Source organism: Rutidosis leptorrhynchoides, chromosome 6 (genome assembly GCF_046630445.1).
Source record: "Rutidosis leptorrhynchoides isolate AG116_Rl617_1_P2 chromosome 6, CSIRO_AGI_Rlap_v1, whole genome shotgun sequence".
Lineage (NCBI taxonomy): Eukaryota > Viridiplantae > Streptophyta > Magnoliopsida > Asterales > Asteraceae > Rutidosis > Rutidosis leptorrhynchoides.
This window is the reverse complement of record NC_092338.1, coordinates 420,644,026-420,716,114: the sequence shown is the minus strand read 5'-3', so window position 1 is coordinate 420,716,114 and position 72,089 is coordinate 420,644,026. Positions and strand designations below refer to the sequence as shown.

Below are 72,089 nucleotides of genomic sequence, written 5' to 3'. Positions count from 1 at the left end.
CCAAAAATACATCATGCTGGTGAGATTTTCTTGGAAATTATGTGTACGCGTAGAGTATGAATGACGAGTATGAATGACAAAAATACATCGTGATGGGTTAACTTGATGTGCTTGATGTATTGTTGTGAGTGATGAATGAAAACTTAATTAATGACGTTAGAAGATATTGAGGTACACATTTTATACATCATCACAACAATACATCAAGCATATCACTTCGCTTATAGTGATTATTATATGTACTGGAGATGAATAGGCTCATGATACAAACTTATGGTTCATCTCGGTATGCTATGATGGGATGTGGAAATGAAATGAAGTATGAACTAATCACCACATTAACGCTTTGACATGGGTTAAAATTGTTGCATTTATCACCAGAAAAAAAACAACAGAAAAAGAGGTTCATGATATACAAAATCTCTCTTTTTCATGGTTGTACTTATTTTAATACTTATTTAAATTATTAGTTTGACATGAGAGTTAACCTTATCACTTTGGCATCACTCACAACAGAACAAAAAAAGGGACCCGACACTGATCGGGTCTATCTAACTGAACTGAAGAACACAAATACACACGCGTCTTTTGATTGTTGCAACTTAAATAAATTTCTGACAGCTACATACATAGATATAGATATGTATAATCCTTAAAAAATTTCCAAACTTTTTTTGGGCCAAACTTGTTAATATCATATAAATCAGACACCCGAGCACCCAACCGGATGTAACCCTTAAAAAATGCTTCTTACCCATCTCTTCCGGTGAGTAGATATCTAAGCACCTCGTAAAATCCTCCAAAGACATACTACGCATCGACCCACCCCAAATAAATCTCATGAAACCCCCATCCTTCATGTCTTTCTGGTTTCGTATAAAAACAGAGCTGGAATGGAACTCCCGACAAAGGTCCTTACAAACATACCGATCCGTACGAACCAATAATCCCCAAGCATCATAAATATATTTTTTTACTTTTCCTTTTCATGACAAGTAGTATAGTATTCTTGTCACAACATGCCATGTAGAGTCTCGTATAACCCAACTCTTGTTAAAGGAAACCAGCTCACAAGTCAGTGCAAATATGTGAATAAAAAAACAACTGAAGTCGTTCCTTTTTTGGTTCTTAACAATTTCTTCATTTGTATTGCATATCACAAAACATGTTTAATCGTTGGGTAGATTTATATTAGTTTATAACTAATGCAAGAGGAACCAAAGAAGCCACTGGCTGCAGGCAAGAATGGAGCTGTTGCAGTAAAATAGAAGGCTGAATCAAGTGATGAATCTGATGCAGAAGAAGTAAGTTTGATTTTAGTAATTGTTACTGTATTCATCATGTTTGTTCTCTTAATTAGAGGCATAAGGTAAAATGATGACATACATGATTTTCCTTTAATTGATTATATATGCTTAATAATTGTTTCAGCTTGTTTGTTCCATAATTTCAATAATACATAAGTTTAATTCGGTTTTTGCAAGTTCTCACATGGGTTGTTTGTTTTTGTTCCCATAACCCATTACGGAGTATATGCTGAAACTGAATCCAGTTTTACATGCGTATTTTTTAAGATTATAAAAATTAGGGTTTATGCACTTTGGGTTAAACTGTGTAGATTGTTATTAGGGACAAAATTCGCAAGAGAGTGGCTTTTCGCTCTACATTTGCTAACATAAGTGTAAATAAGGAAAAGAGGTTATCTATTGGACGCGAAAAAGTCTGTGAAGGTTTCTTCTAAGAAAACATGGTGGCAGATGAGCGCTTACATTGAAGGTGGGTGTGGGTTGCTTGTATGTTGTTCCCGTCAGTAGGGTTAAATTTTTAAATGAAGAAAAGAAACGGCATGTTGTGTATCTACGGTGTGAACGTACACTACATCAACATGTAAGTGATGTGTTTGTTGATCTGGTTGATAACGTGGCAAATGAATCTCGCTACTCTTTACACTGACAAGATATAATGAAAGATATGATAAGAGCGCATAGTTTTATCTACAACAAAGAACAACCACGTATGAATCTAAATTCTTTCAACATATTCCTAGCAGATGAGCGCTTAAAAATCATAGAAATGTCATGTTGCGAACCACTAACGAGTAAGAGGTACATTGTTAAAGTTCCTAATTCTTTGATTTTGAAGTTTTTCTATTTTCTAAAATTATGTTATCGCGTATCGCGACCACTCTGATCTTTCAAGGTATTGCAAATATCTTTACAAATGCGCGCTACAAAGTTAAGGATGAATGTAAGAACCATGGTGACATCCAGATGAAACAAATATTGAATGGAACGCTTACCGGAGATTTATGATGTCATAGTAAATTTGGTGAATCCAAAGACCAGGTAAATGATTATTGTTTAATTTTTTAGAAAGTAGATCGGATATTGGTATAGATGATCCTAAGTTTCTTCTGTGGTTGATAGAAGCCCCGTGGCTTCGGAGGCCTTAAAAAAGGATAAATTGTCTTTATCGATGTTAGCAATTTATTAGTTGGGGACAACAATAAGAATGATTATATGAGCAGATTTTCAGCCAGTTGTGATTGTACTTCGGAGGCCTTAAAAAAGGATAAATTGTCTTTATCGATGTTAGCAATTTATTAGTTGGGGACAACAATAAGAATGATTATATGAGCAGATTTTCAGCCAGTTGTGATTGTAGTAGTAGTGAAGGTGGTTGGGGTTGGGTATTTGGGTCAATGAAATGGAATCGATAGTTGGATCAAGTAGGACGTACGATCAATCAAATTGTGATACATCTAATCAGGTTTGTGCGAAAACTTTTCGACCACAAAGTAGAATATTGGTACAAGGTGGAAAAGGGGTGAAAACAACAAGGAAAAAAAAGGAAAAGAAAGAAAAAGTGGAAATCGGGGATGGCTACTCCTACTCAACACCACCCCAACCCCCGAAAACTAGTAGTGGAGATCAATCGGGGGAAAAAGTCCTACTCCAGCCCTCAGTTAAATAATACAGACAATTTAAATTATGTTTACGTGGAAATACGTTTGGGTTTTTGCTATTCTCGATTGTTAATTTAACTATATTATTTCATCATGGAAGTTAAATCGACTGTATTACATGTATCTGCGTTGCACAAATTCTACCTAGAGGAAATTAATGGTGTTGAAAAATTTAATTGTTTTGATGAATGAAACTGATTTGTAATATAACTCTAGTTATTAGATATAATAATGTTTAAGAATTTTATTGTTTTAATGAATATTGACTTTTAATGGGATTTTTAATTTGATATGATGTTTAATGGAACTTGATGCATTAATTTGTTGAATGTGTTTTGGATAATATTTTACTCTACCATAGAGTAAAATTAACACATCATCTCACATCATCAAGTTAACCCATCAAGTTTCATCACATATCAAATTAAAAATTCCATTACACGTCAATATTCATTAAAGCAACAAAATCCTTCAACATCATTATATGTAATAACTAAAAGTTTTATTACACATCAATTTCATTCATCAAAACAATTAAATTCTTCAACACCATTAATTTGCTCTGGGTAGAATTCGTGCAATGCGGATACAGGTAATATAACCGATTTAACTTCCATGATGAGAATAAAGTTGAATTAATAATCGATGATAGCAAAAACGCAAACGTTTTTCCATGCAAACGTACTTTAAATTGCATGCATTAACTAACAGGGGGCTGGAGTAGGACCTTCTTTCACCGACTGATCTCCACTATTAGTTTTCGCGGGTTGGGGGTAGTGTTGAGTAGGAACAACCATCACCTTTTTCCCCGATTTTCACCGTCTCTTTCTTTTCCCCCGTTTCTTTGTCATTTTCAACCCCTCTTTCACATTGTACCAATACTCCAATCTGTGACCGAAAAGATTTCGCAAGAACCTGATTAGATGTATCACACTTGACTAATCCTACGTCCTACTCGATCCATCTATCGATTCGATTTCATTAATCAACTCGGACCGAGATACCCAACAACCTTCACTACTACTACAATCACCACTAGCTGAAATTATGCTCATATAATCGCTCTTGTTGATATCCCCAACTAATACATTGATAACAGCGATAAAGAAATATATCATTTTTTAAGGACTTCAAAGCCACGGAGATTCTATCAACCACGGAAGGAGCTTACGATCATCAATACCAATATCCGATCTACAATTTCAAAAATTAAACAATAATATTATCTGCTCTTTGGATTCACCAATTTTACTATAACATCATAGATCTTCGGTAAACGTTCCATTCAAGATTTGTTTCATCTTGATGACTCTGATTTCACCATGGTTCTTACATTCATCCTTAACTTTGTAGCGCCCATTTGTAAAAATATTTTGCAATATCCTTTAAAGATCATAGTGGTCGCGAGCTGACACGCGATAACATAATATTCTAAAAATTTGAAAAACTTCTAAACCAAAGAAATAAAATTTTTAACAATGTACCTCTTGTGATACTCGTTAGTGGTTCGCAACGGGTCATTCCTCCGATTTTTAAGCGATCATCCACTAGGAATATGTTGAAAGGATTTAGATTCATATTTGCTTGTTCTTTGTTATGGATAAAATTGTGTCCTCTTATCATATCTTCCATTATATCTTGCCAGCCTAAAGAATAGCAAGATTCATTCGTCACGTTATCAATCAGATCAACAAACAACATGTTGATGTATTGTACGTTCAGAGTGGATATACAACATGCCACTTTTTCTCTTCATCTGATAATTTAACCTTACGGACGGAAAAATATACAAGCAACCTTATCCACCCTCAAGCTATGGTGTACTTCTCTAAATTTCTGCCTACCAATTCGTCTCACGGCTACCATGTTTTCTTGGACCAACCCTTCATAGACTTCCCTTTTTTTTTTACGTCCAATAGATAATCTTTTTTCATCATTTACACTCATGTTATCAAATGTAGAGCGAAAAGCCACCTCACTCTCACTCACACTCTTGCGAATTTCGTCCCTAAGAACAATCTACACAATTTAACCCAAAATGCATAAACCCTAATTTCCATAATCATGAACAATTAGCAAGTAAACATAGAAGAAAGTAATGGATTAACAAATGAAGAACATTTATTCAGCATATAATCGTTTAAGGAACAAAAATAAACACTCCTACACCTTAGAACTTGTAAAAACCGAATTAAGCGAATGTATCATGCAAGTTGTAGAACAAACAAGACTAATAACAATTATTAAGCATATGACGGAAATTATGTACCTTGTGCCTCTTAGACATGTTTGATTAGGAGAAAAGAAGCTGATTTGAATGCTGTACGTGAGTTCTTGTTTATTATGCGTGTGTTTCGGCCTCAAGTTAATCGAGTAAACAGATAGATGGGATCGGTGTGCTTTTCAATTTAGGGTAAACTGCCCTATTTATTGCCTTTTGCAATCCTATCCACAAAACACAGGTGGTGTGTTGATTTGCAGATTTCTAAAGATGCTGGGCTTATTAGCCCAAACGCTACTTAACTGGATGCAAAAGAGTACGGGTTTGAACTGTGGGGAGTGGGCTCAACAAGCAACCCAATTGATTCCATTGCGCATGGTAATAACAAGATACAGTAATACATGGCCTGTGCGTCGTTGCCGGAAATGATTTTAGTCAATACCTTAAAGTTTTAAACACTGTATCAATAATTTATAACTACAGTACGCAAATCATCGATTTGTAAACCTTTTATTGAAAACGAAAACAAAAAGTTTCAAGTATCCCAAAGAATAAAAAGTTAGTAATTAATTTCAATAATAAATGTGTTTGATCTTTCATAAGAAAATATTTTTCTTTAAAACCCATTTTGACTACTTTACCTTAAACATAATAAGATATCGAACTATTTGGTTTCCATATAAATATGTTATACATACATAGTGAACTTAGACCACTCCCAACCATGACATACTTCTCTAGAAAGACTTAACACCACATCAGCGTCACGTCAACATTTCTTTATAAAGACTAAAATGACCGAATGCTCCCAACCATAACATACTTCTTTAAAAAGACTGGACCCACTAAATTATATATTACGTAGTATAACATTATCAATTATTAAATGATAATAATAAAATAATAAAATAATAAAATAGAACAAATAATGATAGTACATCGAGTTAATCACTAAAAAGGGTCTCACTTTTTAAAATCTCATCTGTCCTTTACCTTCTCAATAAGGACTAAATGGGATTCATCCTTAAAAAAGAAGCAAAAAGACACTTGAACACCTATGGTGTCTTTTGATACCAAAATATGAAGGACAAAAAAGAACCACCGTTGGCTCTGGTCTTAACCGAACACAAAAATAGTAATCCGGTTTAATCATTAATACATATATATATAAATCAATAATAATTAATTTATATATTATATATATTTTGTTATATGAAAGTCAAAATAAAAATTGAAAGAAGAAATTGGAAACCAAAAAAAAAGGTGGTCAAACGACCAAAAAGGAGGAGGCATTTAGTATTAGAGTGTTTCCAATGATTTCGTCTTAGTCCTCCAAGACTAGATGCCACATCAGCACTGTCTTCTCAGGACTAAATCCAGAACTAAACACTCTCAACAATGACATACTTCCTCATAAAATTGGGACCCACTATATTATTTAATTAATACAATGTACAAGTTTAAAATCAAAAAGTACCACAAATATATACACACTCCTCCGTCCACAAATTTTTCGCAGGAGGACTAAAAGAGGGACGAGAATGAGGACTAACCTCTAGACTAACCGCTGTCATTGGTGTCGAGGGGGTCCTCAAGTAAGAACCGTTGGGAGGGCTCTTAGTATTAGAGTGCTCCCAATGGAGGAACTCATCCCTTCTTAGTCTTGGGTGCCACATCAGTGCTTCCTTTCCAGAACTAAACTCAGAACTAAACACTACCAACCATGACATACTCCCTCAAATAAATTTGGACCCACTTATATTAATTAATTAAATAATGTACAACTCATAATACTACAAGTACAATGAATATATACAAACACTCCGTCCTCAAATATTTTACAAAAGCACTAAGAGGAGGACTAACAGGAGGGCGACACCCTGGACTAAAGGTTGGACACGTTGCTGGCATTGGTGTCCTCCTGGACTAGAGGCTGGGCGGAAGGAGGAGTTCCTCAATTGGGAGCAACCTTAGTAGTAATACTCCTTCCGTTCAAAAAAAAAAAACTGTCCACATTTCTATTTTTGTTTGTTCCAAAATTACTGTTCCTTTCTCTAAATAGCCATTAAATATCATTAAAGTTTCAATTATGTCCCTTTTAATTTTGAAAATTCAACTTTAAATATATCAATTAATTTATTAGTTACTCTTTATAACTACATTAAATAAAGGAGAAATTAGACAATTCAAAATTATATCTTAAATCTAACAAAAAGTCAAACAAGACTGTTTTTTTGAGACGGAGGGAGTGGTAATTTGGAGTCCCCTTTTTCTTCCTTCACATGGACGCCCTTTCGACCGCTTCAGGTAGTAGAATCAAATGCCCACCATGTTTTGAAAGGGTTGGTCATGATTTGTGTTGTGTTACATGGGAAATCAGCAAAAAAGATTTGCAAGTTTCTAATTTAGATGGCGGGACGATGGCTAACAAGAAGAACAAGAAAAAGAAGTGTTCTCGAAGACACTTTTCGTAGGAGCAAGACAACTAGCTCAACGTTGGTTATGCTACACCGAATCTTTTCAATAGGTGTCCGGAATCTTCTATAGATTCTATTATATTCCTAAAATGATGACATCATAAATAAGCTTTTTCCTTTATAAAAGAAAATCAAAAAATAAAAAGAAAAAATTTAAGACCATGTTGATGATGTCATAAATAATATTATATTAAATCTAATTACCTTTTAATTTTTATAATAATGATGTCATAATTATATATTAATTTATTTTTAAAAAAATAATACGAAATCTTTTATAAAAGGAAATACTAATCTCTCCTAAATTTTAATTTTAATTTTCAAAAAAAATCTAAAAGACATTTATTATTACTAATAATTATTATTATTAGTAAAAATATAAATACTCAACTTTGAGCGAACTTTATTATTATTATTTACTTTTAACTTTTAATATAATAATTATAATTATAACTATTATATTATTAATATTCAAATATGGATTCTTTTTACGAAATTAATTACGTTACATATGTATTCGAAAATACATGTCTATATATTTGTAAAAACAACAAGTTTCTTAGTTAAACGGGTCATTAAAATAAATGACTTTAGCATTTACATTCACTTAATACCTAAAATATGTCATTAAATTGTTTCGTTTAAATAAACCCGTGATTTCACGAGTCATTTCACTAGTAATATAGTAAGCAACAAACAATCTTTTGGATTGGTAATAATAATTAATTAACAATATCAATATAATACGGAGTAATATAGTAAAGAGTAAAGTAATAATGTACAAAGTGAAGTCAGTACTAGATAAAAACACAACAGTAACTACTAAATAGGTTCAAATTTTGATTTGCAACATATTTCAGGAACCATGATACAATCCTCTCTTGATGATAACTACAAATGTCAATAAACAAGCACGGCCAAATAAGTCTGTTTCCCCCCAAAAATAACAATAACAAAAAAAAAATGTACAAAGCCAAAACAAAACCCAAAGTAAACCCCTCTTTTTTCTCTTCTTATTTCTAATCCACTTTATAATCATTTTCTAATTAATCTGATTAATTACCAGTTCCAATGTTACAAAGATAGTTAAATTATGTTTGATCTATACAGAATCCCTCCTACCCTATAAAAAATACCTGCAACTGCAGAGCTACACTCATCTCTTCACCATAAATACTTTATGCTTTAAATGCGGTACATTGGCAATTCATCACTCACATAACACAATAAAGGTTAGAACTAAGAACTGCAGCGCTAAATCATGCCTGATCCTCATTAAGTTAGAGTGAAACTGCAACCAAAAACAGGCTAGGGTTTGATGATGATGATACCTGCTGATGATGATAATCTAAACTGCTGTTGTATCCATGTAAATGCTATTAAAACCGTTTCTAACATGTTGTGATGACGGACTGGTTCTTATGTCAGGATCCAACGTCTCAACTTTCGTTTGGTTTGTGTCGGGATTTTGAACAGAAAGGGAAGGGGTTTGAGGTTGATTTGAAAGTCTTAAATTTCCAGATGGGAAAAATAATGACGGTGGAGGAGAAGTATCGTTTTCGCCAACGACACCGGGAGCAAACTTCGTTCCGGGAGGTAAAGCTTTTTCGATTTTCTTCGAAGCAACTTTCCAGATAGTTGGTCCAAGATTTGCAGCAAAACGGGCTAGACTTCTAGCATAACCATATTCAGCATGTAAACCTACCTGAATTGAGAGTGAAAAACTTAATAATAATACTATTATATAGGCTACAGACTGAAATACATAAAAAATAAAAAATAATAAAAAAATATAAGAAATTGAGAACGTACCGGTAGCAATTGCTTTTTCTCCCCACCAAAGTTGGACAAGAGAGAAGAGGCGTTAGCATAAGTCGAAGGATGATATTGTTTGTAGGTTTCACGCCTAGTTTCATCTATGATAAGATTTTTATTTCCCCATTTCATGTCAGCTTTCCTAATGCGCTCTGCAGATTATCCCAAGTAGTAAGAACTAAGAAGTGTGAATAGTTTGTACCTTTACTTTATTGATCACACACACACACACACACACACACACAAAAAACAAAAAAAATTAGTGTTGAAGGATTAACAGTTAAAAGAAACCTGGAAACTCTTCGTTCCAATCCGCCAATAATTCAGAGTAATGTTCACCATTGCGTGAACGATGTGAGGCAAGTAAACCATCAGCCTGAAATCTATACAATACCGGTGGTGCTTTCCGTAAGTTATAAGGGGTGGATTCTGTTGTGTTGTTGTCTTCAGGAGTTGCAAGTGTGGCCCCTGAGGTTGACTCAGGACGCACACGGTCAACTGGGGGCCGGCCAGGTGTCTTCTTTTGTTGTTTTCCAGGTGGCCTGCCCCTTCTCACCACTTTCGGTTGTAATTCACCATCTTCACCCTCTTGTCTTAGATTTTCAAAGTCCCTTTTTGCCAATTCTTGTATAGATCTCGCCTGATAAAATGGATAACACAGATTAAGATTTTAGGACTAAAAGGTACAAAGTATTATAATTTATTAGTGTAAATGATGTGAAGCCGTGACCCCCAACCTGGCGGAAGTAGATGGTATCAGACGAATTATATTGCATTGCATTGGAGCAGATTAAATTAACATCAGCCTGTAAACACGAGAAATAAAATTTGTGAAACAACTGTATGATTGAAAAAAAAATAGAAGGAATGCATAAATACAAATTTGTGTGGTGGCCAAACAATATTTGAAGAAATAAGCAGCCCATAATCAACATATAACCTTTCAATCATTATGTAAGTGGCCGATTATACTATACAAGAAAGAAAAAGATGAGATCAATGTTACCAAACCGTATTTAACCTTTCGATATCACACTCATATTATACAGTCATTATAATATAACATCCACATCAACTTCAAAATAAAGTATAATGTATCACAAAGAAAAACGAAATACCCTATTTTAAGGCAAAAGCAAACATAAGTAGACTAAAGGAAACTGTATGATTTCTTTTAGGGGACCCTGAACACTTGGACTAATATCAAACCAGGGCAACAAATAGCCTATTCCTTGAAACTTAGTTGCCACATACACTTCAAAGCCAAATAATACCAATTAACAACCAAAGCATAATTAACCAATACAAACCTCCAATTCTTCCAAATTTGGATATAGTCCCGCGTCAAGTTTGCTCCTAAGAGTACCAAAATCCATAGGCTGCTTAATAATTTCATGGTAATCAGGGAGCTGCATACAAACAAACATCGCCATATCAATAAAAACACTAAAAACAACAACAGATGAAAGTCACAAACTTTTATAGCAAATCACCTCGTTAGGATCAACAGGTTCAGAAAAAACCCCGTGAGTATCCTTCCTACAAGTCAATTAAAGTACCCAAAAAGGGCTATCAGTTCAACACACACGACAAGAAATTAATTGCATTCTTATTCAAAGAAACCAAAAGGAGAGAAACACACTTTTGAAGCCTGTCAAGAATGAACAACACCAACTTTTTGTCTGGCAAAGGCGTTGTGGGTCCGGACTCAAATGGCGACCCTGCACACAATATAAATATAAATGAAACGTGATAACAAAGAGCCCCTGTGTATTAATAATCTTCTCAAGAAATATAACAGAAGGGTTTGATGTTTATGATTAATGATTAATACCATGTTGAGAGTCCATCACTTTCATTGTCTTTTCACCCTACATACATAAACGTATACTCAATCGTTACGACATACAAACACAAACGTGATAACCAAAATACAAAACAAAACATTCATCAAGCACACACAGTAAAAGCATCCTGAAAAAAATATTAGATTAAATATGAAAGACCCATATAGCAAGTACGAGTGAAGTGACAGAATAACAGCAGATAATAACAAAAAAATAAAATAATAATAAGTCTAATTAAAGATAAGACAAATCTGAACTTTTCCCCAAGACATGATGGTGGGTGAATGTTCCTTTAAGTCTGTATATGCACACACACACACTCTTATACACATACCTATACATACATACAGATAAGCATAAACATACATACATTTAAATAATAAGAGTCAGATAAAATAACTACCAACAATAAATCAACAAAGTTAATATAATATTTTGCAAAATCTAAGTCCAAACAGAATCTTTATAAATTTAAAGCCTTTAATTTTACAAAACAGGAAAAGGTAAAATATTTGAATAAATAAATTAATCAACCATGATTGTATCAATTTAGAGGTTTTATAGCTATGCAGATACTAGTTACTAAAACAGAAAGCTGTTAAAGTACCCGGGAAACTCCAAATTAATTTTCAAAGAAAACAATTAAAAATAATTTCTTATTTGAAAAAAAAAAAAAAAAAAAAATCATGATAATTCCTGTGGTCTAAATAATACGAAGTACGCAATTTATATTTATTTATTTTCCCTCGATTTTTCTACTTTTAAAACCCCACACATTCAAAATTACAAAATCATAAAAACACAAACCCTAATTCCAATTCTACAAAATTAAAATTACCTGATGATCAGATCCGGATATAACTTTTAGAATATCAACATCAGCATTGGAATCAGAGCCACACGAAAGCGAATTAACAGACGAAGATCTAACTAAATCAGAAGATAAATTCAATTGCTGTTGATTTTGATCAGATTGAGGCAAACGCACAACTAGTTTGACTTTTTTTTGTTTGCGCTCATCATCATCGTCATCGTAATACTCTTCTTCACCATCCGCGGAATTTGAATTAGGGTTCCGGCGACCGGATCTCTTTTGTTGTAATTTTTGCTGCTCAATTGCACGTTTTTGAAGATCTACTAAAGATGGCCTGCCTTTTTTCTTTTTCTTTGCCACCGTTGCTCCGCCGCTTCCTCCTCCGCCTAATCTACCCATGCTTGTTTTCTCTCTCTTTGTATGTACGTATATGTATATATTTCTATATATCTATGTATCTCTTTTTGCTATTCTTTTTCTGTTTGTTTTGTTTGTATTCTTACTGTATATACTGTTAAATACTGTTACTGTATTTTGTGAAATGTGAATGCTAATTTAATTAGTGTTACATTTTGGTCCTTTAACTATGTCAATATGTATATTTTTACACATTTATATCATCTATAACATTTATCGGATTGGTTATTGTTGTGAAATGTGATGCATCAGCCACATGTTGCAGAGTGAGAGTTTTCGGGCCTTAAATTGTAACTTCTTTGATCAACACCATTTTGTTGCCAGACTATAATTGACTTGGTATCGATACATTATAACATAGCGTGTATGATATAAATACATGGCTTTACGACTAAGTTGGTTATAGTTTTTGCCGAAAATGGTTAATACAAGCGGAGTTAAAGTGATACAGGCTATAATAATTACAAAAGATTGAAGTGCAAAAAATGTAACAAGGTTTGATCTGTCGTTAATTACCTTGTAAACAACGCCCCTTAATCATTCTAGGAACATATTTAACCAAAGTTGCAAACCAATGGATATACGTAGAAAAGGCATAAACACCCTTTCTGAACAGTTATAAACGACGCTCAAATACAAATAAAATGACAGATTGTCCATCAATGATTAGTATTAAGTGGAATTTATAACATTATCACTTTTACGTTTTTATTAATACTAGCGCGTATAAAATGACAATCATCAAATTAGGATGAAGACCATCTTTTAACATAGAAATCTACAAAATATGCATGATTATGTGATTCAAAATATCATTAATAAGTGTTAGTTCTTAATAACCGGATCCAAATCGACTAATGAATTTAATTTGGATTTAATGTGATGACCCGGAAATTTCTGACCAAATTTAAACTTAATCTTTGTATGATTAACATTTCTGATACGATAAGCAAAGTCTGTAAAACTGAATCTCAAAATTTTTGAACTACTTTTATATATTTAAATACCCTTCGGTTGTTTTCAATGATTCGCGAACAATTATATGTAGATATGTGACGACCCGTCCAAATCCATCTGGACGAACACGTCATTCATTGATTTCATTGCGAGGTATTTGACCTCTATATGATACGTTTTGTAAACATTGCATTCTTTTCAAAAGGTACACAATAAATGAATATCAATTTCTAAGGTTTTTAACGTTTGATAATTTCTACATATAGACAATCACCATAAATAATAGTTTACCATAATACATCTGTTGACAATGAAGTCAAAATAAGATACACGGTGATGATTTTGTGAATGCAAAGTTTTCTTGAATAAAGCATGTATGACTCCATGCACATAGCTTGTATCACATATAAGCAAACAGCGGAAGACTTCTAGAAACCTGAGAATAAACATGCTTAAAAGTGTCAACACAAAGGTTGGTGAGTTCATAGTTTTAATGTTGCGCATAATCTGTATATAAAGGTGAATCACAAGTTTTTAGTTGTTTCATCCATAAACGTTTATCAAAATATTCTACGAAATTGAGCACCCTGGTAACTAAACTTAACGTATATATATTTTATACCCTTTGTATAATCATCTTAATAATACACGCAAACCAACGTGTACGCTTCTCAAATAGCATACGTCCGTTAAAAGGCTAGCGCTCTAGCTCGGACGGGGATATCAAGCCCTATGGATCCATATATAACTACTCGTGCCCACCAGTTCTTATAACCGGCAGTTACTAGTTACCAAAGCTAAGGGATTTTCGGTTCAAACTCGGTGTAGAATTTAGTATGTACTTGTATCCATTGTGTTTAAAATAAAGTGTATGTATTCTCAGCCCAAAAATATAGATTGCAAAAGCAATTAAAAAGGGAGCAAATGAAACTCACGCATATAAATATTGTAAATCAGTTAATAAAGCATTTGCATGTATTCTCAGCCCAAAAATGTAAAGGGTAAAAGGGATCATATGAAACTCACCTTAGCAGCATATAAAGTCATTCACCAAAATGTGACCGAAACTCGGATTACCAAATAACCGTAGATCTCAACCTAGAGAACATATGTTGGTCAATAAATGTCTATCAAGCTAGGTCAGGTCATAGTGTATCACAATCCTAATGCTCGAGATCGACATACAAAAGTTATCCAAAGTCGTTTCAAAAAGTCAATTTGACAATAGTTTAACAAAACGAGACGTGCCTTACATAAGGATTCATTTACTCGGTTGGTAATATTCAAAAATCTAATTTATCAATCTTACAAACAAGTTGTTTAAATATTAATTGCAGATTCAAAAGCAATTCCAATTAACGTCAATCATAATTCAGTTGATCATATCTTTTGATTCGTTCACCGAAATTATGCGATTTCTAAATGAAAAGTTATTGATTTTTCGCCAGCTTTCCAAAAACATGCATATCATATACCTTTTATCAGTAATATATGTATTTAATTCGTGATTCATCATAAACTGTTTAATGACGAAATTTAGCATACAAGCATGCATAAACATATATACTCGAGCACTAGACATGGATACATTATTAATATATAAAAGATAAGATATGAATACTCACGTATCAATATTGTGATTCAATATTGCAGGAAAGTACGTAGACGTAACAGAGATGATAAACACTAGGTTTGACTTGCAAAATAATACCCACGAACATTACCCATAACCTCCATAGCTATAACCCATAGTTTCCTTAGCTCTATCCCGCTCGAAAACCATTTTGCAGGTGACACGCTCATAACCTCGTCGTAGTATTTTATGTATAATACTAATTAATAATACTAATAATAATAAGATTAATAATAATATTAATCTTAATAATAATAATAATAATAATAATAATAATAATAATAATAATAATAATAATGTAAATAAATAAATACTTACGGAGTAATATTAAGAGTGGGAGAAACGCATAACTGAAATCGTGCAATTTATAGAACCTTTTCTGAAAAAGTACCTCATGCGATCGCATGGGATTTGTGCTTCAAGGCCATGCGATCGCATGGCCCTCTGATCCAGCTCACAAACTTTTGTTTTCTTGTTTGTCGACATATTTAAATATAATATATATAATATATATAATTTAAATAATTAATTATATATTATATTAAATTCATGTGCATAGTTGACTTGTAATTTTCGTTCCGATGACTCGTACGTTGTCACTCGACCTATGTCCCGGTTCCGATTTCTCGAACGCATTTTCGTACGCTTAGAAAACTCGCAATTTACGTTTTGTGACTCGTACCTTTGTCAAAATATAGTCTTAAATTATCAATAAACTATATCATTCAAAGTGTATCTTAAACTTTCGAGTGTTTTGGTCATTTACTTCTATAAATCATTGTCTCGCTATTTGTTAATATAATAACAAATCGTTTATGACCAAGTTAATATATATTTTCAACATTCATAAACACGTTTTAAATATACGTCGCAAGTTATTCATACAATTAATATTCTAACTTATCATATATATTCAAATAAATATTTAAACCAATAAGTTTAATGTACGGTATCAAACAATTAATACATTGTTGCGTTTTCAAGTTATAGTATATATATATCTATATACATATAATTGTTCGCGAATCGTCGAGAACAATCGAAAGGTATTTGAATATATGAAAGTAGTTCAAAAATTTTGAGATTCAGTTTTACAGACTTTGCTTATCGCGTCGGAAATATTAATCATACAAAGATTAAGTTTAAATTTGGTCAGAAATTTACGGGTCATCACAGTAACTACTCGTTAAAGAAATTTCGTCCCGAAATTTGAGTGTGGTCGTCATGACTAACAATAAAAATGTTTTCATGCCGTATATGTGTTGATAAATAGAGTTTTATCACCGTTGAATAATATGGATAAAATAATCCGATTATTCGAAGCGTATGAGAGAAGTTATCGTAAAAGAGTGAAATGAAGGAATAGAGATTCGTCTTAATTTTTGACGTAGTAACGATTGATTTTCGGAATTTAAGGAATATAAAATCTTCATATTCTAAATAAGATTTGATTCTTCGGGATTTAAGGAGATTAAAACCTTCTTTTATTAAATGCGTAATCTGCCTCGATTGCTATGTCTGATATTTCGCTATAAATTGACCTCTTCCATTTCATTTATTTTCAACACTCCTATAATCTTCTTTCTTATTTCATACATCCCAATAGATTGTGAAAATGCTTAATCCAGTTCTGATTCTTGATATTTTCCTGGCTATCGTATCCTTCATTCTTCTTTTTCATCTGCCACCAGAGGAAGTTTCTTCTACTATTACCTTGGGGTTATAGTGTTTTTCATTCTCCCGTGTCTTTTTATTGCTATACGCATTGATATACACGGTTTGTAATTTCGGGGTTGTTATCGGGCTTTATATTCTCCATCATATTTTGGAGCTTCATGCTTTCGTTTTCTCTTCCCGACCTTAAGTCAAGCGGATAATGGTCCAGAATTCGTAGGTATGAAGTTTCAGATGAACATAACTAATGTTCTAAGAAAGAAATGGTAATAGCATAATCTGACTTGTCAAATTACCAGAATACCTCGAAAAAGACCGAATCATTAAGAAAATATTTTCTTGATATTTTTAGAGATTATATAGAATGAAAGAGTTATGTAACATTGTTCATGATGAGGGTGTGATCTGTGAACCTTTATCAAGTTCCATTAGAAACTCAGCATGACTTACTGTAATATAATCACGTTGATCAAGTGTCATTATATTATAATAACTCATGCTTCAGCTCCCAACACCACTTCAAAAATATTCATATTTTAAACTCGAAGGTTTCAGAATTTAGAAACTAAAATAGTTTCTTTTATGATGTTACACAGATATCGCAAGGAGAAAATTGATTTCCGATAAGAATGATTATGGAATTATCTCCAGAAATATGGAGGATATTTATAATGAAAGATACGATGATATCTTAGAATTTCTAATATCAAAAGATGATGAAGAATATTGTCCGCAAGGGTTTAGATTCGAAAGCAAGTATTCGTTAATGGCTTCAGCAGATACTGAATCATTTGGATTCTTTGAAGGCAGGTTTAGTCTTTGTGATTTATCCACAGCCTCCTTCATACTTTGCTCAATCCGTTTTTCAGTTCCAAACCTTCTCTTTTTCTGAGCTTTGCCAACACATTATTCTTTATCATAAAACTTTTGACTGTTAAGGTCGTTTACAGTTTTTCCTGCTTCATCAGCATTCAAAGTTATCATAACTGAATCGTCGGTTATCCATCTGAGGTGTTTTCAAAAGTTTGAAGGGTTTGCATGAAGATTGTAATTGTCAAGATACATATAATGTTCTAGAATTTTGAACGATAAATATTCTTTTTTTTCTGGGTTTATGAATAGAAGTGATGTTCTGGCACAGTTTTGAAGTCAAACTATAACATTTGAAAGATGTAAGAATCTATGAGTGATGTTTTCTGTTAAATCTTGGCTTGGATTCTAATTTTTCAAAATCAGAATATGTAATTGAATTTGTATGGAAACGATTGTATATCGCTGTGAGCATAGTTAATAATTTTGAATCAAAGTTGAAGAGTGTACAGTATAACATATTAATTGTGAACTTATATATTTCCCGAGTATTACCTACCCGTTAAAGATTTCACAATTAATACTTTGTACAAAAGAATTTTTATTTATGAAAATACATGTATGTATATTTTCTTCAGATGTAATACAGATTTGATGAGTTAATATCATATTAAGCTTATTTGATTTTCGTCTTGACTTAGAAATGATTAATCTTTAAAATATTAAAGATTACATAATCTTTGCGGAGTATTTCGCTAATGAAATCAATACTTCATTATTTATTCTTATTCCTCGGTGAAGGATGTTGGTGCTCGTGGAATTTTTGTGAACCTTACAAGGCACATATGATGTTTTCTGGACAGTTTTGAGTACATCGAAAATGAAAATGTAAAATCAATTATGTAATTGAATAATACACTTGGTTTATTAGGAAATGGAATTCATTGAGTTGAAACAGAGATTTGTAGTTAACGATGGTTAAGTTGTTAACGAAGGATGTACATCATAGCATATTAGTAATATGAATTAACCGAGTAGTATCTACCCCTTAAAATTCACACGTAATAGCTTAGTACGAAAAGATTCATGATGGTTTTAAAATTTATATATAAGATATACATATAAATTCTTTAGATGAATTGAGTTATTACTTCATAACTCATTGATACAATATACTCGTTGTTGACTCGTAATGATGTCCACGGTGCTTTCTTGAACTGACAGAGCTTGTGATGTTAGAGGTGCTGCTGATTCTGATGATGTTGACAGAACTGACTGTGCTGGTGAGGCTAAGGGTACTGTTGATGCTGTTGGTAAAACAAGTATAGCTTGTATCTTACACCATTCTGATAAGGGTTTCTACTCTATCTGATTTAGGGTTAAGGCTAGAATAGATAATCTCTAAACTTTTAGAAATTACATAATCGCCGTAGAATGTTTCTTCGATGAAATTATGAATCAATACTTCATCGTTTGTTGTTGTTGGTATTCCTTGGTATCTATGGTGCGTATGATGTTGATATCTGAGGTACAGATTGTGATGTGGAGGCGTGTGATGCGGATGTGGTTGTTGGTGGTGGTAAAACACTATTTCAAAATTGACTTTGTTACAGTAACTTTGCTACAGTAAAACACTATTTCAGAATGAAAATATATATATATATTAACAAATAGCGAGACGATGATTTATAGAAGTAAATGACCAAAACACTCAAATGTATAAGTTATACCTCGAGTGGTATAGTTTATGGATGATTTAAGACTATATTTTAACAAAGGTACGTGTCACGAAACGTAAAATGCAAGTTTTCTCAGCGTACGAAAGGACATTTGAAAAATGGGAACCGGGACATAAGTCGAGTGATTACGTACGACTTATCAGAACAAAAATTACAAATAAACTATGCACGTGAATTTAATATAATATATAATTAATTATTTAAATTATATATTATATATTAATATTAAATTATGTCGACAAGAGATAGGACAAAATCATATGTGAGCTGGAATCTGAGGCCATGCGATCGCATGGCCACAAGCCTAGAAATCCATGCGATCGCATGGAGGCAAAAATCTGGCCAAGTCTATAAAAGGCCACGAGTTCTGCCTGAATCTTTACACTTTCATAATTATTTCTTTCTTTATCTCTGATATATATATTTATATTATTATTATTATTATTATTATTATTATTATTATTATTATTATTATTATTATTATTATTATTATTATTAAGGTTAATATTATTATTAATCTTATTATTATTATTATTAGTATTATACATCAAATACTACGACGAGGTTATGTCCAAACGATTTCAAAAATGGTTTTCGAACGGGATAAAGCTAAGGAAATTATGGGTTATTGCCAAGGAGGTTATGGGTAATGTTCGGGGGTATATTTGTGAATCAAACCTAGTGTTTATCATCTTCGTTGCTTCTACATACTTTCCTGCAATATTGAATCACAATATTAATACGTTGAGGACTACAGTTATTTGATATTCTGAGTTTCGATCACATTTTGGTGAACGACTTTATATGTTGCTAAAGTGAGTTTCATTTGCTCCCTTTTTAATTACTTTTGCAATATATATTCTTGGGCTGAGAATACATGCACTTTATTTTAAACACAATGGATACAAGTACATACTAAATTCTACACTGAGTTAAAACCGAAAATCCCTTAGCTTTGGTAACTAGTAGCTGCCAGTACATAGAATATGGACTGGTGGGCACGAATAATTGTATATGGATCCATAGGGCTTGACATCCCCGTCCGAGCTAGAGCGCTAGCCTTTTAACGGACGTATGTTATTTGAGTTTAGGACACGTTGGTTTGCGTGTATTAAAACGAATGGGGTATTTATTATTATAACGTTAAAGTTTAGTTACCAGGGTGCTCTGTTATGTAGAATCTATTGATAAACGTTTTGTAATACCTCAGCTTAACATGACCACAATATTGTCCGCTTTGCCCGCAGGCGCACGGCTTTTTCTTGGCGACCACACACGAGAAGCACTTTCCCAGGAGGTCACCCATCCTGGTAGTGCTCTTGCCCGAGCACGCTTAACTCCAGCGTACTCACACATCTGCTCTGCCTGTGGTCCCAAAACGCGTTGTGTCATTTAAGCGTGGGTATTACCTTATAATCCCATGATCACTCATGTCTGTGGGCGATGTGGGATTTGCCTAGGGTGTTACATTCACCCCCCCTTAGGGACTCATCGTCCTCGATGAGGTTTGCCCCACCACCCCCAACGGCACATGATGTAACACCCTAGGCAAATCCCACATCGCCCACAGACATGAGTGATCATGGGATTATAAGGTAATACCCACGCTTAAATGACACAACGCGTTTTGGGACCACAGGCAGAGCAGATGTGTGAGTACGCTGCAGTTAAGCGTGCTCGGGCAAGAGCACTACCAGGATGGGTGACCTCCTGGGAAAGTGCTTCTCGTGTGTGGTCGCCAAGAAAAAGCCGTGCGCCTGCGGGCAAAGCGGACAATATTGTGGTCATGTTAAGCTGAGGTATTACAGAATGGTATCAGAGCCAGGCCCCGGACCAAATGTGCACAGCGAGGACGCTGTGTCCCATTAGGGGGGAGGATTGTAACATCCGTGTTACATCCGTCCCACATCGGTTGGAGAGGGGAACGAAGCATGCCTTATAAGGGTGTGGAGACCTTTCCTAGCATGACGCTTTTTGGGACCACAAGCGCAGCAGATCTCATGAGAACTCTGCAGTTAAGCGTGCTCAGGCGAGAGCACTACCAGGATGGGTGACCTAATGGGAAAGTGCTCGTCGTGTTTGGTCGCCAAGAAAAATCCGTGAGCAACCTACGGGGGAGACAAGGGTACGTCCCTATCTCTGCAAAGCGGACAATATCATGCTACGGGGAACGTTTTACCTGGGGTGTTACACGTTTCTGGATGAAACAACTGAAATCTCGTGATCCACTTTTATATAATCTATTGATAAACGTTTCTGGATGAAACAACTGAAATCTTGTGATCCACCTTTATGTACAGATTATGTAAAACATTAAAACTATGAACTCACCAACCTTTGTGTTGACACTTGTTAGCATGTTTATTCTCAGGTTCCCTAGAAGTCTTCCGCTGTTTGCTTAGATGTTAGACAAGCTATGTGCATGGAGTCTTACATGACATATTTTTCAAGGAAACGTTGTATTCACCAAATCATCACCATGTATCTTATTTTGACTGCATTGTCAACGAAAATACTGTTGTAAACTATTATTTATGGTGATTGTCTATATGTAAAAATCATCATATGTCGAAAACCTTTGATTTAAATATTCATTTATGGTGTGCCTTTTCAAAAGAATGCAATGTTTACAAAACGTATCAAATAGAGGTCAAATACCTCGCAATGAAATCAATGAATGACGTGTTCGTTCATATGGATTTGGAGCGATCGTCACATTTAACGATTGGGAAAACGTTTTTCAAATTATATTTGGTTTTAAATAGTTTTAATTTGGTTTCGTTTTTGAGCCAAACTGTTTCATACCATGTGATGACCCGAAAATTTCCGATCAAATTTAAACTTAATCTTTATATGTTTCCGACACGATAAGCAAAATCTGTAATGTTGAGTCTCGAAAATTTTGAAATATATATTCATGTAATCAAATATCTTTTGACTATTTCCGACGATTCACGAACGATTGGGTGTAAAAATAAATATAAATATATTGATAATATTTTAAAAATTAATAAAGTATACTTTAATCATTTGAATTAAAATATAAAATAATATATAGAGTAAATTTAGTTATTAATGAAACTAATATTATATGACTTCTAAATACAATTAACATTACATGTATATTGTAAAATACATAAAATGTATATATATATTAAATATAAAAGACATGTTAAAAAGTAAATAATTAATAAATCATAATATTAATATATTAATTGTAATAACAAGTTTGAATATAATTCCTATATTATTATTACATTAATTAAAATTAAAATAAATAATAATAGTAAAATCAGTATTAATAAAATTAATGCATATAACATAAAGATGAAATTTGATATGAATAAATTGATATATTATTATAATTAATATTATTATTATCATAAATAATACTAATATTATTTTAATTAGTATTATTATTAATATCATCAATAATATAAATACTATCATTCTTTTTATGTTATCATTATTATGAATATCATTATTAGTACTATTATTAATAATTATTATTATTAATATTATTATTTCTCTTCTCATTATTCTTATTATTAGTATTATTTTGTTATTATTAATATTATTATATTATTAATTCTATTATTATTATTATTATTATTATTAGTATTTGGATTATTATTATTATAATTATAATTATTAAACATTAAAAATAATAAGGAAATTTATACAGATTCCAAAATATGTTTTAAGTCTTTTTTTCCTACTTTTAATCTTGTCTTTCAGCTTGATTTGTCTGTCCAAAATTATAGATATAAATCGTACCAATCCGTTACCCATCCCTTTCTTCTTTTTATTTTTTTTATTTATTTTCTGTACTGAGCGATTTCTTTGTTGACCAAATCACACTACAAAATAAGGTTTAATGGAATCTTATGGCTACATTAGACTCATTAACAAGTTATTAAACCAGAACTAAAATTCAAAATGAAGGAGAAAAGGAAAATCAGATAAAAATTAAAGAAACCATCGAAATACCTCTGTTCAAACACTTTTTATCCATATTTCAAATACGAAACAATTTTAAAAATCCTTAAATGTAGAAGGGATAGGAATCATCTAATGAATATATCTGTAAGTTTTCAATTCGCAACTCCTTCTATAAATTTCTAATTTTTGAAGTCAAATTAAATTGAAAAAGTCAAATGTTTTGTTCATATCAAAAAATCGGATTCAGATGGATGTTTAAGAATCAATTGATGATTGATAAAGTTTCCAGTAATGATTTCCAATCTATCTTATGTTATAACATTTATGTATAAAGATCCACAATTCAAAAATCATCATTTTTTTTATATATCGACGAACACAGGAGCTGTTATATGGGTTTTTATTTTATTTTTTTTTCGTTCCAATTAGTTTCAAAAACTCCATTAAAACATCTCTGTTTGTTTAGACCTAAAAATCGAATTAGTGTTTGATGTTAAATAATACACTGGTTCGAGCTTGGATTATAAAGAAGAAGAAGAAGAAGAAGAAGAAGGAGTCAGGAACGAATTTGGGTTAAAAGATTTTAGGTTAGTAATAAAATTGAAAAACAGGCAACAGCCTGATGGTTTAGGATGATTGTGGTTATACGGGAGGTCGAGGGTTCGAGCCCGGTTCGGGGCATTTCTTTTTACAAGCTTGTTTTGAAGGTAGTTTTTATTACAAAAATTATTATTATTATTGTTATTGTTAATATTATTATTTTTATAATTATTGTCATTATCATTAATCATTATTTTGATTATTATATTTATTAGTATTATAATTACTAGCATTATTAAATAACACTTATTATTATTAAGATTATTAATACTAAATATTATTATTATTGTTATTATTAGATATTAATATTAGTACCAATAATATAATTATTATCATGAATATGATTATTATTATTAGTATTACGAAAATAACACGAACTATTATTATTATCATTAATATTAGTACTTGTATCATTTTATAAGTATTAGTATTATTATCATTAACATAGGTATTACTATTATCATTATTATTATTAATATTACAAAGTATTATTAATAGACTTATCCGTTAAACATTAATATTAATAATACTGTATGATTATTGAAAATTGTATTTAAACTATTAAAAATTACCATCATTATTAACAGTATTATTTTCACCAAAACTATCATTTTTATCATTATCAATATTATCTATATCGCTATTATAATTACGATTATGAAAAATAATAGTTTTAATGACGCTATTAAAGTTATAAGTATAAAAATAAAGATTTTATATATAAATATATATTTAATACACATAACCTAACTATAATAATATATCTATATATAAAATGAAAATATAAATATAATGAAACTTGTTAATCAACTATATATATAAATTACATCACTAACCATAATATATTTGTTCGATTATAATTATGTATATTAATAAATATACAAATGATATAGGTTCGTGAATCCAAGGCCAACCCTATACTTGTTCGATGTCGTTCTATGTATTTTTACTACAAAATACATTAGGTGAGTTTATTTGCTCCCTTTTTAAATACTTTTGCAATATATATTTTTGGGACTGAGAATACATGCACTGCTTTTATAAATGCTTTACGAAATAGACACAAGTGATCGAAACTACATTCTATGGTTGGATTATTAAATCGAATATGCCTCTTTTTAGTCTGGTAATCTAAGAATTAGGGAACAGACACCCTAATTGACGCGAACTCTAAAGATAGATCTATCGGTCCCAACAAGCCCCATCCAAAGTACCGGATGCTTTAGTACTTCAAAATTTATATCATGTCCGAAGGAGGATCCCGGAATGATGGGGATATTCTTATATGCATCTTGTGAATGTCGGTTACCAGGTGTTCAATCCATATGAATGATTTTTGTCTCTATGCATGGGACGTATGTTTATGAGAATTGGAAATATGAAATCTTGTGGTCTATTAAAATGATGAAAATGATCGATTATGATAAACTAATGAACTCACCAACCTTTTGGTTGACACTTTAAAGCATGTTTATTCTCAGGTATGAAAGAAGTCTTCCGCTGTGCAATTGCTTATTTTAAATATATTACTTGGAGTCATTCATGACATATTTCAAAAGACGTTGCATTCGAGTCGTTGAGTTCATCAAGATTATTATTAATTCAATTATAGTTAGATATATTATAAAATGGTATGCACGCCGTCAATTTTCGATGTAATGAAAGATTGTCTTTTCAAAAACGAATGCAATGTTTGTAAAATGTATCATATAGAGGCCAAGTACCTCGCGATGTAATCAACTATTGTGAATCATTTATAATCTATATGGACTTCCTCCGAATGGATTATGACGGGTCTTCACAGTTGGTATCAGAGCTGGTATAACGCCGTCCATGTGTGGCGGGTTAGTAGTAAAGGAGGTTCTTACAGTGTTACCTGTGACGAAGCATTGGCTCTTACTCATTGCGATCCCTTACGAGGGTTGGCAATAGCCGAGAGGCAGGCCCTAAAATTAGTATCTGAGTTACACTCAGTGGTCACCAGGCGGTTAGCTGGGAAGGCACTGGGTGGGACGGTGGTTGTCCCCAACTGTTTCACAGTTGGTATCAGAGCGGTGGTCTTAGCGAACCAGGTCATGCATTAGTGTGTCTAACTAGTAGTCGTTAGGATGCATTAGTGAGTCTGGACTTCGACTGTGTCTTCATGTCAAAAGTTTTGCTTACCATTTTTGTCGAAAATCGTATGCTTATCATTTTTAGGGAATCACTTGCTTATTAAATTTAGTCTAGACACATTTTACTGCATCGACTGCATGAATAGTGTATAGACGAAATTCATATCTTAGCGAATCTGCTAATTCATATCTTAGCATATCAGTTATTGTTACCATTGCCTAACAGCTTTCCTAGATTCCTCTGTAACTTATGCGATTTTAGTATTATATATGCATATGTAAATTATGTATTGCAGCGTACTAATCTACATCCTATAATCTATTTCTTATTAAAAATACTTCATTTGATCGTACGAAATGAATCCCTCAACCAGTTCGAGTCCCTCAAATTTTGATAGCTATTCCGATAGTTATTCCGACAGCTATTCTGAGATGGAGTTTCACCTAAGCTCCGGAAGCAGTGTCACCAGAATGAATCAACCAATCATCCACCCCCAATTCATCTGATGAGTTCGTAGTTGACTTAATCAATGGAGACGAGAAGAAGGCGATACTTTACATCAACCAAATTTCTCTTGGCGATGAACCTAAAGCACTCACCAGCAAACTAGTCCGAAACACCATTTTCACTCTCATTTCCAGAGTATCTCGTCATGATTATATACTATCTCAATTTCTGGGTCTTATTCATTCGCTCGTTCTTACCGACAATCATCCCGGAATAATCGAAGAAGTCAATAAAATTCGCACTCGGGTAATCTATTTGGAAAATGTGGTGCAAAATTTATCAGCATCAGCAACATCACCGGCACCAACAGTACCATCAGTAATAGCACCAGTACCATCAACAATGCATGCCTCAACATCTCATTCTATACCTCGAGTATAATCACCGTTCTACGTATCGTTCTATATCAATTATCTTCGTTCTTCATGGCGATTATGTAATCTCTAAAGTCTTAGAGATTATTTATTCTAGCTCAAACCAAAAGGCAAATGAGATTAATATCATGTTGACTCATTAAATCCATAATTACATCTGAAGAAAATATATATGCAAGTATATTTCCATAAAGATTGTAATTAAAAGTTCTTTTGTACAAACTGTTAATGGTGAAAATATTTTAACGGGTAGGTAATACCCGAGGAAATATTTAACTTTCATATTAACATGTTATACTGTATATTCTTCGAATCTGATTCAACAGTCATTTACTATTCTATTTACATTCATCGAAATACGAATCCGTTCACCACAGAATAACCATTTCTATTCAATTTCATATTTGAATTTTGACCTATCAGAATCCAACAAGTGGCATAATGAAGAAAACATTTGACAAAATAAAATTTGTTAGAAACAAACAATTTAACTATGAAAAGAATTTTGTTAAGAATCCACGCTAACTGTTCCTAGCTAACTGTTCCTAGCTAACTGGTTACATTTTATTTATCGCAATTTACATTCTCGCAATTTACATTCTCGCAATGTACATCCTCGCAATTTACATTCTCGTAATTTTATTTATTGTCATTTAAATTCTGTATTTATTTTACGCACTTTAAATATCGGGACACGTATACAAGTTTTTGACATATCATATCGACGCATTTATATATATTATTTGGAATAACCATAGACACTCTATATGCAGTAATGATCGAGTTCTCTATACAGGGTTGAGGTTGATTCTACAATAATATATATAATTTGAGTTGTGATCGAGTCTGAGACGTATACGGGTCACAACACGTATTAATTAATTCGAATATTGTATATTAAACTATATATGAATTATTGGACTGTTACTGTGGACTATCGACTGTGGACTAATAACATTGGACAATTAAAAGGAATTAAAATATTGATTATAACATATTAAACTAAACATTCTTCAAGTTTGCCACTTGATTTCATCTTAAACCTCATTTGTATCTTGACGATTCCAATCTGCGTTCAAATCTTTCATGATTCTTGAAAACACCTCAATCGAGAAGATGAACCAACCGCACTTCATTTACGGAAGAAAAGATTGATGCGTATAGTTATGCACCTGAAAACTCTCGGAAACTGAGTAAACATTTAACGCGTAGCTGTGCTAATTCCTTTAGCGTTATTATTACCGAAAATAACTTTTCAATCTCTTTCCAAATTAGCCAGTTTTATCACAGCTCCAGCAAGTCAACTTCGAATTTTTGTTCGAAACAACCTTATTATAACCTCGATATATACGTTGCCCTTTCGTCACCGTTACCGGAGGACCTCTTATATTCCACTATATTATCAGCAGATGTACCAGCAACTTCGGCTTAGTCTCTCTGAAAAATATCTGCATTATTCATAAAACCTCATCATATACTCATTCGCATCTTGTAACGAGAATTGCCATACCAGTTATCGAGAATCAGCAATCAGTATTTTGAAATCTCGCAGCATGTCTACATCAACAGTTATATACATATAACATCTATCTCCTAGACTTACATACTTCGAATTTGAAGTTTCTGAAAACACCCCAAACTGCGAACTAGTTCTTCGAATTTTGAAAAAATGCTGATGAAGCAGCAAAAACTGTAAACGACCTTAATAGTCAAAAGTTTGATAATAAAGAATGGAAGGATGGGAACGCTCAATATAAAATTTAGTACTGAAAAACGAATTGAGCTAACCCTGAAGGAGACTGAGGACAAATACAAGGACCAAACTCTATATTCAAAGAATCCACGTAATTCTGGATCCAATGAAATCTCCAGCAAATATCTTGTTCTGAAGTCATGTTAAATCTTGTGGAAAATCTTTCTTCATCAACTATCGAACTTAGAAATTCCAAAATATCATCATCAATATCTTCGATATTTCTGAGGATATTTTCATAAATATTCTCGTCCGAAATTATATACCTCTTCGTGCTTCCTGTGTATCATTATATTGGAAACATTCAATAGAAAATTTAGTACCGAAAAGCAGATTATGCGAAACTATGAAGAAAGCCGTGGACAAATCACAAAGAATAAGTTTGAATTCAAAGAATCCAAATGATTCAATGTCTGCTAAAGTCTTTAGTGAATATCTTGATCCTTACTCTAAACCCTTACAGACAATAGTTTTTATCATCCTCTGATCTTAGATATTCCGAGATATTATCGTATCTTTCATTATAGATATCCTCCATATTTCTGGAGATATTTTTATAACTATTCTTATCTGAAATCATTAATCTCTTCGTGCTATCAGTATTACATCATATAGAAACTGTTAGTTTCTATATTCTGTAAACTTTCGAGCTTAAAATATGAATGTTATTGAAGTAATGTTGGGAACTGAAGCATGAGTTAGTATAATATAATGACACTTGATCAACGTGATTATATTACAGTAATTTAGGCTGAGTTTCTAATGAAACGTTATGATTCTCAGTACCATCATCATGTGCCATTTACATGACTCTTACATTCGATCTAATCTCTAAACATATCAAGAAAATATTTTTCTTGATGATTCGGTCTTTTCCAGGATATTCTGGTAATTTGACAAAGCAAGACCGTACCATTACTATTCTCTTTTTAGAACATTAACAATGTTCATTCCGAAATTCATGTCTGCCAATTCTGGACCATTACAAGCAGTGCTTAATCACAAGAAGAAGAAACGAAAGGACAAAACTCTGAAATAGAAATTGGGGTATAAATCGCAGCAAATAGGAGAGAGCATTAACTGTGGATGATAATGATTAGGGGAGACAGAAGCAAGGACAACGAAATATAAGAAAAGATATAAAACCCAACAACCACCCAGAAAGTTTAAACCGTATATGTCGATGCATATAGCAATATAAAGACACGAGAGAACTAGAAACACTATAAACCCAAGAGTATAGTAGAAGTAAATAGATTCTTCCGATGGTATATGAAAGAGAAGAATGACAGATATGAAAGTTTAGAGTATATCAAGGATCAGAACGGGATGGAGCATATTGACAAATGTTTTAAAGTAAGAATTGAGGAGAAAGAATAGAAGGTATGAGTTATGGAAAATAAAGAAACGAAGAGGGTGGATTTATAGTGAAATATTAGACATAGTGATCGAAACAGATTATCGCATTTAATCAAAGAAGATTCTGATTTCCTTAATCGCCGAAGAACCAAATCTTATTACGAAGATTTTCTTTAAATCTCTTGAATTCCGGAAGTCAATCATAACTACGTCATCGGTTAAAGCGAATATACATTTACTCATTTCACACTCTTGCGATAGCTTCACTTATGTTCCTTGCGTAATCAAATTGTTTTATCTATATTACTCAATGATGATAAAACTCTATTATCAACTCATATTCGTCATGAAAACATTTTTATTGTTAGCTATGACGACCTCTATCAAATTTCGGGACGAAATTTCTTTAACGGGTAGGTACTGTGATGACCAGGAAATTTCCGATCAAATTTAAACTTAATCTTTATATGTTTTCGACACGATAAGCAAAATCTGTAATGTTGAGTCTCGAAAGTTTTGAAATATATATTCATGTAATCAAATATCCTTTGACTATTTCCGACGATTCACGAACAATTGGGTGTAAAAATAAATATAAATATATTGATAATATTTTAAAAATTAATAAAGTATACTTTAATCATTTGAATTAAAATATAAAATAATATATAGAGTAAATTTAGTTATTAATGAAACTAATATTATATGACTTCTAAATACAATTAACATTACATGTATATTGTAAAATACATAAAATGTATATATATTAAATATAAAAGACATGTTAAAAAGTAAATAATTAATAAATCATAATATTAATATATTAATTGTAATAACAAGTTTGAATATAATTCCTATATTATTATTACATTCATTAAAATTAAAATAAATAATAATAGTAAAATCAGTATTAATAAAATTAATGCATATAACATAAAGATGAAATTTGATATGAATAAATTGATATATTATTATAATTAGTATTATTATTATTATCATAAATAATACTAATATTATTTTAATTAGTATTATTATTAATATCATCAATAATATAAATACTATCATTCTTTTTATGTTATCATTATAATGAATATCATTATTAGTACTATTATTAATAATTATTATTATTAATATTATTATTTCTCTTCTCATTATTCTTATTATTAGTATTATTTTGTTATTATTAATATTATTATTAATTCTATTATTATTATTATTATTAGTAGTATTTGGATTATTATTATTATAATTATAATTATTAAATATTAAAAATAATAAGGAAATTTATACAGATTCCAAAATATGTTTTAAGTCTTTTTTTCCTACTTTTAATCTTGTCTTTCAGCTTGATTTGTCTGTCCAAAATTATAGATATAAATCGTACCAATCCGTTACCCATCCCTTTCTTCTTTTTATTTTTTTTATTTATTTTCTGTACTGAGCGATTTCTTTGTTGACCAAATCACACTACAAAACAAGGTTTAATGGAATCTTATGGCTACATTAGACTCATTAACACGTTATTAAACCAGAACTAAAATTCAAAATGAAGGAGAAAAGAAAAATCTGATAAAAATTAAAGAAACCATCGAAATACCTCTGTGCAAACACTTTTTATCCATATTTCAAATAAGAATCAATTTTAAAAATCCTTAAATGTAGAAGGGATAGGAATCATCTAATGAATATATCTATAAGTTTTCAATTCGCAACTCCTTCTATAAATTTCTAATTTTTGAAGTCAAATTAAATTGAAAAAGTCAAATGTTTTGTTCATATCAAAAATTCGGATTCAGATGGATGTTTAAGAATCAATTGATGATTGATAAAGTTTCCAGTAATGATTTCCAATCTATCTTATGTTATAACATTTATGTATAAAGATCCACAATTCAAAAATCATCATTTTTTTATATATCGACGAACACAGGAGCTGTTATATGGGTTTTTATTTTATTTTTTTCGTTCCAATTAGTTTCAAAAACTCCATTAAAACATCTTTGTTTGTTTAGACCTAAAAATTGAATTAGTGTTTGATGTTAAATAATACACTGGTTCGAGCTTGGATTATAAAGAAGAAGAAGGAGTCAGGAACGAATTTGGGTTAAAATATTTTAGGTTAGTAATAAAATTGAAAAACAGGCAACAGCCTGATGGTTTAGGATGATTGTGGTTATACGGGAGGTCGAGGGTTCGAGTCCGGTTCGGGGCATTTCTTTTTACAAGCTTGTTTTGAAGGTAGTTTTTATTACAAAAATTATTATTATTATTGTTATTGTTAATATTATTATTGTTATAATTATTATCATTATCATTAATCATTATTTTGATTATTATATTTATTAGTATTATAATTACTAGCATTATTAAATAACACTTATTATTATTAAGATTATTAATACTAAATATTATTATTATTGTTATTATTAGATATTAATATTAGTACCAATAATATAATTATTATGATGAATATGATTATTATTATTAGTATTACGAAAATAACACGAACTATTATTATTATCATTAATATTAGTACTTGTATCATTTTATAAGTATTAGTATTATTATCATTAACATAGGTATTACTATTATCATTATTATTATTATTAATATTACAAAGTATTATTAATAGACTTATCCGTTAAACATTAATATTAATAATATTGTATGATTATTGAAAATTGTATTTAAACTATTAAAAATTACCATCATTATTAACAGTATTATTTTCACCAAAACTATCATTTTTATCATTATCAATATTATCTATATCGATATTATAATTACGATTATGAAAAATAATAGTTTTAATGACGCTATTAAAGTTATAAGTATAAAAATAAAGATTTTATATATAAATATATATTTAATACACATAACCTAACTATAATAATATAGCTATATATAAAATGAAAATATAAATATAATGAAACTTGTTAATCAACTATATATATAAATTACATCACTAACCATAATATATTTGTTCGATTATAATTATGTATATTAATAAATATACAAATGATATAGGTTCTTGAATCCAAGGCCAACCCTATACTTGTTCGATGTCGTTCTATGTATTTTTACTACAAAATACATTAGGTGAGTTTATTTGCTCCCTTTTTAAATGCTTTTGCAATATATATTTTTGGGACTGAGAATACATGCGCTGCTTTTATAAATGCTTTACGAAATAGACACAAGTGATCGAAACTACATTCTATGGTTGGATTATTAAACCGAATATGCCCCTTTTTAGTCTGGTAATCTAAGAATTAGGGAACAGACACCCTAATTGATGCGAACTCTAAAGATAGATCTATCGGGCCCAACAAGCCCCATCCAAAGTACCGGATGCTTTAGTACTTCGAAATTTATATCATGTCCGAAGGAGGATCCCGGAATGATGGGGATATTCTTATATGCATCTTGTGAATGTCGGTTACCAGGTGTTCAATCCATATGAATGATTTTTGTCTCTATGCATGGGACGTATGTTTATGAGAATTGGAAATATGAAATCTTGTGGCCTATTAAAATGATGATAATGATCAATTATGATAAACTAATGAACTCACCAACCTTTTGGTTGACACTTTAAAGCATGTTTATTCTCAGGTATGAAAGAAGTCTTTCGCTGTGCAATTGCTTATTTTAAAGATATTACTTGGAGTCATTCATGACATATTTCAAAAGACATTGCATTCGAGTCGTTGAGTTCATCAAGATTATTATTAAGTCAATTATAGTTAGATATATTATAAAATGGTATGCACGCCGTCAATTTTCGATGTAATGAAAGATTGTCTTTTCAAAAACGAATGCAATGTTTGTAAAATGTATCATATAGAGGTCAAGTACCTCGCGATGTAATCAACTGTTGTGAATCGTTTATAATCGATATGGACTTCCTCCGGATGGATTAGGACGGGTCTTCACATACCATATCTTAAAAACCCCCTATTACTTTTTAATTTTTATAGTATTACTTTAGTATATGTGAGACACAATATTAATTTTAGCGATCTACAAATTTATTTTTAAATTTAATTGAACTGTAAAATTACATTGATAAATTTGATTAGCCCTTATGTATATAATAAAAAAGGTATTAGTAAAAAATAACGCCAATACTTTTGAATTTAATTAATAATACCTTTATTTTTCTCCATTTACCTACGTTTTTATACTAACATTGAAAACTTATAAACCGTAATAATTTACCTTTGCATGTTCCTTTGATTGTGTTGAATAAAAGGTCATCATAAATATGTTGTATACCAAAGTGTTGGCCTAATAGTATCGAGATAACTCATTAGTCATAGAGATTGTGAGTTCGGTTTTCGTGGTGAAGTATTTGTAGTTAAGTGTGTGTGTTCGTCGTTCTAAAAATAATATCAGTGTTGTTTATTTGTTGATAAATTAATAAACTTACTTTTTGGCACGTAAAGATGTTTGCATCTAGTTACACATTACACTCTAGGATAAGCTTTATTCCTATTGTTTTACGGTTTTCGGATGGTGTATGACTATGCTATCCGGAAATCATATCATCACACATCTTGAAAAGCTTTAGATATTTCAAAGTTGAATATACATTTCATTTTAACATGTTTAACTGTTTAAGCTTATTTATGAAGGTCCTCGCGAGTCATGGGCAAAACTTAGTGGTATCAGGAGGGGGCACTCACCCCACATGCGAAAAATTTCTAGTCTAATATATATTATAATTTTTAGGAGTAAATTCTTTTTATACTATTCGCTCCCAAGTTATTATTTTTGCCCACTATGTTAGGATATTGAAGTTTCGTCAATGACCAGAAAGTTTGTTACGAGAGGATTTTATCAGTTCACAACTTTCTTTTTGCCAAGGCTATTACTTAGACTAGTACCAACGGCAGTTCTTATTTAATGTCATTTTTAGAAGTTAAAAGACACCGTAGGCATGTTGTAGTTTTTTCCGTCATTTTCTCAACCAAATTCTATTTAGGGTGTGTTTGGTTCAAAATAGGGAATGGTAATAGCAATAGGAAAGGAATGGTAATAGAAATACAATGAACATTCCTATTACATTGTTTTTGCTTGATTGCTATTTTATAATATAATTAATCAAATCACCAAATTCCTTTAAAAAATACATGTTATCATTTCCAATTTCGTATACCCTGCTTGTAATATAACTATGGATCATCACTGAAATCTTATCTTGCAATTAAACATAAATTTAATCATCATTAATATTTTTGAACGAATATATCTGTTAGTTTTAGGACTCACTTTTTTTGTTTTGAATTAAAATTTGGATTAGATGTAACGAAGTTATTTAACAATGGAGGAATAATAAATCCACCCATGTAGCTTAGGAAAAGCGAATAGGATAATAAGTTATTTCTATCTGTGTACAGTGAGCAACATTAAAAAGAAACGAAAATGGAACTTGAAACTTGTAAGCTATAAGTTGGGAAAAGATCAGTTGATCAATTTGGTGTGTAATGAACCACTAACTACTTTAAGGTAATGAGAATTTCCATCACAAATAACCAACCAACATCTATTATAATCAAAGTCTTTCATTATAGCTCATTACCCCCAAACAAGCATGTGCTTAGTCTTTTTTATAAACGAAATAAGACGCTAACTTGTCAGTTTGGTGGGGCCAATAATTTCTTGAATCTTTCCATACCAACCATTTTCTCATATTTAATATATTTATATATTTAAAAAATGTGATGTTTTTCAGAGGCGTCTTTGGATATAGGCAAGATATGCAACCGCCTAGGGCCCAAAAAGTTTGAAGGGCCTAAAATTTTATATATATATATATATATATATATATATATATATATATATATATATATATATATATATATATATATATATATATATATATATATATATATTTCTCAAAATATTCTATTTAGTTAAAAAAAAAATTGTCAATTAAAGTTGTAATATTGGTATTTTAAATAGTTAAATGCATTGTAAGTATATACAAATTGATAAATTTAAGTATTATCTTTTTATGTATTAAAAAATTATACGTGTGTGAGGGCCCATTTTTGCTTTCGCCTAGGGCATTCGAATTGTTGAGACGACCCTGATGTTTTCTATTTTAAATTGTTAGTTTATAATTAAATAATAATGAGTGGGTCCTAGTTTTTTGAAGAAGTGTATCATTGTTGGTAATAATCAGTATTTTTCAGTCATTCTAAAGAGATGTTAAGGTGACACTTAGACCACTCTCAACCATGACGTGCTTCTTTAAAAAGACGGATCAGCGTCATCTTAACACTTCTTAAAAAGATCGAAAAAGACTTATCGCTACCAAGTACCAACCATTACATATTTAGAAAAGAGACCCACTTACTATTTAATTAAAACCTAACTCTTATAGGATGGGGGATGATTCTCACACACACTTTTTTGATTCTTACACACATATTTTAACTTTTTACTCTTCTAATAATACTCAATTGGTGTGTGAGGATCAAAAAATTGTATGTGAGAATCATCCCCCAGAATATATTCAGAAATTAAATTAATTAAAAATTATTGCTTAAAAAGAGACCGCAAGTTTCTTCAAAAGTAAAACAGATTCACTTAAAATAAAACAAAAAAATTGGTTGGACCCACATGAGCATCTCATTTCAACATAGTTGATTTTCTAGACCAACACTTTTTCGTCTTTTTGGTTCTTTACATGGACGAATTCTGATTTTTACTATCCACCCACGTATAAAGACTTGTTGCTACCAACGCCATCATATGATTTTGAGAAATGACGATCTCAACGACTATATCGTTGGGAGTAGTCTTATATAGTGGTTTTATTAGTTTGTAAAATAAAGTCACTTATTTGAACCCACCTCATCCGTAGCAAATGAATCTTCCAAAATATTACAAGTGTCATTGTATGATCCCTAGCAAAATGTATATGAATTTTCCAAAAAACTGACAAGTCTCGTTGTAATTGCTAGTTGTTCGAGTTACATGCACTAACTGCTAGCTACTACATGAGTTTCTTGTAATTCATAGACCACCTAAATGATTTCGTTGAATCATGGTCATATTTAAGTAAGAGTCGTAGCAAGATAGCACCCGTGTGGATCATTGAAAATATAGTGTTCATATGTAAACGCGGTATGTCATGAGATAATAGTTGTGCATTCCTTCATATTTTAAACTGTTAGGTTTGGGTGGTGTATTGTTGTCATTTTGAGCCGTGTATATTTGAGTAAAAGTACTCGCAGTTATATATTATTTTCAAGGTGGTGATTATCAAAAATTACAAGATTTTAAACATCTTAACGACAGCCTTAAGAGTTGTCGTTAGTAAAATTCATAAACTTTAGATGTTTAATCTTTGAAAAATTGTGATTTTTGGTAAGAAAAATCCGCAGCCAAAAGTAGTGACTTTTACTGGTCAAGATTAACATTGCCAAAAATTTATTCATAAGATTTTAGGTTTATAGAAGAACACTTTATAACATAACTTAATCATCAAGAAATGGATAATCAGTATACCCAACAACAGGGGCATCAATATAGAAAGTACTTCTATCATATTCATTTAACCGTGCATTAAGCCTAAACCGCTTAACTAAATCAGGATTAGCCAAAAACGCACGTCCAAACGCTACAAGATCAGCATCACCATTTTCCACCACACGATTCGCTTCATCTCGATCATAATACCCACCAGCAACAATAAAACTCCCCTTAAACGCCTTCCTCATTTCCGCTAAACTCTCACGAGTCTCAACTCGTTCAAACTGAGTCACCATTCGCGGCTCAATCACATGACAATAACATATCCCGAGTTGACTCAGTGAGTCGGCCATAAAAACTCCAAGCGTGTGCGGATCCGAGTCAGCGGAATCATTATAATTAGCAAATGGAGATAATCTCATTCCGACTTTTTCGGATCCAACTTCGTCCGAAACTGCTTTGATAACTTCCAACGGAAAACGACATCGGTTTTGTAAACTTCCGCCGTATTGATCAGTTCGATCATTTACTTGATTTTTTAGGAACTGATCTATTAAGTAGCCGTTTGCTCCGTGAATCTCGACACCGTCGAAACCTGCTTCGATTGCGTTTTTTGCTGCGATTCTGAAGTCGTTGATTACGCCGGAGATTTCTTCGACGGTTAATCTGTGCGGAGGTGAATAATTGGCGTCTATTTCTCTTTCAGAACCACCGATGAATTGCTGATTTAGAATTGGTTTGTCGGTGCTAGAAATTGGAGAACGGCTGTTGGGCTGATAAACTGGTTGGCGGAATGATAATCATTCAGGATGATGAGTAGGAAAAAATTAATCTGTATAATCTTAACAATAACCGCTATTTTAACTAAGAGATAATAATAATAAGATTTTTTTCTCCGTTGGTCCCTGCATTATACCCCATTTCGCTAACATCGTCCCTTGGTTATTAATTTGGCATTTGGAATCCATTGTTTACAAAAAATTTGCAATCAGCGTCCTTCGGAGTGACGTTGATTGCAAATTTGCAGTATACCCCATTTTGCTAACAGCGTCTCTTCGAGGGACGCTGATTGCAAATTTTTGATAAATAAAGAATTCTAAATGTCAAATTAATAACCAAGGGATGCTGTTAGCAAAATGGGGTATAATACAGAGACCAACGAAGTAGAAAAATTTAATAATAAAAGTGTTGATTTTGTTTGAGTATGACCAAATATAAAATTAGGGCTCACTAACTAATAATCTGAGAGTAGATTTAATTATATATTTGAATTACTTGAATATATTCAATGTTACTCCGTAGTTTATAAAATGTTGTAGGGTGTACATTCGGTGGTTGGTTTAAGATTAAGACAGATTTATTTAGTTTGTATTATTGGATTTTTAAAAATATTTTTAAGAACAAATAATTAAATTAAATTTGTTTAACCCAAATCAAACCAAACCAACCAAATAAGAGTTAATAAGTGTATAACTTTTTAAATCAGCAATTAATCGTTGATATTAGGCATATGTTTTTTTTTTTTTTTTTTTGTAATATCATTTTTAGATCAAAAGCACAAAGAAAAAATTCTTTTTCAATTATCCCACTTTTCATTGTCCTCGTTTAAAGAAGTGTTCATTCATGCATATATTTTCCGAGAGAAAATATATCCGCGAACAACAATATGAAAGGGATTTTTTAGACGTCAACGTTGTTAATCTCCGGATCGTTTATCGTGATAGCCCCTAACTCTAAACGGGTAAAACCCTACGTCATCAAGAAGAAAACTCAAAGTATAACTTTTTTTTTTTCTTTTTCATTTTATAAAATTTCAAGAATAAGGTGTTTGTGTTATAAAAATAAAAGAAATATAGACTTACCGTTATTAGAAACTCTACCAGAATGCCACAATTGGCAAAAAAAGATTCCTCCTTTATCATGTACACCCTTTACTATTGGTTTCCAAGCTTCCACATGCTCCTTCTTCCATATCCCAGGTGTGTTTGGTAGCCTTTTTTTTTTTTTACAACAGGCATAATACTAATTATTTAATATTAAACTAACTTCATTCATACAACTAATTAATTAGTTAATTACCCTTGAGCAGTTTCAGAAATCCCAGATGCTTCACTAATCAACAATCCACCTTCAGTTGTTCTTTGAGTATAATACAAAATGGCATGTGGTTGTGGAGTGAAACTGTATGATCTAAGCCTTGACAAAGGTGCCAAAACAATCCTGCACTTGTATTAAATACATATACATATACATATTTGTTTTAAAAGAATTCTACAAACTTTGAAGATTATTATTGTAATATTGCATAAAATCAAGTATTAAGTATTCATTATTATCATAGATTCTAAATTCTAAAACCTATCATTGCAATACTCTAAAGAATTCAGGTTTTCATTACTATTATAGACTTAGCTTAAAGATTCTAAAAGAGGTTCTTTTTTACTCTTATTGTCTTACGAAAAAAAAAAAAAAATTCATATTTGTGTGGTTTTATAAATTTATATAGAATTATAAAAATAAAATTAGACTTAAATATAAATTGGCATTTGACAAAACACATCAAAGATTGAAGATTATTACCTATGAGAAAGATGAAATGTTTCCATCTTGTGTGGTGTAAGTAAAGCTATACAATCCATTCTTGTTTCTTTTTCTTCTTCTTGTTTTTCCATGTTTCGTCTAATTCACTCAAGTTTCAACTTAAAGTTGCTGTTTATATATGTCATCACCAATATATTATTAGTGGCCAATTGGCCACCTTGGACCTTATACCCATCATTTTCAAAAGTTACCGTGTTTTTATTGATGACTGTCATTTGAAAATTGTGATTTAAGATAACACCATATAGTAAGTTTGAATATAAGTCTTCTTTGACGGGGATGGAGAAACTTACTAAAAATTTTGAATTAAAAAAAAGAAAAATGCTAATGACAACCCTTAGGTTGTCATTAAGAGGTAACTACCCAACTATCTTTCATTTAAAATTAAAAACTGTTCCATGTGAAATATAAACTGTACAACATACGTGCAGTTTTCTCCTAAAAGTCAATCATCTTTTTTTAAGATTATGTTTTCAAAAATATCTCCACTCTTCCATCAACACCCAATTCTTCATAACTTTTTCAACCCCTGTTTACTTTGAATTATCAACCATCATAGTTACATAGTTATAATGGTAGGGGTAACCAAAACAGTGGTGTAATTATGAATAGAGATGGTTTGCATGACTATCTGATTATGGTTCCATGTTTCTTGGATTAGGATTCGAAGAACACAACAAGAATAACCGCTTTTTAATTTTAAATGAAGAATCCATGGGTAGTTACCTCTTAATGACAACCTTAAGAGTTGTCATTAGCATTTTCCTTTAAAAAAAAAAAATAAGGACACAGAACTGTTATATAGTATGCATATACAAAACTAAAGACATACATATTACACAAACAGAATATTCATATAATGTTCATGCGATAAAAATATGTAATCATAAACTGAAAATTAAATCGATCAAACCTAATTGAAGGGTTGAACCGGGCTTGTGTTTAACACAATTCCCTTAAACAGATTCTTCGTCTGTTCCCAGGGTACACTGGTTAGAAGCAGCGTACTGCCGGACTTGAACACTGGGGAGACAGTTGATGTTGAAACCGAGAGAGCAAACTAGAGATTGTGAGTGTGTTTTTCTTGCTAGACAATTTTGGTGTGTCTTTCAAATGAGGAAGATGGTGTCTATTTATACACCAAAATGATCAGCCTCCATGATTTTCCACTAAACACAATACCCATAAAATATGGAGAACAAATCATGGAATGATGCTAGCTAGTGGTTCAACTAACCCACATAAATTGATGACATTTAAATATTGAAATGATATGAAGAAAATTCTGGAGTAAAGCAAGCATGTGGGTCAACTTTACACTCAATTTATGATGGGTTACAGGTCAAAGAACTCCATGGGACAGCCCCATTTTCTAGCCTCATTTCTCTTAATTTCTAGGATCAATCACCTCACTTCGAAGTACGATATCTCATTCACCACTACGTAACTTTGGACACATGATTCATTGTTACGAAGCCCTTGTGATGAGCTACGTAACCATATAAAGTATCGCTCATAAATATGTTATATACATATAGATATATATGTCCAAAGTTTGGAAAAAATGCATCTTTAATTGAGATTTTTCCAACAATCCCCCACATGAATGGAGATCGCTCTCAGAAACAACAATCTTCCGATTAAATTTTAGCAGTTGAATCTTGCATACGATAGGTAGGCGTTACCCTTTGAACCTTCGCTTATGAAACGCACTTAGTCTACTGGCTCTGAGTAGACGGCGATGTCTTTGAACTCGTCTGCCGTTTGTGTAGACGACAATACGCTTCACACAAGACTCTCCCTGACAAAGTCAAGTCCTCATAGTTATGTTCGTTATGGTCATGAACATTCGCCTGGTTCTACGAGAGTTTATCAAATATTGTGCCCCAACAATACCCTTCGAAGCGACCCCACTTCTCTCTCACATAGGTGATTCACCACAGCATGGCTACTGATTAACCACGCATGGTTATTTCAGTTGAATCATTAAAAGCCATAGGCTTATCCTCTTACTTGTCACTTTTAGGAATGGACTAGGAAATATACTCTTAATTAGTAAACTCCCTTTAAAAAGTGTAGGGGTTGCTAGTTTAGTAATTAACTCCCCCACAGTGACTTCCGCCAGTTCATACAAGTAGGTTGTCCTATTGAACTCAGATATTGGGATCTCCGGTCAACTGAGTTAGGTTTTCCTTCATATAAACTTAGCCTTTCATGAGCTTTAGTCCCATTCCCACGCACGACTTACACACTAACTCTCTGCTTAAGTCTTTTGTTAGCGGATCCGCAATATTATCCTTTGACTTCACATAGTCAATAGTGATAATTCCTGTAGAAATTAGTTGTCATACTGTATTATGTCTACGTCGTATATGTCTATTCTTACCATTATACATTGTAATATGAGCTCTACCAATCACCGATTGGCTATTACAATGTATACATATGGCCGACACTGGCTTAGGCCATCTGGTATATCTTTAATGAATTGACGTAGTCGTTCTGCCTCTTCACCAGATTTATCTAAAGTGATGAATTATGATTCCATTGTGGATCTAGCAATAATCGATTATTTACAAAATTTCCACGAGATAGCGGCACCTCCAAGTGTGAATACACACATGCTTGTCGCTATGGAATCATTCGTATCAGATATATAGTTTGCATCACAGTGTCCCTCGATCACTGCAGGATATCTGTTACCGAACTAACCTAATCATATAACTCCAATGAGATGTGCTTGGATTACTCTTGTATCTACTTAGCTTGCTTACATCATATGCTATGTCGGATAGAGTACACAACTCATTAGAGATACATTAGAACGCGTTATCATGAACCTTGTTCTTGATAGAAAACGCAAGACACCCCCACATTTACATGCTATTGTGTTCATTTTACACAACCAACTAGGGTTACTGCTTATCTTTTCAAAGCTTTCCCCACATGTCTTGCAACTTGATATCATAATCATACATATCTAATATGACTTTAATCAATCAAGCGTTCAAATGCTCACACATAAGATTTGCATCTTTTGTGATCCACCTTTTAGCACATTTGAACAATTCTTAGTCATATTCTAGGTTTGAACAATTCTTAATAAAGTTCACGCACTCAAATTATATTTTCACATCTGAATTCTGATTAGGTAATTCATATCTTAAGATAATAATGAAATAATAAAGATTGACATCTTTATATAATAACTATCTTCAATATCATAATTCACATAACATGCGAATAATTCACATCATCAATGATGTTCATAATATACCAAATTCTTCTATTACTGAATGAACTCGATTTTGTCTTTAAATATATTCAACACAATGAAATATTAGTTGTTAACTGATCTCTGCAGAAGATCATCATTAACAAGTCCAAGTCTAGCATTCCATAGACTTTATATCGAAAGCATTAGAATAATTGACGCATCATTCATATTCTCCATAGCTTTTCTCACAAGAAATGTCATAGCATATCTCTTGTATCATGACAAAATGGACTTCACATACATAAACACTGTCTTAAATATACAATTTAAAAGGGTCTCAAATATTATGTATATCTTTTATACATTCAGTTTTAGTTCCTCTGCCATTTATCGAGAAAGTTTCTTTAATTATACTAGTTCCTATTGAACTAGCTCATTAGGTGTCTCATTTTGAACACCTTATCGTCTATCCTAGATGAACTTTCACGTTCATTTGTAATGTATGAAAATACATTTTTAAAGAATGAAACGTTTACCGATTCTATTATCGAACCTTTGTGTATATCTAAAATCTTGGATTCATGCACAAGGAAGCAATAAGCACTCTTGTGTTTAGCACATGCGATAAATATGCAGTCAATAGTCTTTGATCCTATCTTTTGTGCCTTAGGTAGGGAACAAATACCTTTTCTAGGCACCCCCACACTTTGAGGTACTCAAAGGATGGTTTTCTTTTCCACCAGATTCTTCGTCTGTTCTCAGGGTACACTGGTTGAAGCAGCGTGTGATGACCCGGAAATTTCTGACAAAATTTAAACTTAATCTTTGTATGATTAACATTTCCGAAACGATAAGCAAAGTCTATAAAACCGAATCTCAAAATTTTTGAACTATTCAAATACCTTTCGGTTGTTCTCGACGATTCGCGAACAATTATATGTATATAGATACATATATATATATATACTATAACTTGAAAACGTAACAATGTATTAATTGTTTAATACCGTACATTAAACTTATTAGTTTAAATATTTATTTGAATATATATGATAAGCTGGAATATTAATTGTATGAATAACTTGCGACGTATATTTAAAACGTGTTTATGAATGTTGAAAATATATATTAACTTGGTCATAAAACGATTTGTTATTATATATATATCAACAAATAGCGAGACAATGATTTATAGAAGTAAATGACCAAAACACTCGAAAGTTTAAGATACACTTTGAATGATATAGTTTATTGATAATTTAAGACTATATTTTGACAAAGGTACGAGTCACAAAACGTAAATTGCGAGTTTTCTAAGCGTACGAAAATGCGTTCAAGAAACCGGAACCGGGACATAAGTCGAGTGACAACGTACGAGTCATCGGAACGAAAATTACAAGTCAACTATGCACATGAATTTAATATAATATATAATTAATTATTTAAATTATATATATTATATATATTATATTTAATTATGTCGACAAACAAGAAAACAAAAACATTTTGAGCTGGATCAGGCTGCCATGCGATCGCATGGAAAATACACTAAAAACCCATGCGATCGCATGGGCATCAGATTCCAAAAAGTTGCCTATAAAATGCTAGTTTCTGCTCGAGTTTTTCTTATACATATTACTCCCTCTGTAATTATTATTATTATGTATATTATTATTATTATTATTATTATTATTATTATTATTATTATTATTATTATTATTATTATTATTATTATTATTATTATTATTATTATTATTATTATTATTAAGATTAATATTATTATTAATCTTATTATTATTAGTAGTATTAATATTATACATAAAATACTACGACGAGGTCTTGAGCGTATCACTTTCAAAATGGGTTTTCAAGCGGGATAGAGCTAAGGAAATTATGGGTAATGTTTAGGGGTATATTTATGAATCAAACCTAGTGTTTATCATCTCCGTTACGTCTACGTACTTTCCTACAATATTGAATCTCAATATTGATACGTAAGCACTCATATTTTATCTTTTATATATTAATTGTGTATCCATGTCTAGTGCTCGAGTATATATATTTATACATACGTGTATGCTAAATTTTGTTGTTAAACAGTTTATAATAGATCACAAATTAAATACATATATTACTGGTAAAAGGTATATGATATACATGTTTTTGGAAAGCTGGCGAAAAATCAATAACTTTTCATTTAGATATCGAATAGTTTCGATGAACGGATTAAAAGATATGATCAACTGAATTATAATTGACGTTAATTGGAATTACTTTTGAATCTGCAATTAATATTTAAACAACTTGTTTGTAAGATTGAGAAATTGGATTTTTGAATATTACCAACCGAGTAAATGAATCCTTATATAAGGTACGTCTCGTTTTGTTGAACTATTGTCAAAATTGACTTTTTGAAACAACATTGGATAACTTTTGTATGTCGATATCGAGCATTAGGATTATGATACACTATGACCTGACCTAGCTTGATAGACATTTATTGACCAACATATGTTCTCTAGGTTGAGATCTACGATTATTTGATATTACGAGTTTCGGTCACATTACGATGAACAACTTTATGTGCTGCTAAGGTGAGTTATAGTCTCCCTTTTTAAATACTTTAAATATTTTTGGGCTGAGAATACATGCAATTTAATTTAAACGCAATAAGACACAAGTACATACAAAATTCTACACTGAGTTAAACCGAAAATCCCTTAGCTTTGGTAACTAGTAGCTGCCAGTACATAGGATATGGACTGGTGAGCGCGAATAATTGTATATGGATCCATAGGGCTTGACATCCCCGTCCGAGCTAGAGCGCTAGCCTTTTAACGGACGTATGTTATTTGAGTTTAAGACACGTTGGTTTGCGTGTATTAAAACGAATGGGGTAATTATCACTATAGCGTTAAGTTTAGTTACCAAGGTGCTCTGTTACGTAGAATCTATTGACAAACTTTTGATAAACGTTTCTGGATGAAACAACTGAAATCTTGTGATCCACTTTTATATACAGATTATACGAAACAATAAAACTATGAACTCACCAACCTTTGTGTTGACACTTGTTAGCATGTTTATTCTCAGGTTTCCTAGAAGTCTTTCGCTGTTTGCGTATATGTGATACAAGCTATGTGCATGGAGTCATACATGCTTTATTCAAGAAAACTTTGCATTCACAAAATCATCACCGTGTATCTTATTTTGACTTCATTGTCAACGGATGTATTATGGTAAACTATTATTTATGGTGATTGTCTATATGTAGAAATCATCAAATGTTGAAAACCTTAGAAATTGATATTCATTTATTGTGTACCTTTTGAAAAGAATGCAATGTTTACAAAACGTATCATATAGAGGTCAAATACCTCACAATGAAATCAATGAATGACGTGTTCGTCCATATGGATTTGGAGCGATCGTCACAGTTGGTATCAGAGCGTTGGTCCTAGCGAACCAGGTCTTGCATGAGTGTGTCTAACTGATAGTTGTTAGTATGCATTAGTAAGTCTGGACTTCGACTGTGTCTGCATGTTAAAAGTTTTGCTTATCATTTCTTGTCAGAAATTACATGTTTATCATTCTTAAGCCTAGACACGTTTTCCTGCATTTATTGCATAAATAGTGTATAGACAAAAATTCATATCTTAGCGTATCTGTTACTGTAAACTTTTCCTGACATCTTTCGAAAATTTCTCCGTGATTTATGGAATTTGGTATTATATATACATATGTAAATTATGTATTGAAGAATACCAAACTAAATTCTATAATCTAATTCATATCAAAAATCATCTCCCTAATTATACAAGATGGATCCCGTATCTAGTTCAAATTCCTTAAACTCTGACAGCTATTCCGATATGGATATTCACCTGAATTCCGAAGACAGTGTAACCGGAATGGATCAACCAATTAGCCATCATCTATTCTGGATGAATTGGGGATGGGTTCGTAGCCTACTTAATTATTGGAGACAAGAAGAAGGCGATCCCTTCCAACCACCACATTGCCCTCTTGGCGAAGAACCTGAAGCACTTACCGGCGAACCTGTTCGTAACACCATTTTCTCTCTCATCTCCAGAATATCTCGTCATGATCATATACTCTCTCAAATCCTGGATCTTATTCATCCGCTCGTCCGAACCGCCAATCATCCCAGTGTAGTAGAAGAAGTCAACGAGCTTCGCGCTCGGGTAGTGGCTTTGGAGGATATGGTGCAAAGGTTACAAGCACCAGCAGAATCACCGGCATCAACAGTACCACCGACAACAACACCAACAGTACCATTACCACCACCAACAACATCCGCACCGCAAGCCTCAATATCACAACATGTACCTCGAACATCAATGTCATACGCACCATAGATACCAAGGAGTACCAACAACAATAACCGATGAAGTATTGATTCATAACTTCATTGGAGAAATATTTTGCGGTGATTATGTAATCTCTAAAGTCTTAGAGATAATCTATTCCAACCGTAACCGTAAATCAGATGAGTGGACCGAAATGATAGAAGGAAGAGTAGAAACCCTGACCGGAATGGTGCACGATTTACAAGCTAGACTTGTTTTACCAGCAGCATCAACAGTATCGTCAGTATCACCAACACCGGCAAAACCTGTAGCACTACAAGTTCTGCCAATTTCATAATCACCAACATCATCACAAATCAACAACGCGTATATTGTATCAACGAGTTATGAAGTATTAACTCATTTTCCCTGAAGATTTATTTTATTTTCAAATTTCACATATATATATATATATATATATATATATATATATATATATATATATATATATATATATATATGTGAAATTTGAAAATAAAATAAATCTTTTCGTACTAAGCTATTACATGTGAATCATAACTGGTAGGTACTACTCGGTTAGTTCATGTTACTAATATGCTATACATCCTTCGTTAATGACTTAACAATCGTTAACTACAATCTCTGTTTCAACTCAATGAATTCCATTTCCTAATAAACCAAGTGTATTATTCAATTACATAATTGATTTTACATTTTCATTTTCGATGTACTCGAAACTTTCCAGAAAACATCATCTGTGCCTTGTAAGGTTCACAAAAATTCCACGAACATCAACATCCTTCACCGAGGAATATCAATAAGAATAAATAATGAAGTATTGATTTCATTAGTGAAATACTCCGCGAAGATTAGGTAATCTCTAATGTTTTGGAGATTATTCATTTCTAATTCAAGCCAAAAATAAAATGAGCTTAATATGATATTAACTCATTAAATCTGTATTACATCTGAAGAAAATATACATACAGATATTTTCATAAAGACTGTAACGAAAATTCTTTGCACAAAGTATTAATTATGAATTTTTTTTAACGGGTAGGTAATACCCGGGAAATATTTAAGTTTGCAATTAATATGTTACACTGTACATTCTTCAACTTTGATTCAAAAATTATTAACAATACTCACAACGATATACAATCATTTTCATACAAATTCAATTACATATTCTGATATTGACGGATCAGAATCCAAGTCATAACTCTGAACCGGTGACATCATTTTTAGATCTCTACATCTTTCAAAGCTATACTTTGACTTCAAAACTGTGCAAGATCCTTTAATGTTGTTAATACCGAAAATAATCTTGCAATTCTTTTCAAGATATCAATTTTCATCACACTTCCAACCAGTCAACTTCGACTTTTCAGATTAACTTTATTGTAACCTTGACATATATGTTCTTGTTACTAGGGAACCTTTCATGTTCCACCACATTAGCAGTAAATTTACTAGCAACTTCATTAATCCGTGACTTAAGTTTCTTCGAAAAATCACTATAATTATTCATTGAAACCCTATCATGTACTCATCCACATCTTGTAACAATAGTTTCCGTTCCAACTACCTGGAATTAGCAATTTGTATTTCGAATTTCGCAGCAATTCTACGCCAACAGTTATATATATATATACATATAATGTCTATCTCCTAGACTTAATTACTTCGAATGTGAAGTTTCTGAAAAACACCCCAAACTACGAAACTAGTTCTCCAAATTTTGGAAAAATGCTGATGAAGCAGCAAAAACTGTAAATGACTTTAACAGTCAAAATTTTGATGATAAAGAGTAGTGTGTTGGAAAAGCACAGAAAAAGAGAAGGTTTGAAACTGGAAAACGGGTTGAGCAAAGTATGAAGGAAGCTGTAGACAAATTACAAGGACGAAATCTACCTTCAAAGAATCCAAATGACTCAGTGTCTGCTGAAACCATTAGTAAGAACCTTACTTCTTATTCTAAACCTTCACAGACAGATTTTCCGCATCATCCTCTGATATTAGAAATTCTAAGATATCATCGTATCTTCCATTATAAATATCCTTCATTAGAAATTCTAGTAATGTGTTATTGATTTCGGAAACAGTTGGGATCGACATCTACCGTTAGCAGAATTTTCCTACAACAACAGCTACCATTCAAGCATTGAGATGGCGCCGTTTGAAGCACTTTATGGTAGAAAGTGCAGGTCTCGGATTTGTTAGAGTGAAGTGGGGGATAGACAGATTACGGGTCCGGAGATTATACAAGAAACTACCGAGAAGATCATCCAAATTCAACAACGGTTGAAAACCGCCCAAAGTCGACAAAAGAGCTACGCTGACATTAAAAGAAAAGATATAGAATTTGAAATTGGAGAGATGGTCATGCTTAAAGTTGCACCTTGGAAAGGCGTTGTTCGATTTGGTAAACGAGGGAAATTAAATCCAAGGTATATTGGACCATTCAAAATTATTGATCGTGTCGGACCAGTAGCTTACCGACTTGAGTTACCTCAACAACTCGCGGCTGTACATAACACTTTCTATGTCTCGAATTTGAAGAAATGTTTTGCTAAAGAAGATCTCACTATTCCGTTAGATGAAATCCAAATCAACGAAAAACTTCAATTCATCGAAGAACCCGTCGAAATAATGGATCGTGAGGTTAAAAGACTTAAGCAAAACAAGATACCAATTGTTAAGGTTTGATGGAATGCTCGTAGAGGACCCGAGTTCACCTGGGAGCATGAAGATCAGATGAAGAAGAAATACCCGCATCTATTTCCAGAAGATTCGTCAACACCTTCAACAGCTTAAAATTTCGGGAAGAAATTTATTTAACGGGTAGGTACTGTAGTGACCCGAACTTTTTCATGTTTATATATATTAATTGAGATTGATATTTACATGATTAAATGTTTCCAACATGTTAAGCAATCAAACTTGTTAAGACTTGATTAATTGAAATAGGTTTCATATAGACAATTGACCACCCAAGTTGACCGGTGATTCACGAACGTTAAAACTTGTAAAAACTATACGATGACATATATATGGTTATATATATAGTTAACATGATTTTATTATAAGTATGTATCTCATTAGGTATTTTAACAATGTGTTATATACATAAAAATGAGACTATTAATCTAAGAAACTCGAAAACGATATATATAACGATTATCGTTATAACAACGTCTTACTAGGTACATATGAATCATATTAAGATATTGATACACTTGGTTAATTATGTTAAATGATAAGTAAATATATTATTAAGTGTATTAACAATGAAATACATATGTAAAAATAAGACTACTAACTTAATGATTTCGAAACTAGACATATATGTAACGATTATTGTTGTAACGGCATTTAACTGTATATATATCATACTAAGATATATTATATATCATAATATCATGATAATATAACAATTTAACATCTCATTTGTTATAATAAACAATGGGTTAACAACATTCAACAAGATCGTTAACCTAAAGGTTTCAAAACAACATTTACATGTAACGACTAACGATGACTTAACGACTCAGTTAAAATGTATATACATGTAGTGTTTTAATATGTATTCATACACTTTTGAAAGACTTCAAGACACTTATCAAAATACTTCTACTTAACAAAAATGCTTACAATTACATCCTCGTTTAGTTTCATCAACAATTCTACTCGTATGCACCCGTATTCGTACTCGTACAATACACAGCTTTTAGATGTATGTACTATTGGTATATACACTCCAATGATCAGCTCTTAGCAGCCTATGTGAGTCACCTAACACATGTGGGAACCATCATTTGGCAACTAGCATGAAATATCTCATAAAATTACAAAAATATGAGTAATCATTCATGACTTATTTACATGAAAACAAAATTACATATCCTTTATATCTAATCCATACACCAATGACCAAAAACACCTACAAACACTTTCATTCTTCAATTTTCTTCATCTATGAATGATTTTTATCAGGTGTTCACCATATGAATGATTTTTATCTCTATGTATGGGATGTGTATTGAAATATGAAATCTTGTGGTCTATTATTATGATTTGATATATATAGGTTAAACCTATAACTCACCAACATTTTTGTTGACGTTTTAAGCATGTTTATTCTCAGGTGATTATTAAGAGCTTCCGCTGTCGCATACTTAAATAAGGACGAGATTTGGAGTCCATGCTTGTATGATATTGTGTAAAAACTGCATTCAAGAAACTTATTTTGTTGTAACATATTTGTATTGTAAACCATTATGTAATGGTCGTGTGTAAGCAGGATATTTTAGATTATCATTATTTGATAATCTACGTAAAGCTTTTTAAACCTTTATTGATGAAATAAAGGTTATGGTTTGTTTTAAAATGAATGCAGTCTTTGAAAAACGTCTCATATAGAGGTCAAAACCTCGCAACGAAATCAATTAATATGGAATGTTTTTAATCAATAAGAACGGGACATTTCAGTTGGTATCCGAGCGTTGGTCTTAGAGAAACAGAATTTTGAATTAGTGTGTCTTATCGAGTTTGTTAGAATGCATTAGTGAGTCTGAACTTCGACCGTGTTTACTTGAAAAATGATTGCTTAACAAATTTTGTTGGAAACTATATATTTTTAACATGTGAATATTATGTGATATATTAATCTCTTAACGCGTTTGATATTATGTGATAGATGTCTACCTCTAGAAAAAGTCCCATTGACTCACCTAATAATAATGAAGAGTCAAATGTAAATTGGAATGATTCGTGGACTGATTCACAAGTTCCCGAAGAGGAACCGGAAGAAGAGTCGGAACCGGAAGAAGAATCGGAACTGGAAGAAGAATCGGAACCGGATGAAGAAATAGAACCGGTGGGGGAAATAATAAAACGGTTAAGTAAAAGAAAATCCTCAACCAACCGACCAAGGTTAATTATGGTCAATGGTGTTTCCGCCAAGGAAGCAAAATATTGGGAGGATTACCAATTCTCCGATGAATCGGATTCCGACGAGAATTCCGATGATGTTATAGAAATTACCCCAACTGAATTTAAAAAGGCAAAAGAAAATAATAAGGGAAGGGGCATAAAAATAGAGAAATCTAATTCCAACCCCGATGAACTTTATATGTATCGTCAACCCCCGAAGTCCTTAAGTTGTAACAATGACCCGGGAACCTCTAAACCACCAGGTTTTTCTAAATCAATGTGGAAAACGACGGCTCGTATTAGGGGAACATCATATATCCCTAGAAACTTGGCAAAACGAATCAAAACTGAAGAAGAAGAAACAAGCGAGTCGGAATAAGATAGTTGTATTCGTGTGGTGTAATATATGTAATATAGTGTGCTTATGCTTTATGATATATGTAAAAATTGCTTGTATTAATAAGTATTTTTTTTATGAATCTAACTATTGTCTATTTTACAGTATAAAAACACAAAATGGATAGACAACCCAATATTTTAAGAGACCTACCCGGAGACATGATTGATGAAATCTTGTCTAGAGTCGGTCAGAATTCTTCGGCACAACTATTTAAGGCGAGATCAGTTTGTAAGACATTCGAAGAACCTTCCAAGAATGCCTTGGTTTATAAAAGGCTTTCGTTCGAAAGATGGGGGATATCACATTGGGAAATCCATAAGTTACGATGTGTTTACTTTGACGCATATATTGCGGGGAACCCAAATGCTATTTTACGCAATGGGTTAAGAAATTATTTTGACTCAATATATCCGAATATTGGACTTCGTGATTTAGAAAAAGCGGCTAACATGCAACATAAAGAAGCATGTTATGCTTACGGATTAGTAATGTTCGCTTCTCACCAAAGTGAGAACAAGAACATCGGGCTACAACTATTAAACAAAACGTTCCCACAAGTGACGGAGTCGGTAATTGGGGTAAGAAATGAGGTTTTTAGATTGTTACGGGACTGTTGGACATTATGTAACCCTCGTCCCTTTGATGACGTTACAACACGCTGTCTTATCAACGGCCATAACGGTTATGTTCCACAAGACCAAGGATGGGAAGTAATCCTAGTAAAACCAGAATGCATGACTTGTTTCTGGACGTATGAATTACGTGTCTTTATTGCCTTTGCTGAACGACTTGTGTACTAGCTAGAATTATCTTCACAACCATCTTGTATCAAATTTATTGTGTGCTATATTTCATGCTATATGTAAAATAAGCGGTATTGTAAGTTTATAAATGAGTTCATATTATGCTACGAAATACTATTAACTACTCTTAATATTCTGTATGATTAACTTGTTCCATTTGACTATTTTGAAGGAAATGGCACCGACTACTCGACACACCGTGAATATGAATGAAGAGGAATTCCGTACTTTTCTAGCTTCAAACATAGCCGCAGTACAGGCTGCACTACATACCAACAATAACCTTGGATCTAGCAGTACAGGAAATCGTGTAGGATGCACCTACAAAGAATTCACTGCCTGTAAACCTTTGGAATTTGATGGAACCGAAGGACCGATCGGATTGAAACGGTGGACCGAGAAGGTCAAATCAGTGTTTGCCATAAGTAAGTGTACTGAAGAGGACAAAGTGAAGTACGCTACGCATACCTTCACAGGTTTTGCGTTAACATGGTGGAATACCTATCTAGAGCAAGTGGGACAAGACGATGCGTATGCACTACTGTGGTCAGCATTCAAGCACTTGATGAACGAGAAGTACCGTCCCAGAACCGAGGTCAATAAGCTCAAGACAGAACTTAGAGGGTTACGAACCCAAGGATTTGATATTACCACGTACGAAAGACGATTCACAGAATTGTGCCTATTGTGTCCGGGAGCATTCGAAGATGAGGAAGAGAAGATCGACGCGTTTGTGAAAGGATTACCGGAAAGAATCCAAGAAGATATAAGTTCACACGAGCCCGCCTCCATACAACAGGCATGTAGAATGGCTCACAAACTAGTGAACCAGATTGAAGAAAGAATTAAAGAACAGACTGCTGAAGAAGCCAATGTGAAGCAAGTCAAAAGAAAGTGGGAGGAAAACGGTGATAAGAATCACCAATACAACAACAACAGCAATTACAACAATAATCGCAACAATTATCCCAACAATCGCAACATCAATCGCAACTACAACAAACGGCCCAACAACAACAACAACAACAACAGCAACTACAACAATCATCCAAACAACAATAATAACCGCAACAACAACAACAATCAGAAGCAGCTATGCCAAAGGTGTGAAAAGTATCACTCGGGGTTCTGCACCAAATTTTGCAACAAGTGTAAAAGAAATGGTCATAGCGCGGCGAAGTGTGAGGTCTACGGACCAGGGGTTAATAGAACGAAAGGAAAAAATGGTGTCGGAACGAGTAATGGCGGAGCAAGTAGTGTCGGAGCAAGTTATGCCAATGTAGTTTGTTATAAATGTGGAAAACCGGGTCACATTATTAGAAATTGCCAGAACCAGGAGAACACGAATGGACAAGGCCGCGGAAGAGTTTTCAATATTAATGCGGCAGAGGCATAGGAAGACCCGGAGCTTGTTACGGGTACGTTTCTTATTGACAATAAATCTGCTTACGTTTTATTTGATTAGGGTGCGGATAGAAGCTATATGAGTAGAGATTTTTGTGCTAAATTAAGTTGTCCATTGACGCCTTTGGATAGTAAATTTTTACTCGAATTAGCAAATGGTAAATTAATTTCAGCAGATAATATATGTCGGAATCGAGAAATTAAACTGGTTAGCGAAACATTTAAGATTGATTTGATACCAGTAGAGTTAGGGAGTTTTGATGTGATAATCGGTATGGACTGGTTGAAAGAAGTGAAAGCAGAGATCATTTGTTACAAAAATGCAATTCGCATTATACGAGAAAAAGGAAAACCCTTAATGGTGTACGGAGAAAAGGGCAACACGAAGCTACATCTTATTAGTAATTTGAAGGCACAAAAACTAATAAGAAAAGGTTGCTATGCTGTTTTAGCACACGTCGAGAAAGTACAAACTGAAGAAAAGAGCATCAATGATGTTCCCATTGCAAAAGAATTTCCCGATGTATTTCCGAAAGAATTACCGGGATTACCTCCACATCGATCCGTTGAATTTCAAATAGATCTTGTACCAGGAGCTGCACCAATAGCTCGTGCTCCTTACAGACTCGCACCCAGCGAGATGAAAGAACTACAAAGCCAATTACAAGAACTTTTAGAGCGTGGTTTCATTCGACCAAGCACATCACCGTGGGGAGCTCCTGTTTTGTTTGTCAAGAAGAAAGATGGTACATTCAGGTTGTGTATCGACTACCGAGAGTTGAACAAACTTACCATCAAGAACCGCTACCCACTACCGAGAATCGACGACTTATTTGATCAACTACAAGGCTCGTCTGTTTATTCAAAAATTGACTTACGTTCTGGGTATCATCAAATGAGGGTGAAAGAAGATGATATTCCAAAGACTGCTTTCAGAACATGTTACGGTCATTACGAGTTTATGGTCATGCCGTTTGGTTTAACTAATGCACCAGCTGTGTTCATGGACCTTATGAACCGAGTGTGTGGACCATACCTTGACAAGTTTGTCATTGTTTTCATTGATGACATACTTATTTACTCGAAGAATGACCAAGAACACGGTGAACATTTGAGAAAGGTGTTAGAAGTATTGAGGAAGGAAGAATTGTACGCTAAGTTTTCAAAGTGTGCATTTTGGTTGGAAGAAGTTCAATTCCTCGGTCACATAGTAAACAAAGAAGGTATTAAGGTGGATCCGGCAAAGATAGAAACTGTTGAAAAGTGGGAAACCCCGAAAACTCCGAAACACATACGCCAGTTTTTAGGACTAGCTGGTTACTACAGAAGGTTCATCCAAGACTTTTCCAGAATAGCAAAACCCTTGACTGCATTAACGCATAAAGGGAAGAAATTTGAATGGAATGATGAACAAGAGAAAGCGTTTCAGTTATTGAAGAAAAAGCTAACTACGGCACCTATATTGTCATTGCCTGAAGGGAATGATGATTTTGTGATTTATTGTGACGCATCAAAGCAAGGTCTCGGTTGTGTATTAATGCAACGAACGAAGGTGATTGCTTATGCGTCTAGACAATTGAAGATTCACGAACAAAATTATACGACGCATGATTTGGAATTAGGCGCGGTTGTTTTTGCATTAAAGACTTGGAGGCACTACTTATATGGGGTTAAAAGTATTATATATACCGACCACAAAAGTGTTCAACACATATTTAATCAGAAACAACTGAATATGAGGCAGCGTAGGTGGATTGAATTATTGAATGATTACGACTTTGAGATTCGTTACCACCCGGGGAAGGCAAATGTGGTAGCCGATGCCTTGAGCAGGAAGGACAGAGAACCCATTCGAGTAAAATCTATGAATATAATGATTCATAATAACCTTACTACTCAAATAAAGGAGGCGCAACAAGGAGTTTTAAAAGAGGGAAATTTAAAGGATGAAATACCCAAAGGATCAGAGAAGCATCTTAATATTCAGGAAGACGGAACCCGGTATAGGGCTGAAAGGATTTGGGTACCAAAATTTGGAGATATGAGAGAAATGGTACTTAGAGAAGCTCATAAAACCAGATACTCAATACATCCTGGAACGGGGAAGATGTACAAGGATCTCAAGAAACATTTTTGGTGGCCGGGTATGAAAGTCGATGTTGCTAAATATGTAGGAGAATGTTTGACGTGTTCTAAGGTCAAAGCTGAACATCAGAAATCATCAGGTCTACTACAACAACCTGAAATCTCGGAATGGAAATGGGAAAACATTACCATGGATTTCATTACTAAATTGCCAAGGACTGCAAGTGGTTATGATACTATTTGGGTAATAGTTGATCGTCTCACCAAGTCAGCACACTTCCTGCCAATAAGAGAAGATGACAAGATGGAGAAGTTAGCACGACTGTATTTGAAGGAAGTCGTCTCCAGACATGGAATACCAATCTCTATTATCTCTAATAGGGATGGCAGATTTATTTCAAGATTCTGGCAGACATTACAGCAAGCATTGGGAACTCGTCTAGACATGAGTACTGTCTATCATCCACAAACTGATGGGCAGAGCAAAAGGATGATACAAATGCTTGAAGACATGCTACGAGCATGTGTTATTGATTTCGGAAACAGTTGGGATCGACATCTACCGTTAGCAGAATTTTCCTACAACAACAGCTACCATTCAAGCATTGAGATGGCACCGTTTGAAGCACTTTATGGTAGAAAGTGCAGGTCTCCGATTTGTTAGAGTGAAGTGGGGGATAGACAGATTACGGGTCCGGAGATTATACAAGAAACTACCGAGAAGATCATCCAAATTCAACAACGGTTGAAAACCGCCCAAAGTCGACAAAAGAGCTACGCTGACATTAAAAGAAAAGATATAGAATTTGAAATTGGAGAGATGGTCATGCTTAAAGTTGCACCTTGGAAAGGCGTTGTTCGATTTGGTAAACGAGGGAAATTAAATCCAAGGTATATTGGACCATTCAAAATTATTGATCGTGTCGGACCAGTAGCTTACCGACTTGAGTTACCTCAACAACTCGCGGCTGTACATAACACTTTCCACGTCTCGAATTTGAAGAAATGTTTTGCTAAAGAAGATCTCACTATTCTGTTAGATGAAATCCAAATCAACGAAAAACTTCAATTCATCGAAGAACCCGTCGAAATAATGGATCGTGAGGTTAAAAGACTTAAGCAAAACAAGATACCAATTGTTAAGGTTTGATGGAATGCTCGTAGAGGACCCGAGTTCACCTGGGAGCATGAAGATCAGATGAAGAAGAAATACCCGCATCTATTTCCAGAAGATTCGTCAACACCTTCAACAGCTTAAAATTTCGGGACGAAATTTATTTAACGGGTAGGTACTGTAGTGATCCGAACTTTTTCATGTTTATATATATTAATTGAGATTGATATTTACATGATTAAATGTTTCCAACATGTTAAGCAATCAAACTTGTTAAGACTTGATTAATTGAAATAGGTTTCATATAGACAATTGACCACCCAAGTTGACCGGTGATTCACGAACGTTAAAACTTGTAAAAACTATACGATGACATATATATGGTTATATATATAGTTAACATGATTTTATTATAAGTATGTATCTCATTAGGTATTTTAACAATGTGTTATATACATAAAAATGAGACTATTAATTTAAGAAACTCGAAAACGATATATATAACGATTATCGTTATAACAACGTCTTACTAGGTACATATGAATCATATTAAGATATTGATACACTTAGTTAATTATGTTAAATGATAAGTAAATATATTATTAAGTGTATTAACAATGAAATACATATGTAAAAATAAGACTACTAACTTAATGATTTCGAAACTAGACATATATGTAACGATTATTGTTGTAACGGCATTTAACTGTATATATATCATACTAAGATATATTATATATCATAATATCATGATAATATAACAATTTAACATCTCATTTGTTATAATAAACAATGGGTTAACAACATTCAACAAGATCGTTAACCTAAAGGTTTCAAAACAACATTTACATGTAACGACTAACGATGACTTAACGACTCAGTTAAAATGTATATACATGTAGTGTTTTAATATGTATTCATACACTTTTGAAAGACTTCAAGACACTTATCAAAATACTTCTACTTAACAAAAATGCTTACAATTACATCCTCGTTCAGTTTCATCAACAATTCTACTCGTATGCACTCGTATTCGTACTCGTACAATACACAGCTTTTAGATGTATGTACTATTGGTATATACACTCCAATGATCAGCTCTTAGCAGCCTATGTGAGTCACCTAACACATGTGGGAACCATCATTTGGCAACTAGCATGAAATATCTCATAAAATTACAAAAATATGAGTAATCATTCATGACTTATTTACATGAAAACAAAATTACATATCCTTTATATCTAATCCATACACCAATGACCAAAAACAAATACAAACACTTTCATTCTTCAATTTTCTTCATCTAATTGTAACAACCCAAACCAACCCGCGAACAAACCACGTGAAAATACAAAATAATTTTTTTTTGCTGAACTGCCACCTGGCGCGGCGCGCCATATAGGCCGCGCGGCGCGCCAAACCTGACTGTCCGGAAAGTCTTTAAATGCGAAAATGTTTGACTAGTTCCCGACATATTTAGGCGTAACGCTTTTAACCCCATGTTCCATATATAAAAACTAGCATGTTCTATTAATAAAATTATGTTTATGAAGCGGGGCCCACATCGACCCAAATTACCCTTTAAGTATCAAAATACAATTTTCGACCATAAGACTTTTAATACAAAACAAAGCCGAGCATGGCGATTGGGGATACGCTACCCAATCCTAATAAATCCAAAAGCAAGCCTTCTACGCAAACTATGCAAGTCCTCTAATCCTCGCGCTTACCCGAGCCACCATCCGCATGCAATCTATAAAAAGAGTCAACAACGAGAGGGTAAGCTAACGCTTAGTGAATGATAATATACTACATACATATATATGTATAAAATGGACACGCCACACAAATATCAAATACCGCATACCGAGGCATCCATATAAGGCACTACACTAAGCATACCGTACGATCTCTAAGCAACGAGCTAAAGATACAACAACAATATAAGTTCACCAACGACGATGTGAACAACGCCAAATAGCTACACCCGGAGGGTTAGCTACAACACAACAATACATTAATATATAACAATATAAACGAACAAGGTTAACACCTTAACCCAATACCGAGAACCAAATACCACAATGAAGATTGGCCGAGCTACACGAGCCTTAGTAATCCGAAACCACACGAGATTACTATCTTCACAACATCGAGGTTGGCCGAACTACACGAGCCTTAGTAATCCGAAACCACACAAGATTACTAAATCAATAAGATGACCGAACTACACGAGTCACCATGAATCCGAACTACACGAGATTCATTTTGATAAGATGACCGAACTACACGAGTCACCATGAATCCGAACTACGCGAGATTCATTTTGATAAGATGACCGAACTACACGCGTCATCGTGAATCCGAACTACACGCGATTCACTTCTCCAACTCAAAACCCTTCGCCATTGGGGTTATATCATCCACATCACAATCACGTGTGATAGTGTACACACAAAACGTGTACCTCGCCAAATATGGTCAACCAAAACGCACAACCGTGCCAATTGGATCTAAACGCAAGTCTATCAAATCCATCTATATGTGAAGTGAGCTCTATAGCCGAGAATCACTTCACCCGACCCGCACCCATCCTACACATACATATGCACATAGGATATTATCACTCACCTTGAAGTCTTGAAGAATGCTTCCAAGTAATCTGCAACTCGTCAATGGAAAGTACCTATTCCATTATCACAAATTCAACAACACACTTAGATTGGATTTACAAACCAACCCAATTCGACACTTAGTGCAAATTTGACCCAAATGCACTACCAAGTACAAACCGCGCCCAAACTAACCGATAATCACTCACACAAGTGAGAATGGTCCTAATATGCCAAATAAACCCGAACTCAAGTGTTAAACACGTGTCATACCCATTTTGACACTTAAACCCTAATTTTGACCCATAAGGTCAAAATCTCACCATTTACAAGTTTTGACACCAAAACACATTTAACTTGGTTTTATACTTCAACTTAATCCATTTCAAGTTTATAAACCTCATTAAATCGCCAAATGGGTCATAATCACCACCAAACCCTAATTTGACCCAAAGTCACAATTAGTCAACCAAATAACCTTAAATGGGTTTCAATACTTCCATAATCACTAACTTAAGTGATTAAACTCAATTTCAAGTCCTAAACATGGCCAATTAGTTCACCAACCCAAAATCCACCAACAATTAACAATAAACCCAATTACTAGCATCACTGAACCCATTTCATCATCTAAAAGGGTTTTTCATCAAGCTAACTCAAACCCTAACTTGAATATCAAATCAAATAGATGAAATTCGGATTTTGAGCTTACCAATACTATCACCGCGTAGCCAAGAAAGAGAGGAAAAACTTTAGAACCCGAGATTTTGATCCAAACGGCCTCCTTCTTCTCCAAAACCCCAAATCTCTCTCTAGAATCTCTCTCTCTCTCTAGATAGTTGGGAGTGATGGATGGATGTGAAAATGATCCAAAATTGATCCAAACCAGCTAATATGGCTCACAAATCCGGCCTCAAGTGAAATTACCCAAATACCCTTCATTTAAACCTTTTAAAAAGGCTGAAAATTGCGTCAGCAGCAATCGGCGCGCCGCGCCAGAAGGTGGAGCGCCGCTCCAAATAACTGGAAATTGTGGTCGAGCCCAAAACAGGTTTCAGCAACTTGTTTTGGCCATAATTTTTCGACCGTAACTCCATTTTTGATGAATCAAATATCGTTGGAAACGTAATAAGATATTCTATCCAATGGTAAGGCTTTGAAACATCAACTCAAACTTTATTTGGGGTTGAAAAGATACGTACACACCTTGTCACTTCGGACAACGTCCAGTTTCCTTCGACGTTCAAGCAAGCAACACGTACACTTCATACACGCATCATACACCATAAATACATTATGTACAATCAATATTTGGGTCTTACACTAATTGATCTCTCTCAAGTTCTATCTTCAAGTTCTAAGTGTTCTTCATATATTCTACAAGTTCTAGTTACATAAAATCAAGAATACTTTCAAGTTTGCTAGCTCACTTTCAATCTTGTAAGGTGATCATCCAACCTCAAGAAATCTTTGTTTCTTACAGTAGGTTATCATTCTAATACAAGGTAATAATCATATTCAAACTTTGGTTCAATTTCTATAACTATAACAATCTTATTTCAAGTGATGATCTTACTTGAACTTGTTTTCGTGTCATGATTCTGCTTCAAGAACTTCGAGCCATCCAAGGATCCGTTGAAGCTAGATCCATTTTTCTATTTTCCAGTAGGTTTATCCAAGGAACTTAAGGTAGTAATGATGTTCATAACATCATTCGATTCATACATATAAAGCTATCTTATTCGAAGGTTTAAACTTGTAATCACTAGAACATAGTTTAGTTAATTCTAAACTTGTTCGCAAACAAAAGTTAATCCTTCTAACTTGACTTTTAAAATCAACTAAACATATGTTATATATCTATATGATATGCTAACTTAATGATTTAAAACCTGGAAACACGAAAAACACCGTAAAACCGGATTTACGCCGTCGTAGTAACACCGCGGGCTGTTTTGGGTTAGTTAATTAAAAACTATGATAAACTTTGATTTAAAAGTTGTTATTCTGAGAAAATTATTTTTATTATGAACATGAAACTATATCCAAAAATTATGGTTAAACTCAAAGTGGAAGTATGTTTTCTAAAATGGTCATCTAGACGTCGTTCTTTCGACTGAAATGACTACCTTTACAAAAACGACTTGTAACTTATTTTTCCGACTATAAACCTATACTTTTTCTGTTTAGATTCATAAAATAGAGTTCAATATGAAACCATAGCAATTTGATTCACTCAAAACGGATTTAAAATGAAGAAGTTATGGGTAAAACAAGATTGGATAATTTTTCTCATTTTAGCTACGTGAAAATTGGTAACAAATCTATTCCAACAATAACTTAATCAACTTGTATTGTATATTATGTAATCTTGAGATACCATAGACACGTATACAATGTTTCGACCTATCATGTCGACACATCTATATATATTTCGGAACAACCATAGACACTCTATATGTGAATGTTGGAGTTAGCTATACAGGGTTGAGGTTGATTCCAAAATATATATAGTTTGAGTTGTGATCAATACTGAGATACGTATACACTGGGTCGTGGATTGATTCAAGATAATATTTATCGATTTATTTCTGTACATCTAACTGTGGACAACTAGTTGTAGGTTAATAACGAGGACAGCTGACTTAATAAACTTAAAACATCAAAATATATTAAAAGTGTTGTAAATATATTTTGAACATACTTTGATATATATGTATATATTGTTATAGGTTCGTGAATCAACCAGTGGCCAAGTCTTACTTCCCGACGAAGTAAAAATCTGTGAAAGTGAGTTATAGTCCCACTTTTAAAATCTAATATTTTTGGGATGAGAATACATGCAGGTTTTATAAATGATTTACAAAATAGACACAAGTACGTGAAACTACATTCTATGGTTGAATTATCAAAATCGAATATGCCCCTTTTTATTAAGTCTGGTAATCTAAGAATTAGGGAACAGACACCCTAATTGACGCGAATCCTAAAGATAGATCTATTGGGCCTAATAAACCCCATCCAAAGTACCGGATGCTTTAGTACTTCGAAATTTATATCATATCCGAAGGGTGTCCCGGAATGATGGGGATATTCTTATATATGCATTTTGTTAATGTCGGTTACCAGGTGTTCACCATATGAATGATTTTTATCTCTATGTATGGGATGTGTATTGAAATATGAAATCTTGTGGTCTATTATTATGATTTGATATATATAGGTTAAACCTATAACTCACCAACATTTTTGTTGACGTTTTAAGCATGTTTATTCTCAGGTGATTATTAAGAGCTTCCGCTGTCGCATACTTAAATAAGGACGAGATTTGGAGTCCATGCTTGTATGATATTGTGTAAAAACTGCATTCAAGAAACTTATTTTGTTGTAACATATTTGTATTGTAAACCATTATGTAATGGTCGTATGTAAACAGGATATTTTAGATTATCATTATTTGATAATCTACGTAAAGCTTTTTAAACCTTTATTGATGAAATAAAGGTTATGGTTTGTTTTAAAATGAATGCAGTCTTTGAAAAACGTCTCATATAGAGGTCAAAACCTCGCAACGAAATCAATTAATATGGAACGTTTTTAATCAATAAGAACAGGACATTTCACAAACCGTGTATATCAATGCGTATAGCAATATAAAGACACGGGAGAATGAAAAATACTATAACCCCAAGGTAATAGTAGAAGAAAATAACTTCCTCTGGTGGTAGATGAAAACGAAGAATGAAGGATACGATAGCCAAAAAAAAATATCAAGAATCAGAACTGGATTAAGCATTTCACAATCTTTTGGAAGTATGAAATAAGGAAGAAGATGTAGGAGTGGTGAAAATAATGAAACGAAAGTGATTAATTTATAGCAAAATATCAGACATAACAATCGAGGCAGATTACGCATTTAAAGGAAATCTTAATTTCCTTAAATTTCGAAGAATCAAATCTTATTTAGATTATGAAGATTTTCTATTCCTTAAATTACGAAAATCAATCGTTAATACGTCAAGAGTTAAGACGAATCTCTATTCTTTCATTTCACTCTTTTACGATAACTTCTCTCATACGCTTTGAATAATCGGATTGTTTTATCCATATTATTTAATGGTGATAAAACTCCATTTATCAACACATATACGGCATGAAAACATTTTTATTGTTAGTCATGACGACCTCACTCAAATTTCGGGACGAAATTTCTTTAACGGGTAGGTACTGTGATGACCCCAAAATTTCTGACAAAATTTAAACTTAATATTTGTATGATTAACATTTCCGACACGATAAGCAAAGTCTGTAAAACTGAATCTCAAAATTTTTGAACTATTCAAATACCTTTCGGTTGTTCTCGACGATTCGCGAACAATTATATGTATATAGATACATATATATATATATACTATAACTTGAAAACGTAACAATGTATTAATTGTTTAATACCGTACATTAAACTTATTAGTTTAAATATTTATTTGAATATATATGATAAGCTGGAATATTAATTGTATGAATAACTTTCGACGTATATTTAAAACGTGTTTATGAATGTTGAAAATATATATTAACTTGGTCATAAAACGATTTGTTATTATATATATATCAACAAATAGCGAGACAATGATTTATAGAAGTAAATGACCAAAACACTCGAAAGTTTAAGATACACTTTGAATGATATAGTTTATTGATAATTTAAGACTATATTTTGACAAAGGTACGAGTCACAAAACGTAAATTGCGAGTTTTCTAAGCGTACAAAAATGCGTTCGAGAAACCGGAACCGGGACATAAGTCGAGTGACAACGTACGAGTCATCGGAACGAAAATTACAAGTCAACTATGCACATGAATTTAATATAATATATAATTAATTATTTAAATTATATATATTATATATATTATATTTAATTATGTCGACAAACAAGAAAACAAAAACATTTTGAGCTGGATCAGGCGGCCATACGATCGCATGAAAAATACACTAAAAACCCATGCGATCGCATGGGCATCAGATTCCAAAAAGTTGCCTATAAAATGTCAGTTTCTGCTCGAGTTTTTCTTATACATATTACTCCCTCTGTAATTATTATTATTATGTATATTATTATTATTATTATTATTATTATTATTATTATTATTATTATTATTATTATTATTATTATTATTATTATTATTATTATTATTAAGATTAATATTATTATTAATCTTATTATTATTAGTAGTATTAATATTATACATAAAATACTACGACGAGGTCTTGAGCGTGTCACTTTCAAAATGGGTTTTTAAGCGGGATAGAGCTAAGGAAATTATGGGTAATGTTCGGGGGTATATTTATGAATCAAACCTAGTGTTTATCATCTCCGTTACGTCTACGTACTTTCCTACAATATTGAATCTCAATATTGATACGTAAGCACTCATATTTTATCTTTTATATATTAATTGTGTATCCATGTCTAGTGCTCGAGTATATATATTTATACATACGTGTATGCTAAATTTCGTTGTTAAACAGTTTATAATAGATCACAAATTAAATACATATATTACTGGTAAAAGGTATATGATATACATGTTTTTGGAAAGGTGGCGAAAAATCAATAACTTTTCATTTAGATATCGAATAGTTTCGATGAACGGATTAAAAGATATGATCAACTGAATTATAATTGACGTTAATTGGAATTGCTTTTGAATCTGCAATTAATATTTAAACAACTTGTTTGTAAGATTGAGAAATTGGATTTTTGAATATTACCAACCGAGTAAATGAATCCTTATATAAGGTACGTCTCGTTTTGTTGAACTATTGTCAAAATTGACTTTTTGAAACAACATTGGATAACTTTTGTATGTCGATATCGAGCATTAGGATTGTGATACACTATGACCTGACCTAGCTTGATAGACATTTATTGACCAACATATGTTCTCTAGGTTGAGATCTACGATTATTTGATATTCCGAGTTTCGGTCACATTACGATGAACAACTTTATGTGCTGCTAAGGTGAGTTATAGTCTCCCTTTTTAAATACTTTAAATATTTTTGGGCTGAGAATACATGCAATTTAATTTAAACACAATAAGACACAAGTACATACAAAATTCTACACTGAGTTAAACCGAAAATCCCTTAGCTTTGGTAACTAGTAGCTGCCAGTACATAGGATATGGACTGGTGGGCGCGAATAATTGTATATGGATCCATAGGGCTTGACATCCCCGTCCGAGCTAGAGCGCTAGCCTTTTAACGAACGTATGTTATTTGAGTTTAAGACACGTTGGTTTGCGTGTATTAAAACGAATGGGGTAATTATCACTATAGCGTTAAGTTTAGTTACCAAGGTGCTCTGTTACGTAGAATCTATTGACAAACTTTTGATAAACGTTTCTGGATGAAACAACTGAAATCTTGTGATCCACTTTTATATACAGATTATACGAAACAATAAAACTATGAACTCACCAACCTTTGTGTTGACACTTGTTAGCATGTTTATTCTCAGGTTTCCTAGAAGTCTTTCGCTGTTTGCTTATATGTGATACAAGCTATGTGCATGGAGTCATACATGCTTTATTCAAGAAAACTTTGCATTCACAAAATCATCACCGTGTATCTTATTTTGACTTCATTGTCAACGGATGTATTATGGTAAACTATTATTTATGGTGATTGTCTATATGTAGAAATCATCAAACGTTGAAAACCTTAGAAATTGATATTCATTTATTGTGTACCTTTTGAAAAGAATGCAATGTTTACAAAACGTATCATATAGAGGTCAAATACCTCGCAATGAAATCAATGAATGACGTGTTCGTCCATATGGATTTGGAGCGATCGTCACACAGTGTACTGCCGGACTTGAACACTTGCCTGAAAGATAGTCGTACGGGGAGACAGTTGATGTTGAAACCGAGAGAGCAAACTAGAGATTGTGAGTGTGTTTTTCTTGCTAGACAATTTTGGTGTGTCTTTCAAATGAGGAAGATGGTGTCTATTTATACACCAAAATGATCAACCTCCATGATTTTCCACTAAACACAATACCCATAAAATATGGAGAACAAATCATGGAATGATTCTAGCTAGTGGTTCAACTAACCCACATAAATTGATGACATTTAAATATTGAAATGATATGGAGAAAATTCTAGAGTAAAGCAAGCATGTGGGTCAACTTTACACTCAATTTATGATGGGTTACAGGTCAAAAGAACTCCATGGGACAGCCCCATTTTCTAGCCTCATTTCTCTTAATTTCTAGCATCAATCACCTCACTTCGAAGTACGATATCTCATTCACCACTACGTAACTTTGGACACATGATTCATTGTTACGAAGCCCTTGTGATGAGCTACGTAACCATATAAAGTATCGCTCATAAATATGTTATATACATATAGATATATATGTCCAAAGTTTGGAATAAATGCATCTTTAATTGAGATTTTTCCAACAAAAACATTGTAGATTATTGTAAAATTGCCAATGTACATCGATAGATAATATGTGAAACCGACCAACTTTATTTATTTCTCTCTAATTATTTATAGTGTTTTAGAAGATAAGTTTTAAATATAAATTTTATAAACTTGAGAACAAAAGACATCTCTTCTAGTAAACAATGTAATCAAAACTTTATAACATAGCCTTAAGACTAAATGTCGAGAGCAAACTTTTTAAATATTATGATACTAGCTTAAGATTCGTGAATTCGCGGAACTTTTTTATGGGTTGAATCGAAATTGAATATGATCAAATAATAGGATTGAATTTAGTATTTGAATGGTTGATAGGAAAGCAATGTCACACTATAATAATGATCTATTAATAGGAATGGTTGAATGGAAGCCTTAAGGCTTTTAACTTAGCTATCATTTTTAAAGGAAAATGCAGATTTCTTAATAATCAAAATGGGTTAAGGTGATCAAAGTTATTCATGGACCAAATCATAAAAGATCGAATCGAAGTGTATGGCGTAAGATCATTGATTCATTCGGTTTCTTACACGAGGATGATATAATCGATCATAATATGTTCTAGATATTTTTTGGTGATGATCGTAACACTCTCTTTTGGAAGGACATTTGAATTGACAATTCCAACTTAACTTCTAGTTTTGACAGATTATACAGATTGGATCGTGAACCAGATTGCAAAACGGAATTTGGCATTAGAACTGGAGTTGTCTGATGAGCAATAGTAGGCACCTTAATTGTCAGCTTTGATGCTCTTCAACAGGTCCTCACAGACGTTCATCTAATGATATTTCTAACACTTGACAACGCCTGATCGAAAAGGAGCACATTTATAAGGTGAAAGATGGTATGATGAAGATTGATAACTGCATGTTGCCTTTGATTCATCCTTCTACACCATCTGGTGCAAGTAGATTCCTCGAAAAGTAAACATTTTCATATGGCATTTTGTACTTGATAGATTACCCTCTCGGTTAAATTTATGTATCGAAGGTTTGGAAATTCCTTTGATATCTTTCTTGGTTTGTGCATTTGGAGTCGAATCTTGTGATCACACCTTGTTTTCTTGCCCTACGGCTTATCAAGTTTGACAACGTATTCACATGTGGGTTGATGAAGGTGTTCCAGATTTTCTTTCATGGAACAATTGTGTTTTGTGACTCAAAGACACGAATTAAACTAAGGAGCAAAAGGAAAGTTATATGTCATTATTGTTGCTCTTTTGTGGATGATGCAGAGATACTGGAATTTAGTCGCTTGTGATAGATGCTCGTTGAAGAAAAGTGACCTTTTCGATTCAATATGTAAATATGTAATTTTACTTTTTGTTAGATTAGATATGAGGTAAGTGTAATATTAATTGGCATTTCTGGCTGATGAAGTCATTATAACTGGATGATTTAATTAATTGTTTGTTTTTTCTCCTTTAGCGGCTTGCTAAAGTGGTTTTATAACATTTTTCAGCCGTTCAAAAAAAATAGAAAAAAAAACCTTCTACTTTTTATCAATTTTAGCAGTCAATAATAAAATACAATATTCAATATAAATTCAATATTCAACATAAATTTACAAGTTTAATTATTTCTATTTACATTAATTAAGTTGAAACATGCTTAATCAAAAAGTAGTATTGTTAAATAGAAAAATAGAGCCCAAACTGCTACATTTTATAATACTGAGAGTTAATTAGTTACTTCTATTGGTAATAACTAGTTAAAAATTACCGCTCGTTGCAACGGATATCATTTGCAGCAAATATTAACCATTATTTTAATAGTTTACAGATATAATATACAATCAGTACAAAACTATATGCTTTCCATATGACAATTCTAGCCATAGTGAACTAAACGGAACACATAAACAATATCGCGGTTCGACCATTAGTACATATATAAATCAAAAAAAAAAAAAAAAAAAAAAAAACGTGTTACTCGTTACTTTTTATTTACCTTTTTTTATATGGATAAAATAAGGGTATATTATAATTTTCTACTAATGAAGATGAAATATTGATTTGTCCCTCTAAAACTTATAGGGAAAATGGCACCAAAATGCATTGAACTTTAATCAAAATCCTATTGTATGCATTCAACTTTCAAAAATCTTATTGTATGCATTCAACTTTATATTTTCTTCTATTGTATGCATTCAACCTGTTATAACAGGTTACCTTCTAGGTCACTGTGACGACCCGTCCAAATTCATCTGGACGAACACGTCATTCATTGATTTCATTGCGAGGTATTTGACCTCTATATGATACGTTTTGTAAACATTGCATTCTTTTCAAAAGGTACACAATAAATGAATATCAATTTCTAAGGTTTTCAACGTTTGATAATTTCTACATATAGACAATCACCATAAATAATAGTTTACCATAATACATCCGTTGACAATGAAGTCAAAATAAGATACACGGTGATGATTTTGTGAATGCAAAGTTTTCTTGAATAAAGCATGTATGACTCCATGCACATAGCTTGTATCACATATAAGCAAACAGCGGAAGACTTCTAGAAACCTGAGAATAAACATGCTTAAAAGTGTCAACACAAAGGTTGGTGAGTTCATAGTTTTAATGTTGCGCATAATCTGTATATAAAGGTGAATCACAAGTTTTCAGTTGTTTCATCCAGAAACGTTTATCAAAATATTCTACGAAATTGAGCACCCTAGTAACTAAACTTAACGTATATATATTTTATACCCTTTGTATAATCATCTTAATAATACACGCAAACCAACGTGTACGCTTCTCAAATAGCATACGTCCGTTAAAAGGCTAGCGCTCTAGCTCGGACGGGGATATCAAACCCTATGGATCCATATACTACTACTCGCGCCCACCAGTTCTTATAACTGGCAGTTACTAGTTACCAAAGCTAAGGGATTTTCGGTTCAAACTCAGTGTAGAATTTAGTATGTGCTTGTATCCATTGCGTTTAAAATAAAGTGCATGTATTCTCAGCCCAAAAATATATATTGCAAAAGCAATTAAAAAGGGAGCAAATGAAACTCACCTTAGCAGCACATAAGGTCATTCATCAAAAAGTGACCGTAACTCGGAATGCAAGATTAACCGTAGATCTCAACCTAGAGAACATATGTTGGTCAATACATGTCTAATAAACTAGGTTGGGTTATAGTGTATCACAATCCTAATGCTCGAGATCGACATACAAAAGTTATCAAAAGTCATTTCAAAAAGTCAATTTTGACAATTGTTCAACAAAACGAGACGTGCCTTATATAAGGATTCATTTACTTGGCTAGTAGTATTTTATCAATCTCATAAACAGGTTGTTTAAATATTAATTGCAGATTCAAAAGCAATTCCAATTAACGTCAATTATAATTCAGTTGACCATATCTTTTGATTCGTTCATCTAAATTACGCGATTTCTAAATGAAAAGATATTGATTTTTCGCCAGCTTTCCGAAAACATGTATATCATATACCTTTTACCAGTAATATATGTATTTAATTAGTGATTCATTATAAACTGTTTAACGACGAAATTTAGCATACAAGCATGTATAAATATATACTCGAGCACTAGACATGTATACACTATTA

At 32.6% G+C, this 72,089-nt stretch overlaps 2 protein-coding genes across 5 annotated transcripts; both read right to left on the bottom strand.

Moving 5' to 3' along the window:
* Positions 1 to 8,889: 8,889 nt before the first annotated feature.
* Positions 8,890 to 12,611, bottom strand: LOC139852701 (uncharacterized). 2 transcript variants are annotated; one of them, XM_071842029.1, is made up of 9 exons: positions 12,164 to 12,611; positions 11,313 to 11,349; positions 11,121 to 11,199; positions 10,972 to 11,017; positions 10,789 to 10,887; positions 10,216 to 10,284; positions 9,770 to 10,118; positions 9,476 to 9,630; positions 8,890 to 9,368 (listed from the first exon to the last, which is right to left on the bottom strand). In XM_071842029.1, the coding sequence occupies exons 1-9, from the start codon at positions 12,536 to 12,538 to the stop codon at positions 9,012 to 9,014; spliced, it is 1,566 nt and encodes a 521-aa protein (XP_071698130.1). In that variant the 5' UTR covers positions 12,539 to 12,611; the 3' UTR covers positions 8,890 to 9,011. The 2 variants fall into 2 exon arrangements, with proteins under 2 accessions (XP_071698130.1, XP_071698131.1); XM_071842030.1 differs by having other exon boundaries at positions 9,198 to 9,364.
* Positions 12,612 to 37,492: 24,881 nt separating this feature from the next.
* On the bottom strand, positions 37,493 to 41,034 carry LOC139851382 (putative 12-oxophytodienoate reductase 11). Of its 3 annotated transcripts, XM_071840410.1 has the most exons (5): positions 41,019 to 41,034; positions 40,085 to 40,213; positions 39,584 to 39,724; positions 39,367 to 39,497; positions 37,493 to 38,285 (listed from the first exon to the last, which is right to left on the bottom strand). In XM_071840410.1, exons 2-5 carry the CDS (start codon positions 40,174 to 40,176, stop codon positions 37,510 to 37,512), a joined length of 1,140 nt encoding a protein of 379 aa, XP_071696511.1. In that variant the 5' UTR covers positions 40,177 to 40,213; positions 41,019 to 41,034; the 3' UTR covers positions 37,493 to 37,509. The 3 variants fall into 3 exon arrangements, with proteins under 3 accessions (XP_071696511.1, XP_071696513.1, XP_071696512.1); XM_071840412.1 differs by lacking the exon at positions 41,019 to 41,034 and having other exon boundaries at positions 39,584 to 39,694; positions 40,085 to 40,329; XM_071840411.1 differs by lacking the exon at positions 41,019 to 41,034 and having other exon boundaries at positions 39,584 to 39,700; positions 40,085 to 40,328.
* Positions 41,035 to 72,089: the final 31,055 nt, after the last annotated feature.

Bases quoted from the DNA above. Each gene is read 5' to 3' on its own strand.
- LOC139852701 (XM_071842029.1), bottom strand. From the start codon at position 12,538: ATGGGTAGATTAGGCGGAGGAGGAAGCGGCGGAGCAACGGTGGCAAAG. The intron at 10,888-10,971 runs GTGATTTGCTAT...GTTTGTATGCAG, and splicing joins AACCTGTTGATCCTAACGAG to CTCCCTGATTACCATGAAAT. The intron at 10,285-10,788 runs GTTTGTATTGGT...TCGTGTTTACAG, and splicing joins CAAATTTGGAAGAATTGGAG to GCTGATGTTAATTTAATCTG.
- LOC139851382 (XM_071840410.1), bottom strand. From the start codon at position 40,176: ATGGAAAAACAAGAAGAAGAAAAAGAAACAAGAATGGATTGTATAGCT. The intron at 39,725-40,084 runs GTAATAATCTTC...ATACAAGTGCAG, and splicing joins ACATTTCATCTTTCTCATAG to GATTGTTTTGGCACCTTTGT. The intron at 39,498-39,583 runs GTAATTAACTAA...AAAAAAAAAAAG, and splicing joins ATTTCTGAAACTGCTCAAGG to GCTACCAAACACACCTGGGA.